This window comes from Hermetia illucens, chromosome 2, assembly GCF_905115235.1.
Source record: "Hermetia illucens chromosome 2, iHerIll2.2.curated.20191125, whole genome shotgun sequence".
Taxonomy (NCBI): Eukaryota; Metazoa; Arthropoda; class Insecta; order Diptera; family Stratiomyidae; genus Hermetia; species Hermetia illucens.
The window spans coordinates 110,168,833-110,240,921 of record NC_051850.1 but is presented as its reverse complement, the minus strand read 5'-3'; the positions used below and the strand labels follow the sequence as shown (position 1 = coordinate 110,240,921).

At 43.5% G+C, this 72,089-nt stretch overlaps 3 protein-coding genes across 3 annotated transcripts; 2 read left to right on the top strand and 1 right to left on the bottom strand.

Annotated features, from left to right (window-relative positions):
- The first annotated feature begins 25,736 nt into the window (after positions 1–25,736).
- On the top strand, positions 25,737–37,468 carry LOC119649350. Its single transcript, XM_038051457.1, has 5 exons — positions 25,737–25,855; positions 25,910–26,018; positions 26,186–26,511; positions 26,573–26,712; positions 37,201–37,468. The coding sequence occupies exons 1-5, from the start codon at positions 25,838–25,840 to the stop codon at positions 37,325–37,327; spliced, it is 720 nt and encodes a 239-aa protein (XP_037907385.1). The 5' UTR covers positions 25,737–25,837; the 3' UTR covers positions 37,328–37,468.
- An 8,030-nt stretch (positions 37,469–45,498) lies between these two features.
- Positions 45,499–55,820, top strand: LOC119649074 (cell wall integrity and stress response component 2-like). Its single transcript, XM_038051069.1, has 5 exons — positions 45,499–45,637; positions 45,712–45,838; positions 46,042–46,343; positions 46,409–46,587; positions 55,608–55,820. The coding sequence occupies exons 1-5, from the start codon at positions 45,620–45,622 to the stop codon at positions 55,741–55,743; spliced, it is 762 nt and encodes a 253-aa protein (XP_037906997.1). The 5' UTR covers positions 45,499–45,619; the 3' UTR covers positions 55,744–55,820.
- A 5,834-nt stretch (positions 55,821–61,654) lies between these two features.
- On the bottom strand, positions 61,655–71,828 carry LOC119649804. The gene is made up of 4 exons (XM_038052115.1): positions 71,706–71,828; positions 71,534–71,651; positions 61,957–62,258; positions 61,655–61,892 (listed from the first exon to the last, which is right to left on the bottom strand). The coding sequence occupies exons 1-4, from the start codon at positions 71,718–71,720 to the stop codon at positions 61,824–61,826; spliced, it is 504 nt and encodes a 167-aa protein (XP_037908043.1). The 5' UTR covers positions 71,721–71,828; the 3' UTR covers positions 61,655–61,823.
- Between the last annotated feature and the right edge of the window lie 261 nt (positions 71,829–72,089).

Here is a 72,089-nt window from a genome sequence, read left to right as displayed (position 1 = left end):
CAGCAATTGGACAGAAAAGTAGCTAAATGGAGCTGAGTTCATGGCCATGAAATTGAGGGAAGGAGAGAAGTAGTTGGGGGAATTATACTGGGCGAACAACAAAGTGCAGATAGGACTCTTTGCACCTCATCAGGAAGGGCATTAGGATTATATTGGCAGCATTGACAAGTAAGCTAAACTGGGATCTAAAGACTGAGATGTGATGGCTACAGTTAAGTCCCTGTGACCTTTCGCGAATACTTGCCGAGTCGGCCCAACCCCACGGTGCTTTCCGAACACAGATTGACTAGGATGGACAAAGGTACCAGTTTATATTGGACACAAGTTTAGCATTCATACTGGTGGATGCAACGCCTACCTAAAGGCTCTAATGAAATTAATGACTCCGATATTCAGTTCTATGGCGCAACTACACGCTTGTGCCAAAAAAGAACTTATCCCGCGAAGTGCGCACAACCACAACTAACATGTTAGTTTCATAAAGGGACCAAACGCAGCTAACCGGCTCGAGAACACATCCCCGGTTCCCGCGGTACCAGATAACCCCTAGTGAGGGTTCGTGCTTCGAGTCATTTTAGATGGCCCCTATCTGCCTTCTTGCCACCTCTGAGCACCTGTTACGATTACAAACACACTCACGCTTAATCGCAAGATGTCGGAACGACTGGTTTCTAACAACTGGAAGCTGGGCAACGCTGCAATCTCCAAATAATGCACGGAGACTGAACTTCATCGACTGAAAAACCTAAAAGAATCAACAAGTCTGAAAGCTCGATAAATATAGGAGGCTACCGAAACAATGACCTTCCCTATCTTAATATATTTCTCGGAGGCTTGGGTTAGAAAAATCGCCAACTCTTAGTCGCGTTCGAGAAAAGAATCCTTCCAGGAATTTTTGTCTTCCTAAAGGATGATGGAGGATTCTATAAGCTAGATATCATATATAAACGTATAATTAATTTGCACGAACTCGCCGTATGTCTTCACCAACTTTTTATGCTACTCTCGATGTCACCTGTTTCACTAGCTTCTGTGAAGTTTTTTTCTTGTTTTATACAATCATCATCATCATCAACGACGCAACAACCGGTATCCGATCTCGGCCTGCCTTAATAAGGAACTCCAGACATCCCGGTTTCGCCCTTATAGACTTTCCGGTTGGGATCATCCTCATCCATACGGATTAAGTGACCCGCCCACCGTAACCTATTGAGCCGGATTTTATCCACAACCGGACGGTCATGGTATCTCTCATAGATTTCGTCGGTATATTGGCTACGGAATCGTCCATCCTCATGTAGGGGGCCAACAATTCTTCGGAGGATTCTTCTCTCGAACTCAGCCAAGAGTTCGCAATTTTTCTTGCTAAGAACCCAAGTTTCCGAGGAATATATGAGGACTGGCAAGATCATAGTGTTGTACAGTGAGAGCAGAACAGTTTTTGTAAGCTGAAATAGGCTCTGTGGGCTGACAACAACCGTGCGTGGATTTCATCATCGTAGCTGTTATCGGTTGTGATTTTCGACCCTAGATAGGAGAAATTGTCAACGGTCTCAAAGTTGTATTCTCCTCTCCTTATTCTTCCTGTTTGACCATTGCGGTTTGATGTTGTTGGTTGATTCGTCTTCGGTGCTGACGTTGCCACCATATATTTTGTCTTGCCTTCATTGATGTGCAGCCCAAGATCTCGCGCCGATAGTCGCCTGCTCGATCTGGATGAATGCAGTTTGTACGTCTCGGGTGGTTCTTCCCATGATGTCAATATCGTCTGCATAGGCCAGTAGTTGGGTGGACTTAAAGAGGATCGTACCTCACTTTCTCTTATCGTAGACCGTTGTTGATGTCAAATGGTCTTGAGAGTGATCCTGCTGCTTTAAACTGGCCTCGCACATTGGTCAGGGTCAGCCTAGTCAGTCTTATTAATTTCGTTGGGATACTGAATTCTCTTATGGCTGTGTGAAGTTTTACCCTAGCTATGCTATCATAGGCGGCTTTAAATTCGATGAGTAGATGGTGCAACTGTTGTCCATATTCCAACAGTTTTTCCATCGCTTGCCGCAGAGAGAAAATCTGATCTGTTGCTTATTTGCCTGGAGTGAAGCCTCTTTAGTATGGGCCAATGATGTTCTGGGCTTAAGGGGCTATCCGGCATATCAAGATAGAGGAGAATATCTTATAGATGGTACTCAGCAACGTGATACCTCTATAATTGCTGCACTGTATGATATCGCCCTTTTTATGTATGAGACAGATAATGCCTCGTTGCCAATCGTCAGACATTGATTCGCTGTCCAATACTTTGAGCACAAGTTGATGAACCACTTGGTGTAACTGGTTGCCTCCCTATTTAAACAATTCGGCTGTAATTCCATTGGCTCCTGGCGACATATGATTTTTAAGCCGATGAATTGCACGGACTGATTCTCCTCCTGCGGGACCTCCAACTCGCCGATGTTCTGGTTATTCAGTAGCTCATCAAAGTACTCAACCCATCGCTCCAATATGCCCATTCTGTCGGAAATCAGATTTCCCTCTCTATTTCGGCAGGATGAGCATCGAGAGTGCATAAGGCTTCATCCTGCTGACTTGTTGGTAAAACTTCCGCGCCTGGTGCGGTTGCTCCCTGTACTTTTCTAGTTCACAGACCTCTTGGTTCTCCCAGGCTTCCTTTTTCCGTTTGTGAAGTCGCTTCTGCGCTCGCCGGAGTTCGTGATAAGTCTCTGCGCGTGACCGCGTTCTTTGAGAATGCACCATTACTCGGTATGCGGCATTCTTCTGTTACATTGTTAGCTTATATTCATCGTCAAACCAGCCGCTCCGACTCCTTTTGCGGCTGGGGCCAGGTATGTTTGTGGCTGTATCCATGATAGCGTTCTTCAGGTGGTTGTGAAGATCATTTGTTGATGCTTCATCTCCAGGTCCTCTGTTGATTGCGGTTATTGTGGCATCCATTTCCCTCTTATAGATGTCGCGGAGGGCTGTGTTGTGAATGGCTTCAATGTTCACTCTCACCTGATTGTCAGAGGGGATTCTAGGTGGTATTGTTATTCGAACTAGGAGCACCATGCCAACGAGATAGTGATCCGAGTCTATATTGGCCCCCCTATATGTTCTGACATTCATCAAGGCTGAGAGGTGGCGGCGTTCGATCAACACGTGGTCAATTTGGTTGAAAGTGGTCCCGTCTGGAGAGGCCCACGTATGTTTGAGGACCGCTTTCCGCGCAAACCAGGTACCTCCCATTCTACCATTTCGTGTAACACTGCTAATTGAATAATCCGCAGTCCGTTATCATCTTTATTTTCGTGTAAGCTATGGGAGCCAACGTATCGCCTGAATACGGGCTCCTTCCCTACTTGGCTGTTAAAGTCCCCAAGTATGATTTTGATATCATATCTGGGACAGGCTTCGAGGATTCGTTCTACTGCCTCGTAGAAGTTATCCTTCTCCGACTCTGCAGTCTCCTCTGTAGGGGCGTGAATGTTGATGAGGCTTATATTTTTAAACTTGCCTCGGAAGCGCAGAGTGCATAGCTGCTCACTTATGTTTTCAAAGCCGATAAAAGCAGGTTTCGTTTTATTGCTGACTAAGAAACCTACTCCGAGCACATGGTTTACTGGATGGTCACTATAATATATGGTGTAGTGACTCCTTTCCAGGAAACCGGTCCCTGTCCAACGCATCTCCTGTAACGCTGTTACATCAGCCCTATACTGGGACAGGGTATCGGGTAGCTGCTTATCAGTTTCATCTCTGTACAGGGAGCGCACGTTTCATGAGAAAATGCGCAAATCGTTATTCCGTTGTCGTTACCGGGTTCGTTGTTGTAAAATCCATCCAGTCCGAGGCTCCTTTTGTGGTTTCCTAATTTTAATTTCTTGTGTAGCGTTGTCAACCCACAACCTGGAGGACCAGTTGGTACGATTTGTCCCGTTTTTAGGCGCGGGAGACTCGCCTTCATCCTTCTCCGTCTGCAGCTTTTCGTTACGAAAGAGCTCCCAGCGGTCACCACGTGGAGGTGGAGATAGGGTTTGGTAGTAGAGCTGTTGGTGTTGGTTCAGCAGGCATTTCCCAGGTTTTATGCTCCATCGTGGGTACCAATCCACGTTTCGCCCCGGGACCTATACTACCCCTTGACTTTATACCAACTATGTATTAACTTGTCTAAATTCAGTACCATTTTGCTGATGTTTTTATGCTATTAAAAGTATTTTATTCTGTTTGATCAGCTTCTTTTCTACATAACAAGTGTGCAGAAATTAAATTATTACTGCCTTGTTCCTCTTATTTGGATTTGATGGTTCACAATTTACCAGATGCTAAGAGTGCTGCTCAAAGCGCTAGATTAGAACAGTTATGATGTAAATACATGTTCTCTGTATTCGCATGGCTCCTCCACTTTCATCTGTTTGTTTTAAAATAACATGAGCGCAGGTGAGATTAGAATGGGTTATTAAATTATTGTATTAACACATATGGCGACTTATACTGTAAAATAAGTGTTGCTTGCTAATGCATAGACTAAAAATAAGGAGGTAAGTTAGCAGACATGTACAACAGAAATTGAGCAAAGTGCCCCAAAGAAGGCAATAAATGTAAATTAGGGTGCAGAAGAAGTTGCTACCATTGATCATGATGTGTTTCGAATATCGCAGTTTGATAATATTCTGTGCATGCGATTTGGATTTCAAACGAGATTAAAACAAATGCATCCCAGTAACCATGAACTCTAGCAAGTTCTACTCTGAAAGATTGGTTTCACAGCATTAGTGTGGTGCAAAGAATAATACAATGGTGCCATGCAACCGCTTAGTGTTCAGACTATTTTGAATCATACTGAACTTCAGCAGCATAACTATAAAGAAGCTTATCCATATCGTATTAGGTAGAGTAGCTATATAAAAACGCACTCAATGTAAACCTCAAATAAGGTGGATACTAGGATACCAGATCATTCACGAAGAAAACATCGTTGTTAACTAGTGAATCACATTGTAATCACGAAGGATGCGCCTGCATGAGAAATCAAAGAACGCCCAGCGCTTTGTTTGTCTAAAGAAAAAACCTTTAGGAAGTCATCATTGGGGATGATTTCCGATGATGATGTGATGTTAATCCATATATTCCTAGGGTGTACCTAACATCATATGATAGTAAGGAAAGTGTTTCCCTGTGCGTGTTCCAACTAAGGTTGGAACACTGCACTGCCGACACGACACATATAGATTCGATACCATTGAAGTGTGGTCAATCGTACGCTCATGGGTCCATCTGGAAATTCCTTGCAAAACATCCGGTAGCTCTGATGATGGTTGATCATATGTTTTCCAGATTCATCTTTGAAAATACATACTCTCTTGTAATCACCAAAAGCAAAGAATGTTCGATTACTGGCCATGAGTTTTTAAGATTACAGACTTAATAATCTTCGCCGACGGATTATTCATGTAAAACGGATCGGGCGCCGGGTGTTCTTGGGATATCCGATTTTGGAACTGGGCCTACTCTTGGGAAAAATGTCAACCATATTCCAGGTGGTAGAAGAATGCTTACGGGAAAAATGCCTGGGTGGCACTATTCGAATCTGTTTGGACAGTCCACTAGTTGCTACTCTACTCAGAAGGGTGAAATTGCAAGGATTCATGTAGCCGATTGAAGGAATTTGAACTCTTGCCGGCATGCAAAAATGCTTGTGACAGAGCTTAAGGCCCATAGAGCATCATTTTTGTTATCCATAAGAAGTGTGACTTGAAATCCCTAGTAGAGCTTTTAACGGGACACTGCTCTTTAAACTACTGTGAGGAGCCTGTGAGTGGCCAGATCTCCCATCAGGCGCGACCCCAGCTGGCGGATTGTGGCATACCTACTGATGTGTAAATATGTGTTCATGCACTTTTCTTTTCTGACTGTGCATGGGCTAGTGTTTGCTCATCTCTGGTGCGCGGACCAAAATGGCTATGGGAAGGATACCCAGGACATAAAACCACTATGGAAGACGTGAGAAGAAGGAAACTTACGGTGCAGGGGCTCGGAACCCCAGTACCGGCGCCTTTTGGGAGTGAGCAAGGGGGCTCCCGGTCGCCGATATCCCTCGACAGCAGTGCCTCGGTGGTGGACAACTTGGCCACCGTGGCATCTAATGCTACAAGTGTTTTAGATTTGGAAAAGGAAGTGTTCAAGCGAAGTACCACTCTACCAAGGACACCAGTAACAAAACCGAAGAAGGATGAATTGAAAGCAGATCGTTGGATAACAAAAACAGCAACAACATCGACCGCACATATTCAAGAGGAGCAGCAACAGGAGGTACTCCAGGATCAGGAAAAGGACCCATTCAGAAGAAGTTCGTCAACTTTGAGATCTCCGCTAATGCCGAACATCAAAAAAGATAAAACGGAGGGAAGGTCAATGAATGCCAAATGTGAAGGATTATTTAAAAGTAGTAATCTGGTTAGGAATCATGGAGAGCAGAGCCCTGAAGCAGAGGAATTACCCTTCACACAGCTTGGTGCAAAAATAGTGGAGCTGTCTGAGTTCATCAAGGACAAGCACAACGTCTACCAAGCCATAAAAAATATGGTGAGAGCAATTAGAGTGCTCTACAACAAAGCGCAGCAGGAGGAAATTCCAAGGGCAAGTCGAAATCTGTTGTCACAACGGTGTCACAAGCGACCCAAGTGACACCTAATCGTGTTGCAATCGGCCTACCACCAAACAAGAGAGTGCGGGAAGGAGATGTGGATCCTCTGAGAAGTCAGCAGGCGCCTAAGAGGAAAAAAGCCATACAAATAGTTCCGAAAAACGGAACTAAAGGCACCGAAGAGAGAAAGCAGGCCCCCAAGTGCGAGCTCCGGCAATCGACTCGACAAAATCCAAGGGTAATGAAAAAAGTGGATGGACCAAGGTAGTTAAGAAAAAGGTGAAGAAAAAGGCAAAAGTGCGAATACGCCCAGAAGCGATTGTAATCTCCAGCAATGGAAGTTTGTCTTACGCGGAGATACTGAAAAAGGTCAAAGCTGACCTCGACCTAAAAGATCTAGGCGGAAATGTCAGCAAGATTCGAAGGACCCAAAAGGGTGACCTCATGTTTGAACTGAAAAAAAAACCAGCTTGGGGAAAACTGATGGCTTCCGAACTCAGGTTAAGAACTCACTTGGGGAGGGTGTCACAGTACGGACCCAAAAACATGAGGTCTATATTCAGTGCAAGGATCTCGATGAAGTGACATCCAAAGGAGAAATTTGCACTGCCTTGATGGAACAGTTCAAGCTGGAGGAACTTGCCGCAGAGTCCATTGTGAGCTTGCGGAAAGCCTATGGCAATACTCAAACGGCCACATTGTGATTGCCAATGGACGCCGCGCAGAAGTTATTGGCGGCCGGGAAAGTTCCAATCGGATGGGTTGTTTGCCGTCTGAGAGAGCAGATTTCTCTAAAGAGGTGCTTCAAGTGCCTCGCGTTTGGCCATTTCGCGAAGGCATGCACCAGCGGCATTGATCGGTCCGATCGATGCAGAAGGTGTGGGGAGAAAGGCCATACTGCCAAAGCGTGCAGTAGGGACCCCAAATGCTTATTGTGCGAAGGAAGTGAGGGATGGGACTACCGGCATATTGCCGGGAATGGTAAATGCCCGGAATTTAGGAAGGCGCTGACTTCAATGAAAAAATGAGATTTATTCAAATAAACCTCAGTCATTGTAAGGTCGCTCAAAATTTACTCGAGCAGACCGTCTATGAATCCGAGGTGGAAATTGCCATCATTAGCGAACCCTATAGAAACCGTCACAGTGGCGTGTGGGTTATAGATTCGTCTGGTGGAGCGGCGATGGGCATGCGGTCGACAAGCCATACAATGTACTGGGAATCAGACATACAGCGGCTTTGTGTGGGCGAAAATAAACAGGGTATATGTGTACAGCTGTTACGCCCCACCAAGTCTGACACTGCCCGAATTCGAAGAAATGCTTGACAGTCTTGTTCTCGATGCAAGGGGTCGTAGTCCAAGGGTGATTGCTGGGGACTTCAATGCTTGGGCCAGTGAGTGGGGTAGCAGAGAGACAAATGCAAGGGGCGGCAGTCTATTAGACGCTTTTGCACAGTTGGATGTCGTTCTCGCCAACGAAGGATATGTAAACACCTTTCAGAAAGGGGGTGTACCTCAATCGTAGACCTAACTTTTGTCAGCCCTGCACTGGCACGTGGTATGTCTTGGTGCGTCAGCAAGTACTACACCCACAGCCATCACCGGGCAATCTTCTTTGGGCTATGGGTGGAGTCACCGGACATAAGACCATCATGCCCGAAACCGAGAAAGATGTCAGGCTGGTCTTCTAAAGCTCTGGATGAGCAGACCTTCATGGAGGTGTGGTTAAACCAACCTAATAAAGCAGGTGCCTCTACGGAAAGAGCTGCCCATGTGGTCCAATGCATCACCAAAGCGTGTGACGCGTCCATGCCGAGGAGGTGCTTTTCCCCAGTAGAAGACCAAACTACTGGTGGAATACTGAACTGGCCAGTCTTCGACCAGCCTGTCACCGAGCCAGAAGAGCGGCTCAAAGAGTGGTAGGCAGAATCGACCAAGGGCAAAAAGAGCGCGCCTATAAGGAAGCTCGCAAAACCCTCAAGCTCGCCATCCAACGGAGCAAGAGGGAATGCTTTAAGGAGCTCTGTTTAGAAGCGGACGTAAACCCGTGGGGGAGCGCCTATAGAATCGTGATGGGGAGATTCAGAGGGCGATCATCTCTGCAGATCACGTGTCCTACACTCTTGTTAAAAATCATCCAGGGGTTATTCCCTCAGCAAGAGGAGGGCATAGACAGCTTCCAGCGACCTCTGAACGACACCGCAATACAGTGACGAGCTGCTGGAGATCTGCACTAGGATAGGAGATAACAAAGCTCCGGGTCTGGATGGCGTGCCGAATAAGGCCCTTAAGCTTGCCGTGAAATCCAGACCGGACATGCTCGCTGAGTTGTTCGAAGCGTGCATGTCCGAGGGGATATTTCCTGTATCCTGGAAACGACAGAAGTTGGTGCTACTGCTTAAGACTGGCAAACCTCAAGGTGAGCCAACCTCCAACAGACCTATTTGTCTTTTGCACACTGTGGGCAAAATGCTAGAGCGAGTAATCTATAATAGATTACTCCCTGTTGTTGAGAGCCTGGGAGGTCTCTCAGATCGGCAGTATGGGTTCCGTAAAGCCAGATCAACCATTGATGCTATCAAAATGGTTACTGGCTTGGCCGAAGATGCAATCCACGGAAAGGGCAGTACTAGCAAATATTGCATAGTAGGGACCCTGGACGTGAGAAATGCATTCAATTCGGCCAGTTGGAACCTAATACAGGAATCTCTGGGCTATTGTCAACAGCTATTTACAAGAACGGAGGCTTTGTATGACACCGATGACGGACCCCAAGAGTACGTTGTCTCCGCGGGTGTCCCACAGGGCTCCGTACTGGGCCCACTGCTGTGGAACATCATGTACAACAATGTTCTTAATCTTCCCCTTCCGGAGGAAGCCACGGTGGTGGGCTACGCCGATGATATAGCGCTGGTTGTTGTCGCAAAGCATCTCGAAGATGCTGAGTTATACTCATGCGAAGCGATCAGTGCTGTTAAGGGTTAGCTAGAGGGTTCTGGTCTGACACTTGCGGAGGAAAAAACGGAAGCGGTCCTCATCACCAAGCGCAGTAAAAGAAATTTTGCCCGTAATCAAATTGGGAATCATATCATCACTTCTAAGTCTGCGATCAAATACTTGGGAGTGATGATAGATGGGAAGCTTAGCTATAAGCCACACGTGCAGTATGTCTACGACAAAGCATCCAATACGAGTATGGCCCTGGCAAGAATGATGCCGAACGTGGGAGGGCCACGGCATGCTTCCAGGTTGCTTATAGCTAGGGTAGTGAGTTCGATCCTGCTTTATGCAGCTCCAGTTTGGGGAAAGGCATTGCAGGTTTCATCTAATGCTAACAAACTGAGTTCAGTCTACAGAAGAACAGTCCTAAGGGTATGCTCGGCATTCAGGACTGTCTCAGATGATGCAGCATTTGTCGTCTCTGGAATGATGCCCATTGATATCCTGGCAAATGAGATGACGAATATATATAGTGCGAAGTCTATCTCTCCTTTACCGCAGACGAAGAACGCCGAAAGGGAGAGATCGTTAAATAGATGGCAAGAGCGTTGGGAACGCTCAGGAAAGGGTCGGTGGACACATAGGCTCATCCCTGCCATCAAGGAGTGGTTGGAGAGACGGCACGTGGAGATTAATTATAATCTTACTCAGTTTCTCACGGGGCATGGAGGATATCGCCAGTACCTGTTCAGGTTTAAACTAGATACCCCACCCGATTGTCCAAACTGCGATGGAGTCCCAGAGGACCCAGAACATGTATTCTTCCACTGCCCAAAATTTGTGGAGGAAAGGAAGAACATAGAGCAGACTCTAGTAGAGGTGCTCGTACCAGAGAATCTGGTGCGAAGAATGCTAGCATGTCAGGAAGACTGGGATGCGATCAACTCCATGGTCGTAACTATCCATAGCAAACTGCGAAAGGCAGAGGAGAGGAGAAAAGCGCGGTAACGCACGCCGCGTAGAGACGAAAGGGGACCAAGCTAAAAAGAGCTGGCTCCGCCCCGTGATATAATACCGTACGGTGGTTCCACGGGGCTTGGGGGGAGTCGGGGATGGTTTTAGTGGGTAAGAATCCCACACGCTGGCGTGTCCAGGCCAGTGTCTTTTGAAGATTTCCTCCTCCTCAAAAAAAAAAGAAAAAAAAAGCCAGGAGGAGGAGGAAGAGACGGTTTGGAATTCATATACAGCTGCCCGGCCTCTTCAGACCTCAGGCGAAGACACCTCGGTAAGGTCTTCTTCAACGAAGGATCTGCACATGTTCGGCCTCTAGAGAATGATCTCATATTTGTAAAAGTCTGGCAACGTCACAGGCGGGAAGCTGTTTAATAGGCATTTTATGAAGATAGTGCAATGATCTTAACAAAGCCTGAGTGGCTGCAGCTCTGGCTTCCTCACTGAACTAAACAGACTAAATGCTTTCGGCCCAGATGACTTTTCTAACAATTCAGAAAGAGACTCAAAAGTATGCAAGGATGATTACACGTATTTACACCTGCGAGATAACTTGACCAGTCGATACGGAAGAAAACAAGACTCTGATGGGTGTAGTTGGCAGGGCCATAATGAAATGGCTGGCTATAAACCTGACTTCGGTGTAGCCTGAATAAAGTGGTTTTCTTCAGACCTCATCCTTTGCAATCGAAATATCAATATATATATGGTTGCTACTCGCACCTTGGTTGGGTATAGCGCGTCAACCACACTCTCGCCTTATGTGGTTTTCAGTGCTGGTCAGGTACAAAAGGCAATGAACGTCGCCATCTAAGATTTAAGCATCAACGGGAAATGTCTAAAAGTCGATTTAAACAGCGATAAGTTGATTCATATTACGCGAAATAGAAGGCGGTGATTTTAGAGCATTTCGACTCCATCTGGCTATCACCGATTTAGCTAAGCAATGCCTTTTCGCCACCAATAGGACGAACAAAAAGAAAGCCAAAAAATAACCGTGTATCCTGTTTGCACGTAGCAGACACACAAGGTTGTGGTTTTTCGAAGATTCGAATTGAGTGGTCGACAATAAGTTCGTGTAATGTCTTTAGATGCAACAGATATAGTTGTGGATTTGGTAGGAGATTTGGAAAAAAAATATTCCTGGAAACTTGGCAAGGCTGCGCTGCTTGAGGTTTACGTTTTGGTCTTACAGGACAGATTGCGGGTAGAGAGTAGTGTGAACGCCGCCGCGAAACATAATTAGAATAATGATGAAGTCTTGGCTTGAGAAGGCTTGTTTTACTTTGTAGGAGGAGGGAGATGATCATTTTTTCCCGAGAATTTTATCGATGTGGAGTGGTCGATTAGTGGATAGCTTTTGCAGGATTCGACTTTGCGGTTCAAAGTCCTACACAGTTCCATCCTAATCTCAGGAAATATTCGCCTTGATATGTTTCACTAAGTTCCTGTTCCCACAAGTGTTGGGAAGTCAAATGTTGAATGACAGACAGCCTCGTTCTTTACATAATAATAAGATTTCCATGGCGTGCAAATATTTTCCTTGAGAACAGTGACAATATATTAGACTTATCAACATCCTGATTTTATTCATTTCTATGAATTCGGCCGTTTAGATACGTCGCTCATCATGTAACATAAATCATTGCTGTTCTCTTCTACGAACTACTTCCAAAGTCCCTCAAGGTTTGCACTTAGAATTACCAGATCTGTAACTGATGTGATAATTCCAAGTGCAAATTGTGGTCACATAAATATTATTTATAATATATAGTGGCGTATTTGCTTTTGGTGCTCATAAGTTATATTGTGGATTCTTTCTGTGTGCCTTTACTCCTTTCGCTTGTTTTTGCATATCGTTCTGCGCTTTTACCGATATTTATCAAGGAAGCGCCATTTCACCGCACAATTGATGTTCTCCTAGAGTTTCACAGCAAAGCTCGTCTTGGGCGGCTGGCATATAAAATAAATAATCTTCTCATGCAGCACATTGTGCGACTACATTTGAATAAAACGGACTTTTTAATTACCGACTAAAATGAAACAGGCACTATCACTATATCTCAGAACAATCATCATTATCAACGGCGCAACAAGTGGTATCCGGTCTAGACCTGCCTTAATACGGAACTCCAGACATCCCGGTTTTGCGCCGAGGTCCACCAATTCGATATCCCCAAAAGCTGTCTGGCGTCTTGGCCTACGCCATCGCTCCATCTTAGGCAGGGTCTGCCTCGTCTCCTTTTCCTTTTTTTTTTCTACCATAGATATTTCCCTTATAGACTTTCCGGGTGGGATCATCCTCATTCATACGGATTAAGTGACCCGCCCACCGTAACCTATTGAGCCGGATTTTATCCACAACCGGACGGTCATGGTATTGCTCATAGATTTCGTCGTTATGGCCAAAAATTCTTCGGAGGATTCCTCTCTCGAACGCGGCCAAGAGTTCGCAATTTTTCTTGCTAAGAACCCAAGTCTCCGGCAAGATCATTGTCTTGTACAGTAAGAGCTTTGACCCTATGGTGAGACGTTTCGAGCGGAACAGTTTTTGTAAACTGAAATAGGCTCTGTTGGCTGACAACAACCGTGCGCGGATTTTATCATCGTAGCTGTTATCGGTTGTGATTTTTGACCCTAGATAGGAGAAATTTCAAAGTTGTATTCTCCTATCCTTATTCTTCCTGTTTGACCAGTGCGGTTTGATGTTGTTGATTAGTTGGTTTTCGGTGCTGACGTTGCCACCATATATTTTGTTTTGCTTTCATGTATGTGCAGCCCAAGATCTCGCGCCGATAGTCACCTGCTCGATCTGGATGAAGGCAGTTTGTACGTCTCGGGTGGTCCTTTCCATGATGTCAATATCGTCAGCATAGGTCAGTAGTTGGGCGGACTTAAGGAGGATCGTACCTATTGCATTTACTTCAGCATAACGGGTCACTTTCTCTATGGCCAGGTTAAATAGGACGCATGATAGGGCAACCCCTTTTCGTAAACCGTTGTTGATGTCGAATGGTCTTCAGAGTGATCCTGCTGCTTTTATCTGGCCTCGCACATTGGTCAGGGTCAGCCTAGTCTGTCTTATTAATTTCGTCGGGATACCGAATTCTCTCATGGCCGTGTACAGTTTTACCTGGCTATGCTATCATAGGCGGCTTTAAAGTCGATGAATAGATGCTGCAACTGTTGTCCATACTCCAACAATTTTTCCATCGCTTGCCGCACAGAGAAAATCTGATCTGTTGCTGATTTGCCTGGAGTGAAGCCTCTTTGGTATGGGCCAATGATGTTCTGGGCGTATGAGGCTATCCGGCCTAGCAAGATAGAGGAGAATATCTTATCGATGGTACTCAGCAACGTTGTACCTCTATAATTGCTGCACTTTGTGATATTTCCCTTTTTATGTATGAGACAGATAATGCCTCGTTGCCAATCGTCAGGCATTGATTCGCTGCCCCGTATCTTGAGCACAAGTTGATGAACCACTTGGTGTAACTGGTTGCCTCCATATTTAACTAATTCGGCTGTAATTCCATTGGCTCCTGGTGACTTATGGTTTTTTAGCCGATGAATTGCACGGACTGTTTCTCCTATACTTGGTGGTGGCAGTATTTGTCCGTCATCTTCAGTTGGCGGGACCTCCAACTCGACGATGTTCTGGTTGTTCAGTAGCTCATCAAAGTACTCAACCCATCACTACAATATGCCCATTCTGTCGGAAATCAGATTTCCCTCTTTGTCTCGGCGGGATGAGCATCGAGGCATATAAGGCTTCATCCTGCAGAACAATGCTTTCTGTTAATTGTGAATTAACTCTGTGAAGTTGTTTCTCGCATGAGTGAAACTTGGATAAAGTGCCACCCCACAACTAGCATCCTTCGTTTTGGAACCAATGACGATCTATTATACTTTTGATCCCTATGTTTTGGGTTTTGAATTTAGACAGGAGCTTTCACGGACCATCAGCATTCAAAATATATGTATTCAGTATGCAGACCTTGGTTGCCTTGATCACCACCTACTGCCAGGACGTGAACAAAACAAAGGCTATTACTTCTGTATGCGAAAAGTGCAGAGATTTTTTCGCATCCGACGATTCGACGGCAATACAAATATACGGATACACATATATTTAAATGGCCGGTAAGCACATACGGGAATGATGTAATATCAAATAACAATAATTACTCTAGCTTTACCTGTTGCAAATTGGTTAATTTGTATATTCAGAGTTTGCCAATAAGATCGGGCCGACGTTGAAATGGAATAAAATAAGTTACACGTGAGTTTTTAACGATTTTGTTTAGTTTCTGTGAAAATAAAACCCCAGTAATTGAAAACAAGTCGGAATACCGGAAGCTCGTGCTTCGGGTATAAAGGTTTTGTGTTCATCTTATCTAAGAAATTTCAACGCACATTTTTCTACCCCTATACAGCTACAAAACTACGAGACATACGTACATATTACAGCCGTAGATGTTACGCTCACCCTAAACAAACAAACTGCCTGTTTTCGAATACTGTACACATATAGGCACGTATATATAATAGATTGATCGTACCCATATTTCCGATTTACTTCTTATATCTATCTGAATTAGGCTCTACCCGCAAAGTTCATTAGCACAAATATACTATATACCTACATGCACACATGTCTCGTTGAAATAATTGATATTTATATACAAATGATTAAAGAACTTAAACAAAATAATTCTTTTCTACCCAATTTATACGAACTTACTTCGTTGTGGTATGGACGAATTGATATGTGATGATAACGTCGTGCAGGTTGTAGAGTGCACGAAATTCACAAAAAATTGTAAAGTTTTACCCTCTATAACTTTGTTAATAATAGTACGATTTTCTTCAAACTTGACCAAATTGTGCATTATGTTCTTCATTATATGCATGCCAAATTTTGTACTTCTGGGATGAACATAAGGGGGGTGCCGGGTAAATTTCTAAAATATGGAAATATACCATTATTAACTTTATTTGTGCAGCTATCGGAACCGGATATATTTTGAGGCCTAGATTTTGTAGAGGTGCACTACTGAGATTTTTTTCAGATTTTTCGGTTGGATAGATTCTGAGAACGAGACCTGTTACACTTTTTGGGGGTCATATTTTGAGCCCTCACTCCCCTATGTTTCACCCAATATCAAATATTGAACCAGTTTCGAAAAGTACTAATTGAGACCTTTCATTTGATACCCCACATGGCCACATTTTATGAAAAAAAATTTTGCACCCTCCTTTTACATGTATGGGGAGCCCCCCTTAAACTTAACGCAAAATGGCGTCAGTTGCTGCATGTAAAGGGAACGGCAGATCACATACTCCTACTAATTTTCGTGACAATCGGTCCAGCCGTTTCCGAATAAATCGGCTGTGACAGACAGACAGACAGACAGACAGACAGACAGACGGACAGACAGACAGACAGACAGACAGACAGACAGAGTAAATTGTTTTTCCGCCAACTTTGATTTTCACAGTTGTGTTCTTTCTTCTCTTGCTAATGAGAACTACTTCTGTTTTATGCTCGGCAAGTGAAAGGCCAGAATTTCTCAACCAGGAATTGATCTCCCATATCGCTTCATTTGCATAGATCTCGATCTCGTCTTGGTGCTTTGCGACCACCGTTATTCCGATATCATCGGCGAAGCCAATAGTTGTCACGTTGTCCGGTAGGCGTAGCGTCAACACTCCATAGTACATAACTAGCCACAGCAAGGGACCCAGGACAGAACCCTGTGGCACTCCGCAAGTTGTCGGGAATATTTTTAGCCCATCGTCCGAGTCGCAGTAAAGTCTTCTCCCAAGGAGAAACTCGACCACAATGCGTACAATGTACTTCGGGGCTTGTATCTTTTCGAGTGCCTCGATGATTTTATTCCATTTTGCACTATTGAACGCATTTTTTACGTCGAGGGTTATTACTGCACAGCATTTTCCTTCTTCTATTGCAGCCTGAGCCAAGCCAGTCAGCATGCTGATTGCGTCGACAGTTGATTTTGCCTTACGAAATCCGAGTTGTTTGTCGGAAAGGCCTCCTTCCTTTTTCGCAACAGCGAGCAGTCTGTTATATATTACTCGTTCAAAAAGTTTGCCAATGGTATTGACCAGACATATCGGCCTATATGAGGAGGGGTCACCCAATGGTTTACCTGCCTTCGGAATGAGTATTAGCTTCTGTACCTTCCATTGCTCGGGGAATTCTCCTTCCCTAAGGCATGCCGTGAAAACTTGGGCAAACATACCTGGTGCTGTCCTGGCGGCTACCTTCAGGGCAATGTTAGGGATTCCATCCGGTCCTGGAGTCTTTTTTTCAATCAATCTTTTTGCTGCGTCTAGAACCTCCTCATTTTCCACTATCGGAACTTCGTCGGGATTTAACTGTACTGCAGGCAAACTTGTACCATTCAGATCCACTGGGAATAGAGTGTTCACTATATTCTGCAACAACTCTGGGCAAGTAATCGGTGGGGAGCGCTCGCCTTTTAGTGATGACATCACTGACCTATATGCGCCACCCCATGGGTCAGAATCAGCTTCAGTACACATCCGCTTGAAATGTTCGGATTTGCTCCTTGCGATAGCTACTTGCAATTTTTTCCTCGCATCTTTATATTGCACGTGTAGCTCCTCGAACTCAGGTCGGTTTCTTCTGCGCTGGGAGCGTCTCCTAGCTTTGAGACACTTTTTCCGGCATTCCTCAATTTCGGAATTCCACCAAAAATTAGGATTTCGTCTTCGGAAAGTGCTACGTCGAGGCATAGCGGCATCGCATGCCCGCTGCAATTTTTCCACGACCTGTGAAACTTTGTTTTGTGCGCTTCCCGATAGCAATGTATCTTCCAGAAGTACCTCCTTGAACATTTCTGCGTCGAATTTCTTAGTTACCCAGCTCACCATTATTCGTGTTAATGGCTTCCACCTTCCAACGCCGAAAAAAAAAAAAAAAAAAAAAGACAGACAGACAGACAGACAGACAGACAGACGGACAGACAGACATCGAATCGATTCTGATAAGGTTTTGTTTCACACAAAACCTTAAAAACAGCGCTGTCTCGAGTCATTCATTTTGAGCTCTGGGTTCAGCCTAATTTTTTTCGACTGGGGGCCACCATGTCTGCTCTGTCATTTGTTCTTATAGAGCTGTTCCCAATTTCTGCAGCATTAGGCAATGCTGCTAATATTTCTATTTGCTGGTTCCGGTCCTGCATGGGAGAATTTGAGCCCTTTTCTTAAGTCATCCGAGATGTCATTTTCTTCTATGCCACAGTAACCAGATACCCGAAGTATGTATAATACTTCCATAGCATTGAATTAAGGTGTAGACTTTAAACGATTTCCATGCACTAGTGGCGTGATGCGATTTGATCACATCCGAAATGAGGATATTCACGATCGATGTGGGGTTGCGCAGATCGTGAAAAAATTGCGAGAGAAGCGCCTTCGCTAGTATGATTACGTAATTCGTCCTAACAAAAATTCACTTGCTAAGATTGGTCTGTATATCGAAGTTGATGGTAAGCAACAAAAAAGCTGGCAGAAACAATGGTAAGTTGATACGCTGGATGGCGATTTGAAAGCCTCACGGCTGCATCTAGATTAGCTGTTCGTCAAAGCAAATTGGCGCGACCGATCCTGCTTATGAATGGGACAATGACTTATGAAAAAGAAGAATCGCTTATCGATCACCCGTTAAGCTACTCTTAGGTTCGCATATGTCTACTCCAGCCTGGAAGTCCATACCCATTCTACAGAAAAAAACCCGCTTATCGTTTTTAACCGGAAGACTCCTGTTCCAAAACTTTTTCTTTTGCTAGCGATCGGTGTTGGTGACGTTATTATATCCCGCGAGCATGCTTCACTACGGATGCATAAGCAAACATCGGCCTAATGAGAGCAACTTATATGCACAACAACAGCAGGTAAAACCGTGTCACCGGTTTATGATTGGGCGCGTATTGGCAGATTTTCAAATAACAGTAGTCGATGAACATACTCCACAGAAGGAACGATAGCAGACTATCTTGGGGACATCCTTTTGTTGCTTATATCATCAGATAGTGATCAACACCTACTTAAGCAAACACCTATTTCGTAACTACAATATCGTCGACATAACCCGTCGTGGCAACAGCACAAATTCTTCGGAAATACGTATCGTCAAAAGCCCTTTCAATATCCATAGACACTTTGGTTGTGTACTCGTTTTTGTGATTTCCGTCACGTATCTTGGAAACCAAGGAATAAAAAACGGATTGAAAAGCCTAATCACGCTACCAAGTTATTTTTTTTTTTTTTTCATCTAGAGGCTGCGACCTTAACGTCTTCCCCCGAGTGTAGTAGAGTAGTTTTGCCACACACTTCAGCATGGCGGATGTTAAGGTGATTTGTTTGAATTTCTTTGAGTTTTAATTGTCATCCTTATCAGTTTGCTATAAAAACTACTACATAGTCCAGATCAATACAGAAAAATACATTCTAGAGGTATTTCTAGACGCTCTATATCCTCCTTCAGCGTCGCTGGATAAACTCTATCCATGTCACGTGATTTGAAATGTTCAAAGGATAGTATAGTAGCTCTTACTTTCCCACCGGTAACTAGCGTTCTCGCAGTCTCTTAAGCGCTCCTGCAATTACCTTTGCTACGATGTTTGTGGAAACTCCTACTTCCATCCCCTGTTCTTCCGAATGAGTACTTCAAAGAGAGTCTGTACTGACTCAACTCTGGACAGCACCGTCCGTTATTTATTTTTTTCCAAGCCCCGTGGAACCACCGTACGGTATTACATCACAGGGCGGAGCCAGCTCATTTTAGCTTCGTCCCCTTTCGTCTCTACGCGGCGTACGTAACCGCGCTTTTCTGATCTCCTCTGCCTTTCGCAGTTTGCTCTGGATAGATACGACCATGGAGTTGATCGCATCCTAGTCTTCCTGACATGTTAGCATTCTTCGCACCAGATTCTCTGGCACAAGCACCTCTCCTAGAGTCTCCTCTAGGCTCTTCCTTTCCTCCACAAACCTTGGACAGTGGAAGAATACATGCTCTATGTCCTCTGGGACTCCATCACAGTTTGGACAGTCGGGTGAGGTATCCAGTTTAAACCTGAACAGGTACTGGCGATATCCTCCATGCCTCGTAAGAAACTGAGTAAGATTATAATTAATCTCACCATGCCGTCTCTCCAACCACTCCTTGATGCCAGGGATGAGCCTGTGTGTCCACCGACCCTTTCCCGAGCGTTCCCAACGCTCTTGCCATTTATTTAACGATCTCTCTCTTTCGGCGTTCTTCGTCTGTAATAAAGGAGAGATAGACTTCGCATTATATATATTCGTCATCTCGTCTGCCAAGATGTCAATGGGCATCATTCCAGAAATGACGTATGCTGCATCATCTGAGACAGTGCTGAATGCCGAGCACACTCTTAGGGCTGTTTTTCTGTAGACTGAACTCAGTTTGTTACCGTTAAATGTAACCTGTAAAGCCTTTCCGCAAACTGGAACTGCATAGAGCAGGATCGAACTCACTACCCTAGCTATAAGCAACCTGGAAGCATGCCGTGGCCCTCCCACGTTCGGCATCATTCTTGCCAGGGCCACACTCGCATTGGATGCTTTGTCATAGACATACTGCACATGTGTTTTATAGCTAAGCTTCCCATCTATCATCACTCCCAAGTCTTCGATCGCAGACTTAGAAGTGATGATATGATTCCCAATTTGATTACGGGCAAAATTTGTTTTACGGCGCTTGGTGATGAGGACCGCTTCCGTGTTTTCCTCCGCAAGTGTCAGACCAGAACCCTCTAGCTAACCCTTAACAGCACAGATCGCTTCGCATGAGTATAACTCAGCATCTTCGAGATGCTTTGCGACAACAACCAGCGCTATATCATCGGCGTAGCCCACTACCGTGGCTTCCTCCGGAAGGGGAAGATTAAGAACATCGTTGTACATGATGTTCCACAGCAGTGGGCCCAGTACGGAGCCCTGTGGGACACCCGCGGAGACAACGTACTCTTGGGGTCCGTCATCGGTGTCATACAAAGCCTCCGTTCTTGTAAATAGCTGTTGATAATAGCTGCAAGATAAGCGGGAACACCAATCTTCGCTATAGATTCCCGTATTAGGTTCCAATTGGCCGAATTAAATGCATTTCTCACATCCAGGGTCACCACTATGCAATATTTGCTAGTACTGCCCCTTCCGTGGATTGCATCTTCGGCCAAGCCAGTAACCATTTTGATGGCATCAATGGTTGATCTGGCTTTACTGCCGATCTGAGAGACCTCCCTGACTCTCAACAACCGGGAGTAATCTATTATAGATTACCCGCTCTAGCATTTGACCCACAGTGTGCAAAAGACAAATAGGTCTGTAGGAGGTTGGCTCACCTGGTGGTTTGCCAGCCTTAGGCAGTAGCACCAACTTCTTCGTTTCCAGGATGTAGGAAATATCCCCTCGGACATGCACGCTTCTAACAACTCAGCGAGCATGTCCTGTCTGGATTTCACGGCAAGCTTAAGGGCCTTATTCGGGACGCCATCCAGACCCGGAGCTTTATTATCTCCTCTCCTAGTGCAGATCTCCAGCAGCTCGCCACTGGTGACTGGCGGTATTGCCGTGTCGTTCAGAGGTCGCTGGAAGCTGTCTATGCCCTCCTCTTGCTGAGGGAATAACCCCTGGATGATTTTTAACAAGAGTGTAGGACACGTGATCTGCAGAGATGATCGCCCTCTGAATCTCCCCATCACGATTCTATAGGCGCTCCCCCACGGGTTTACGTCCGCTTCTAAACAGAGCTCCTTAAAGCATTCCCTCTTGCTCCGTTGGATGGCGAGCTTGAGGGTTTTGCGAGCTTCCTTATAGGCGCGCTCTTTTTGCCCTTGGTCGATTCTGCCTACCACTCTTTGAGCCGCTCTTCTGGCTCGGTGACAGGCTGATCGAAGACTGGCCAGTTCAGCATTCTACCAGTAGTTTGTTCTTCTACTGGGGAATGAGCACCTCCTCGGCATGGAAGCGTCACACGCTTCGGCGATGCATTGGACCATATGGGCAGCTCTTTCCGTAGAGGCGCCTCCTTTATTAGGTTGGTCTAACCATACCTCCATGAAGGTCTGCTCATCCAGAGCTTTAGCGGACCAGCCTGACATCTTTCTCGGTGGCGGGCATGATGATCTTATGCCCGGTGACTCCACCCATAGCCCAAAGAAGATTGCCTGGTGATCGCTGTGGGTGTAGTGGTTGCTGACACACCACGTGCCAATGCTCTGTCTGTCTGTCTGTCTTTTTTTTTTGTCGGCGTTGGAAGGTCGAAAGGTTCAAAACCTACTGCTGGCTCCTGCCACGCAGTTATGTGAGATTTCTACTCACTAAAACCACCTCCTTCTCATTCCACTCTCCCCAAGGAACTCCTATCAAGTATTGCGTCGCGGGGCTGGATCAGCTTTTAACTGCGGCTCATTATGGTTCTCCCCCTTCCTTATTTTGTCGTAGTTCTTCCTGCCTAAGCTGTTGGTGAATAGCTTGCAGTTCCCTTACAACCTGGTTCCAGGCATCCGTTGACTCCAGCATAAACTCCACAATGTTTTCGGGTGTTAAACGCCTGTCTGCGACCGCTTCCATTCTTGTTCGGTGCGCGGTGAACCTGGGGCAATCAAATATGACATGCTCCGCATCCTCAGCCATGTTACCACATCTTGGGCAGCATGGTGATTCGTCGTGACCAAATCGATGTAAATAAGCGCGATAACCTCCATGTCCACTTAAGAATTGTGTTAACTCGTAGCTTAATTCCCCATGGTTTCGTTCAAACCATCTCCAAATATCCGGAATGATGCGGATATTCTGTCTGTCTGTCTGTCTGTCTGTCTGTCACACCAGATTTATTCGGAAACGGCTAAACCGATTATCACGAAAATTGGTGAGAGTATGTAATCTAGTGTTCCCTTTACATGCAGTAAGTTGCGCCATCTTGTATTAAGTTTAAGGGCGGGATCCCCATACATGTGAATGAAGGGTGTAAATTTTTTTTTACAGAATGTAGCCATGTGGGGTATCAAATGAAAGGTCTCAATTAGTACTTTTCGAAACTGGTTCAATATTTGATGTTGGGTGAAACATAGGGGAGTGAGGGCTCGAAATATGACCCCCAAAAAATGTAGCAGGTCTCGTTCTCAGAACTTATCCAACCGAAAAATCTGAAAAAAATCACAGTAGTGCATCCCTACGAAATCTAGGCCTCAAAACACATCCGGTTCCGATATCTGCAAAAATAAAGTTAATAATAGTATATTTCCATATTTTAGAAATTTACCCGGTTCATCTTAGAAGTACAAAATTTACCATGCGGGTAATGAAGAACATAATGCACAGTTTGGTCAAGGTTGAAGAAAATCCAACTATTATTCACAAAGTTATAGGGGTTGAAACTTTTTTGGTGAATTTCGAATACTCTATAACCTGCATGATGTCATCATCACATATCAATTCGTCAATACCACAACGAAATGAGTTCTTATGAATTGGGTCCCAGAGAATTATTTTGTTTTAGTTTTTTAGTTATTTGTCAACCAGACATGTATATCATATATGCGTGCTAATGAACTTTGCGGGTAGTGCCTAATTCAGATAGATATAAGAAGTAAATGGGAAATATGGGTACGATAAATTTATATACTTGCATATATGTGTACAGTGTTCGGAAATAGGCAGTTTGTTTGTTTAGGGTGAGCGTAATATCTATGGTTGTAATATGTACGCATGTCTCGTAGTTTGGAAAAATATGAAGGATTATGTTGGATTTGTAGCTATATACGGATAGAAAAGTGTGCGTTGGAATTTCTTACATAATATGAAGACAAAACCTTTATACCCGAAACGCGAGCTTCCGGTATTCCGACTTGTTCTATATTGCAACGGTCGTGTTTTCTTGCCAATTGGATGACCTGATTGAAGAACTCACTGATCCACAATATTGGGTCCCAGCTCTTCGTTTTCCAGACTTCATATGCGATGTCGTAAGGTCCTATTCCTTTCTCCGATTTCATTCCTTTGATTGCTTCCCTAATTTCAGTGGCGCTGAAGAACGGAATTGTTTTTCAGATGTCGGCAGTGCGATCAGTACGCGAAGTACCGTTCCTATCATTAACGCAGCAGAAGTATTCGATATCTCAAGTATCCGGATGTCGTTGTTTAACAAGTCGATATAGGTCTCTCTCGCCATCCCGAGTGTCCACTTTATCGTAAAGATCTTTGTAATGGACCAGCCGGGTAAAAGAAATCACTTTCTTTGCTTTCCCATTGGCACTCAGAAACATCTTGTAAATTTGCAATTGGTCAGCGCTTTATCGTCGAGAAACTTATATTAAAGGCGTTTCTTTTCCCGGATTTTCATTTTGACATTATCATTCCAAAGCTAAGTGTCTCCGTCGATGAACCGCTTACCGGGCTTAGTGACCGCGAGGATTGCATAGGCCGGTTGGTAATTGCCTAAAGGCGATTATTTCTTCTCTCTTCCCAGGAAATGGCCATCATTTTCCCTTCCTGGTATTCATCAACTCTACCTCCTTCCAAAATCAATAGCCGCAGCAAACGAATAATGCGCCTTGCATTCCTTCTGTTCGTTACTCATGATGGTGAATTTAGACCGGCCACCAGAATTAATTGCTTCTCGATACTGATAGACATTTGAATCGTAGGATTTAGCCTCGTCTTGATTTGATATGGTCAAGCTACGTCGTCAGAGAAAACGAAATGTTAGAGACGCATTTCCTCTTCCATATGAGCTGACAGCTGTGGCATTCTGCTACCTTGCTACATCGGGTTTAAACTGGCAGCATTGACGCTCTCACTGCTTCAATGTTCTCAGGTGATCTAACGGGCCGAGGGACTCCAGTTCTTGCTTTTGTCGCACTTGCAGTTTGTCTGAATGTAGTGACCCATGTAACAATTGATTTGCGGTCTGGGACGGGAGCCAACGGGGCTAAATTAAAGCGATTCCGAAATGCACGCTGTGTTGCAATAACCGAATATCCGCTTGAAAAGTAAACCTCAACGGCAAAGGCACGCTCCTCACTGTTCCAATGCATGATGGCGACTGAATCATGTCGGGACCAAACTTTACAGTATCCCCTCTTGAAAGAGACCACTAGCGCTCCGCTATGACATCAACTAACTGAGTGGTGCGCATTTTAAAAAAGGAAGTTATGCTGCCGCACCCTGTATGTACGATAGTCTGCGGCCAAAGGTTTCCGATTTGCCGGCTGATATTCAACGTTGGAGTTCCCGTGTCCAGCAGGCGGTGGTTACTGATAAGTGCTTTTCAGTCCGTCTTACTTTACGGTACCGAAGTATACGCTGAGTCTCTCAATGAGGAGATGTGCAACGGCGAGGGGCTTTGTGAATTGTCTTCGCCGATAGCAGAAGCTACTCCGATCGTTCTCTGCTCATGGCAACAATCATGGGAAAAAATCGGAAGCAGGGCGAGATTGACTTTTACCTACCCCAGCTACTCAGCGGATACGGATATTTATGGTATTGCAGAGTTGTGGTGGATGACGATTGCCACAACTTTCCATTTGCAGGGAGTGCTATCGCTACCGAATTTCTACGGAAGGGTGTCAAATGACTCCGGACACCGTAATTAAGGGCATGCTGCAGAAGGAGGATAGAACACAATATTTCATTGATATCTCAAAGACATGACCTGAGAGAGAAAAAGTTTGGACGCTTCTAATACAAAAGTATTCAGTTAAGCCAATATGTTGTAGCATGTGGCCGCAAACTTCTTGGGGACTGAGTATCATGAGTATTAGTTATAAGTTTTCAGGACAGAGGGGGAGGGGGGCAAATTTAAAAGAATTTTTTGAAACTTCAAATAATATGCAGTGTGCGTTTTTTGGCTAATATTTCCTGGTCTGTTTGTTCAGTCTATATTTTACTATTGAAAAATGAAATTCATAAAATGATTGATAACGAATAGTTCTATGTATTTTTAATGTCAATTATGATATTCAAAATTATTCAACATATGTCGACGAGTATAGGAGTTGTTTTTCAAATGTTGAGTTGACACAAGTGTGAAGTGCAGACTTTCTATAATACAACAACCTCCTCCATCAGGCTTTTTTCTATGCGAATATAAAGCCAGTGGGCCACGCTTTCTTACTGGGAGTTTTCAATTTAGCTTGTTCAAAGTCGGTTTATTACAAAAATCCTGAAATATGCGGATGAAATTATTCGTAAGTAGAAATATGAGATAGAATTAATTTTCTTTCTAAAGACCACTTCCATAGGTGTTGCTTGCTTTTGCCTTGGGTTACTGTAAGGGCGAGTGCGACGCAATACTCAAGAACACTCCAGCCAAATGTCTTAGCCGGACAACTTTCAAGCTGGGCGGTTCAGGTATGTTGACGAAGCAATCAGAAAAAACTCGCAAATACCCACGACTGGTTAAGGTTTTGAACCAACAGAATGATTCCCGAAAAACTCGACTATCGTATCGTGTCCTTGCAGCATAATGACTTTTAAATTGATTATTGTTGAAACGTTTTCTTTCCTCAAATATTTAGGTGGAGAAAATGCAAAAGAAAATGTATTCAGCTGCAAAACTGGCCTCGTTTGTGCCGATACCCCCGACATCTGCGCCGATCCACTAAAATTTGACGCTGCGTGTTCTACTGGGTCTTGTAAACTCTGCACTTCTGATAGCCCATATGCATGTGTTAGTGAAAAGGAATTTGTACCATGCAGCAATGGTAAATTGCTTGTAGATTTCAAACAAAAGTGTCCTTCAACAGCGAAATTTTGCGGTGGCAAACCCGCTAGTGATAATACTAATGAAAATACTGAAGAAGCTAATAAAGATCCGCAATGGCCTTGCACTTCTGAGAAAAAGGTAATTTTCATCGGATCAAAAGTAAGGCAAAATTTTAAAGAATAAAATCCATTTACCTTAGGATAAACACTGTGACAAAGAAGAATCGACTACCCCTGCCCCCAGCAGCAGCGGTACTGAACCAAGTTCAACTCCAGCATCTCAAGCTCCTTGCACAGTGTCAGGAAGTTTTGCCGTCCCAACAGATACCAGCTGCAAAGCGTAAGTATTGCTTCACAATGTATTTAACTTCAAATTGGGAAAAGCTTGTCAAGGTATGGTGTCGGTGGTCCGTGTAATCTAACTAGAGAGAAAATTTCTTGCCGAATGCCCGATAATTAAAATTGCTATTTCTTAGAGCTTTTTATGGCCGGAACCATAAGTGCACCTCCTACAACCATCGATCATATTAACTATTACTATTTTGGTCGGCCTTTGCGTCGCTTCCTATCGACTTCAGTGTTTAACGGCACGAATTGTATGATCATATCATCGAAGACACCTTTCTAGTATGATATGTGCAACCATTAATTGTTCGCGGATACCTTCATCTCGGGTATCATTATAGCGTATTACGCCAATGATCCAACCCAAAATCTTTGTCTCTAGCGTTCATTGCTTCTGGTAATCGACTAGCACTCAGATCAATAGAAGGTGACAGGGGAAATACCACTGTCTACGTTGATTCAATGATCATAAAGCATGCCTATTGTAGAAGGCGATTTCATCCAGGTTGCGCTAAGGGTTGCCAACATCCGTTCCCCGCTATGTATATGCGATCAATTCACCGGCCATTCCATTACATGGTATAACATGGACAATGGAGTTCTCGCTCTTCCTTTAAGTGTTCTCTACCCACTTCAGCTCCGGGGTGCTCGCCGAAGGAGTTCCTCATTTGTTATCGCTTTAGGTTAGAACAGTCCAATAAAAAGATACGGACATGAGCTGATTAGTTTCTCAGAAATATATAGCTGCATAGCAAGAACATTGATGCGGAACAACCTCATAATGATGTAGGTGCTGTAATTGTACCAAGGTTTTTATGGTTTTCATTTTAATTTGACTGACCAGGGTTTGAGGAGATACCTGCAAATAAATAACCTCAGAACGTCCTCCTGGTAACACGGAGAAAAAGTATGGGCGGCAGAGGGCAGCCTTGTCAGAAACCGCGTTAATCTTCAAATTACTCAGAAATCTTACCCTGATGCAGTACATACCATTTTATCCCGGATGCCACACATTCCTAGAGCATTCTAGAGATACCCTCCCTTCACGCCTTCTTTACATCGATGAAGGGCATTTGTACTTCCCTCATTATGTAGGAGGATCTTGCATGGAAACGAGCTTTTGACGTGTTTCTTGATGCATTGAAGGATAATTTTAGCTATTATCTTTGTGACAAAAGAAACCAGGAAAATAATACGGAATCTTATTTTTCTGTCAAGTCTAGCTGCCAAGGTGTTCCGCTTAGGTGTATTAACGACGAGACTATTCCACATTTGTTTGGAGGAGTAGTCCTTATCCGGAGGAGGAGGAGGAGGAGTAGTCATTGTTAATATGAATAGACATCTCATCTACAAGTGGTGGTGAAACTTCACATGCTTTTATGTGGTTGACAACCGTGATGAAATCCTCCCTTCACCGCTTCAGCTGCTCATTATCGTGGGTGAGTATTCGATAACACTATTTCGGCTACCTACAAGTTCTTACGTAGCCCAGCAGAAGCAATGAATGCAACACGCAAGCGAATGCAAGCAAGTGATGATCTCACTCGAGCTCAATATCAGCGCCTCTCTTGTGTCGCACATTCGCCGATCTAGATATACGTCCGTTGTCAATTGAGAGCTAACTGACTCACTTATAGGGCCCATACACTATCAAACAAATTGCGCAATAATTTGCTAATGTATGGGCGCGTTTGACGCGATGCGCAAATGTTTGACGGATTTCCAGCATGTTTGAAATCTTTTGCGCAACGGAGACGTTTGCGCAACGCGATGTGTTGTTTATGGGCATATTGTGCTTTTCGTTCGGCAATATTTTTCAGCCGACCGCTGAAATAAAATTTTCATAAAGGTAGAATTTCAACCTCATCCCCGGAGGGTTTTTTTTTTTTTTGGAGTAGGGTAGGTGAATGCGTTTACGCACAGAGTGACTCCCGCAACAGCACGCTGGCGGACTACCAACTAAACACCTCCCTGTCATCAGAGAACTAGCCTGGAACCGTTTGACACATTACTTCGGGTTAGCCCTCCTGCTCTCCCGGCTTTGGGAGCCTTCAAGTCAGGGAATTCCTTTCACCAACGGCAGAGGAGGGGAGGAAGGGAGTTGTTGTTAGTTCAGGGAACCCCTTACCGTCCGATCCCTCTGCCGGTCGAGTTCAATCTTCTTCGTAGTAAGAAGAGCCCGAACATAATGCGCAATACGATTCCAGCTGCCAGCGCTCTTCAGCATCTCTTTGACAATGTTGTCTGGAGAGAGCTCCCCTGTGTCTGCATAAAGCTGCTGGCGAAGGCCGTCCCACCTCTCGCAAGAGAAAAAGGTGTGTTCAACGTCATCCGCCACTCTATTGCAGAACACACAATCAGAAGATCGCGCCTTCCCAATCCTGTGCAGGTAAGACTGAAAATCTCCATGCCCACTTAGAAGTTGGGTAAGGAAGTAATCAATCTCACCGTGCTTTCTGTTCAACCATGGGTCTAATTTGTCAATGAGCCGCGCAGTCCACTTGCCCCTGGCTCATTTTGCCAAGAAAGTTGCCACTCGCTAAGGGTGCGTTGACGTTCTTCACGGGCAACCACTTCTCTTAAGTTTTCGCCCTTACGGCGATAGATAGCTTTACGCTCCTTCGCAAGGAGGGCAATGGGGATCACTCCCGCAATCACCATCACAGCCGGTTCGGAGACGGTGCGATAAGCAGACGCCATTCGCAAAATTCCCCGCCTCTGCACTTGAGCGAGGCGTTTACGATGCACCTCCTTGTTAAGGGCATCAGCCCATACCTCCGCACCATAGAGAAGGACGGACTGCGTTGCTCCCATGAGGAGACGTCTCCTAGTTGATATAGGGCCCCGACATTCGCCATTAGCCGACTCAAGGCCACGACTCCAGCTGCAGCCCTGTCCGCTGCTGCTTTGATTTGCTCGAAGAAGCTCATCTTCGAGTCGAGCATTAAACGAAGGTATTTAATCGCTGGTTTTGACTCTAAAGTCAATTCGCCGATCGATATAGGTCGCAAGGTCGGGATTCTCCTTCTGGTCAGAAGAAAAAGGAACTCGATACGCCCATCGCCCTTACAAAGTTATGGCCATTCAAAGTGGGGTTCCTTTTCCATCAGCATGACCAAGTTGAATTTTCAAGGTTAGATGGGGAGAAAGGTTTTCTTTTTCTAACCTCGTTAAAGGACAGCGGCAGCCATCATTCCTTTAAACGATAAGATTTAATTTTGAACCCTATTTCTGCGGTGATGGATGTCCTCTCTCTCAAATTCCCTCCGTCTAATGGGGGGTATTTTGATATTATCATGGTAAAGTTGAGTTTGCCAACCATATCCCTGGACAGTAATTATTCCTCCTTTCCATTTCTCTTAAAGTTACAGCACCTCGAAGAAGGGCTAGTTTCGAATCATAAATAAGCTGTTAGAGTAAATATCGCCCCAATGTGGAAGGGCGACTAGAGAGGACTCCACCCCCTTACCTTCCTAATCCTCCCGATAACAATACAGATAGATGCAATACCCTTTTAATGGCATGTTACTCATACCGTTTCCAACTTGTAACTAATGTTTGAACAAAATTTCACTAGGTGTATGGAAAATGCAATTGCACAACGCAACGTTGCGCATCGCCCCGTTGCGCAATCTGTTTGACAGTGTATGGGCCCTATTACGATCACAATGCTACCTCTAGGAAGTCGCAATTTGCGCAATTTTTTTGATAGTGTATGGGCCCTATTAGACTGCGTTCAATTGCACATCCTCCTTCTCCTCTATATCGGAAGTCCCCCTTGGTGCGAAACAGTGCCTTATTGAGATATTTCCCATTCTGGATAGGAATTTCGCAGCTCATATTCTATATGAACTCGGAACATGACGGATGTGGTATGCATCAGCTCCGGATTTGCACTTGCGTCTGGTAGGCTTACTAAAGTACAGTATCGCCAAAGGGAGTTGCTCCCCAGAAAGCCCAGTTTATTTCGCTGAAATTTTGACTGAAATTAGAGTGAGCGACAGTGACGTTAACAGTGAACTTTAGCATAAACTACATCATAGACGATATGGCCGAATATTTGCCACAGCTCACAGTTGAAAAAGAGCAATAATTAGAGATACTTAAGTCTATTTTCGGGACATCGCTTTCCCTCGCAGTAATAGTGTCTGTCTTATTGGGGTTGGTCGTTAGAAGTTCAGTTTTATTTAGATTTCTTTTCTGCGCCAGGCAATTAGTCCACTCTTGGACAAATTGCTCGAAAAGTTTCGTTCCACACTTAGAAAACATCATCTGTATAGAGCAGTGTGTAGGGCGTTGGACCTTTGATGTTCCTCATCCCAGTGTGCATGAGGAGATCAAACAGAAGTGGTGATTTCTTTAATGAACTCTGTTCTTGGGACCAGGATAGAGCATTTCAACCAGGCAGTACCATGCAACAGCCTTTTTAGCCGATATTATTGAGGTTTTCTCTGGCACTGACATTATCGCGTTTTAACGTCGCAACAAATTTGGAACTATATTCACTGTAAATTTCAGGACACACAACACAAAAAATCATAAGTCGCCAGGGGCCGATGGAATTACAGCCGAATTAGTTAAATATGGAGGCGACCAGTTACACCAAGTGGTTCATCAATTTGTGCTCAAGGTATGGGACAGCGAATCAATGCCTGACGGTTGGCAACGAGGCATTATCTGTCTCATACATAAAAAGGGAGATATCACACAGTGCAGCAATTATAGAGATATCACGTTGCTGAGTACCATCTATAAGATATTCTCCGGTATCTTGCTAGGCCAGATATCCCCACTCTTCACTGCTTCACTCCAGGCAAATCAGCAACAGATCAGATTTTCTCTGTGCGGCAAGCGATGGAAAAACTGTTGGAATATGGACAACAGTTGCACCATCTATTCATCGACCTTAAAGCCGCCTATGATAGCATAGCCAGGGTAAAACTGTACACGGCCATGAGAGAATTTGGGATCCCGACGAAATTAATAAGACTGACTAGGCTGACCCTGACCTCTTACTGTGCAAAACTATGCTCTTGCCAGTCCTCATGTATTCCTCAGAAACTTGGGTTGTTAGCAAGAAAAATTGCGAACTCTTGGCCGCATTCGAGAGAAGAATCCTCTGAAGAATTTTTGACCCCCTACATGAGGATGGACGATTTCGTAGCCTACACAATGACGAAGTCTATGAGCGATACCATGACCGTCCGGTTGTGGATAAAATCCGGCTCAATAGGTTACGGTGGGCGAGTCACTTAATCCGAATGGATGAGGATGATCCCACCCGGAAAGTCTATAAGGGAAATATCTATGGTAGAAAAAGAAGATAAGGCAGACCCTGCCTAAGATGGAGCGATGGCGCAGGCGAAGACGCCAGACAGCTTTTAGGGATGTCTGGAGTTCCTTATTAAGGCAGGCCTAGATCGGATACCGGTTGTTGTGCTGTTGATGATGATGATGATAACACCGTCCGACTAACAAGCTTCGCTCCAAGTTATCCATAAGTAATTGTCACCCATTCGATTATAAAGTATAAAGAAGTCGGATACCGGAAGCTCGGCACTTCAGGTATGAAAGGTTTTGTTGACTTTTAGGTGGGTGCACATTTTTTTCACCGGATATAGTGGTGCCCGAATAGCGGAGTGGTTAAAGCACAAGGCTGTTGTACCGAGGCTCGCTGTTCAAATCTCAATGGTGGCAGTGGGATTTGTATCGTGATTTAACGATACCAGCCGACTCAGTTGTGAAGAAGATAGAGACAAATCAGTTTAATAATCTCGGGTGAGCGTAATGCTGACCACATTGCTTCCTATAGGGTACTGTAATTCTGTAGTGTGCCGTTACGGTCTTGCATAAAGTGCTCTAAGAGACTTCAAGGCCCTGATCCAATTGGATTGTTGCGGCAGCAATTATTGGATATCACAGGAAAGGTCTCAATTATTAATTTTTGAAGTCTTTTAGTTTTGACATATGTTGGAAAAGTGGTGAGTACAGGGATCGAGTTTCTTCAGCGGACCAAGTCTTAGAAACTACCCAACGGAAAAATCTGAAAAAAAATCACAAAGCTCTATACGATGTCCAGGCCCCAAAATACTCTTCTTATCGATATCAAATTAAATTATCAAATTAAGTCAATAACATTATATTTTTCTTCTTTTTGGAAATTGTCTAGAAACCACCCTTAAGTTTATCCTAGAGTTATAAGAAATGCAGTAGGACTAACTATAGTATGAAGCATCATATCTCCAAGTTTGATCAAAATCAGTAGTTTCAGTAGGTCGAAGTTGTCTTTTCCGTGTAAATTTACTGCAACCAAAATATCACATTAGAGTGAGTAGTTTGACGTGCTAAATATACATGTAACGTACGAGCTACGTACAAATGGGATAGTTCAGCACTCAAGTACATATTCTTATATAAGAAACAAACAAACCCTTTCCTACCTGAAGCACCTAGCTTCTGGTTTTCCAATTTGTTTATGTAATTGTATTTGCCTACAAGTTGATTTCACTTATATATTATGGAGAGTATTTTGAGGTTTAAATACCACGTGCATGGACTACCATATTTTTTTTCTGATTTCTCGGTTGGATAATATCTGAGAACGGGTCCCTGGAGTAACTAACATCTGGAGCTTTGTAACTTTATCACTGAATGATAGGGAAGGTTATATACGTCTTTACCCTCTCCGGTGAAAAGTGTCCCAACTTATGTATTTTCTCATTGTATTATGGCACGCCTTACCTAGCGCAGGATCCCTATCCAAGTGTCCCTCCAAATGCTTCAAGTAGATAAAAACGCTTTATATTTACAGTTCGTTAGCTATATAACCTTCGTCAAGGTCATATAGCTTCAGCAATCTTTTGTCTGCTTCGCGGCTCTCCAAAATCTTGGTATAATATCACATTTATTTACGGATGCCTACATCCTCATAAGGACTGCACTAAGAAATCTCTGGAGATCAACGAACAAAGTGTATCCTTTAACTGCTTATCATACTTGCGATATTGGCCTTGGTACTTGATATTCCCATTCAAACCATCGGGCTCCAGTGCTATATTTCCCAGTTGTATGATCATTTCTAGGGATCAGAGTGGCCATCGGTTACAATTTGATTAATATGAGCAACTGGTACTTATTCAACAAGAAGAGAAGCAGCTTGTGCAATGATGGGTAATCCCTCTCCTCCTTTCCACATTCTCTTTAAAGATGCAAACAATTTCATTATCAAGATTACATACTGCTGCATGTCTAATGATTGATTCCCAGACTTTTCTTGGGAAGCTAAGTGTGTGGAGATCAGTGATGAATAATTCTAGCCAAGGTATCGACCGCAGACTTATAGTTTCTTGACATGAATACTCGAGTCTATATAATTGCAAGAATTGCGGAGAGGTGCCACTGCATGGGGAGTTCAGTTTTGATAAATAAAATTGACAAACTAACCCAATGATCTCCAAGAATATCTAACGTCCGAAATGTATCTACACTTTCACTTGCTACATTTATCGGGTGTGCGATTTTTTTTTTCGAAAATCCATCTAATGAAAAGTGCATTGTGGATCACATTTGACAAATTTATAGAGAGCGTCCGCAAATATCCTTAGTTCTTTAGCTTCCCTAGTTGATAATTCATTCGTTTTCGGTTAACTCCTCTCTGATTCCATAAAAGGGTTCTAGTTCCTATACCTACGTTCATACTCCTCTCCTGACCTTGTTTTGTCTGCATCTGTATGTGATGACGGGGAGGAGTCAATCTCGAAAGGACCTCCAGGGATGCCGCCGGGTGCGTTCCCGTTGCTGTGATGCATATACAACCCTATCTTTGAAATTGGTGTATCTTTCTAGCTGTTGTGCTGAGTTCGACTGCTATAGACCGGCAAGGCATCAAAGCTGTAGCTTTTCGACATACATTCTCTCTGTAATACCAAAATATTTGACTTCAATTTTTCATTTGACCTCCATATCATGAAATCTAATGAATCTCAAGTGATCAAGCTTGCGGTTCGTTGTGAATGCAATTATGGTACCTTTGGCTGAATTGATGCAACCTGCTCTCCTGCATCAGGGACTAGTAATTCTCAATCTAGTTTCGATTCTTTCACAACGAATGTTCTTGTATTTGTCTCTATAAATTAATGCAATGTCATCAGCGTAACCTCCAACCCTAGAAGAGCTAACAGCCTCGAGTTGTGTTGATAATAGAATTTGTATCTATGCGTACTCTACTTGCCTGTTTTTCTAATATCCTGCCCATCCAGAAGGTCAGAGGGCTGCCGGCTCCTTTCTGGATTAGAGTATATGGTATCGCTACATGCGATGTATTGTCGAAAACTCCTTCGATGGATGAAAACGGACACAGTGTGACATTTGCGCGACTGGCCCAATGTTTTCCCGACCTTCGATCTTGGCTTACCATGAAATCCTTGTAGCTTTCGAAGATATTCCAAAGACAGCATTTTGCCTACCGTTCGGATTCTTCGGATCCACTTGGGGACTTTTGGTTTGTGTAAACCTTCCAGAGATTCAACCACTTTGTACCATGAAACTTAGATTTCTGTTTAGTCGATTCCAAACGTTTTTCAACGTCTTCTTGACAACATTATTCTTAACGTTGAAAAGTGCATATTTGCTGGACAGGTCAAATTTCTAGCTCATTCCATCATCCCTGACGGCATTCAACCCTACCCAGACAAGGTGCAAACAATCGAAAGCTTTCCGTTGCCAAAGACGGTAAAATTCCTTTGAAGGCTTGTAGGTAAGGTAAACTTCTACCATCGTAGACTTCCAGTTTTTACTTAATGTCTCCGTCTTAGGTCCTAAGACAAAAAGATCGCAGGAGTATGTATAGTCTCCAGAAGCCGACCAAGCGTTTGAAACAGCTAACCAGCTGGTAGATGCTACATTTTTGGCATTCCCTCAGATGGTGAACCAAAGATGGCAACCCTTGGGTTTGTTCTCAAACAATTAAAGCCCACTTAACGGAATTACAGCGCCTATGATCGTAAATTACCAACGAGCATCTGGGCCTCAAGTGCAGCCATTTTCCCCTGAAGATAAGCCTCTAACTTTTGTCTTAAGGCAGAAGCCCGACAATGCGTCCCCTCGCCAATTTCGGAACTTAGCTTTTACATCGGACATTCAACTTATATCCATTGAAGACATCTGTTCTGAGATCAACATCTCCGCCGCAGTCTATTTTTCAGTACTCGCTGTGGTCCGGAAGGATGATGCAGGGAATTAGCAGCGTATGATCTAGCATACCCCGGGTTTTGGACAGCATCCTTAATCAATTATGAAAATTCTTAAGCAATAGAGTGCATCGCATTCCAAAAGTAGAAGGTCAGGCATGCTAAGAAGGAAATAGGTGTATTCCCTAAGTCAACAAAGTGCCTCCATGCAGTTTGACATTGTGGGCCCTTTGCGCGACTCGCACGGATACAAGGATTAAATAGAAATCATTGATCAGTTTACGCGGTGTCCTCGGGCAACACCTCCGAAAGACATTATGGAACAGTTATGTGCGGAGGACCTCTTTCGAGAGTTGATTCCGCATTTTGGTGTTTCCGCCGTAATTATCCCAGACCCAGGAATACAGAAGACCTCGGAAAGCTCTTCCTTCTCGCTGGTCGCAGACATTTGTGAAGAGTTCACTGCTAGTCCTGCTGATCTGGTGTACAGGGAGAACCTACGGCTACCCGGTCCTCGACAAGTGTGAAGTGACCGGACTGTTGCCCCTGTTATGGGAGGCCGTTCCCAAATTGAAGCCGCCTCCGGCATCTCGTCCCGCATTGCGGTCCACATTCTTAGCGAGTTTGGAGTCTGCACTCACATTCAGGCGTAAACTGGCCCAACTCGGACGCCGCAACTACCATACGAGGGTCCCTATAAGGTTTCATTCATTCAATCCAGTTTAACGTATTTCTTGAGTTGTAACAACAAAAATAGTATTGTTTTGATTTTAAAAATTATAAGCAGTTGTAAACATATAATTCTCGTCTTTTTGTGAAAATATCTGCTTGCCTGTGAGTTTGTTGTTAAATGACTAACTAACTAACTAACTCTAGTTCCATACAACAGCAGTTGATGTTGAGTTTGTAGCATTTTCAGATTTTCGATAAAGGTGTGAATTAGGAATCAGCCTTGATAACGTGTAGAGTGATATCAAGTTCGGTGTCATCGTCAGCAGAAACAGCTATAGGTATTGTTTAAAGCACTAGATGTTAACGCAAATTGGAAGAATGTGAAGGTGTACTAGACTAACAGCCTTGGTTTTGTTGGGATCTGATCTTCAGGTTGGCTTTGATTACCTCCTTCTCTAGGGGCAGATACCCTTAGCCAAGGTGCATAAGAAAGTCAGCTCCCCCCCCGGGAAAACCTTCAGCCATGGTACTATGGATAGGATAACACAATTATATGAATGCTATAGTAGTTAATTGCTTAATTGATGGATATCCTACAAAACATGATTTTTCCGATTTTTCAGGTATATCTACTGTTACCTTGATAAAGGAGTAATGAAGCAGTCGAACTTTACTTGTCCTGATAATTATGTCTTCGATGCACCAAAGAAAAGGTGTGTTACCAAGGATGCTTACGTGTGCAAGGTTTGACATTGTGACAGATAGAGAACAAGCAGAATAAACTTCTAGTTAATGTGCGAAAATGTCATATTCAGAAGAAATTATTATTTGCCAATGAGCATGTGATGTTGCACTTTATAAAACACGAATAAATACGTTAATGACATCCTGTTATGGTCGTTTTATTGTGATTGCAAAATACACTTACAGTTTTCGCTGCTTTCGTAAAGGGCGAAACGTCAAACACACCTCAGATAGGAACGCACTTTATGGTTATGATCTTTGATTACAGAAAACGAACTTTTATTCGTTTTGGGAATATGCGCACCCTGCTTGATAATAGTATTGAAGTTCGCTAGAATGCTCGGACTAGAATCTCTGCAAATTTGAGTTAGGATACTGGATCTTACTGAAGCGAGATGGTGTTATCTGCGAGACAACTCCTTCCTCTCTTGCGTATTTGCATTTCATATTTTGGCAAGCCTAGCGGTAACAGGGGCAAATTCGGTATCAGACTGAGGCTGGCAGCTACCGCAAGCTCTGGTGACCAGGGACAGGACTCTTGATCGTAGATTCCATGCCAACCTAAGGAACATCATAATTGGCTAGAGCCTCACATCAACCGATATTCCTGATGTCCAGCTCGACCTGTCTGACGGCCACTTCTCTTCGCGTGTATGTCACTGGGGCGTTTTCTCACAAAGGCGCTCAGCATCAGCCCATCAAATTTAGTCGTGCGACTATCGTGACGACGGTGTCGTCTTACAGTGGGGATATATCTGGGCCATCTTTCGATTTTCCGTTTACGGGACCTTAGATTCTTGTGTCTCCAAAAGCTTACTCGTTGCGGATTGCATAATATACGGAGGTAATTAAAAAGCTCTTGAAGTACTATATTGTGAAGTAGAGGGTAAACCATTTACTTCTGACCTGTGAAAAAATTCAACAAAACAATATTCCTCTATTTATTTTAAGGAAAGTTTTTCAATATTCCCTTCAATGAATGTTAGTTTAATTTACTTACTGACCAACTGTTGATATTACCTTACTCTCTGTTGATCTTTTTATTTTCAGGCATTCTGTAAATTTTCACATTTTCTAAATTATCTATTTTATTTAGTTTTAAACTGTTCTTTGTAGTTGTGTGGTTTTCCATAGTTGGATTTGGTTGGACGTATTGGTCAATTTTTCTGGATTGCAAAATTCGCTTCCCGCAAGTGCTCATTGAACCTGGTCGTTATTAATATCCTAACTTGTTCGATGTATGATTTTTGGCCGCCTCAGATGTTTATCAAACAAAATCTGTCTTTTTTTTGGTGTTGGAAAGTGGAAACGTTCAAAACCTTTCAGTATTTGGTCAACAATGACTGCTAGGTATTAAAGCGTTAGTTGCAAATCTATAATGTGTTTGCCAATCCAATCCGTCAAGATCTCATCTCTTTCAGGAAGGGAGTACTAATGATATTCCGCAGCAAAGCAAGGTTGGTGATCGGCGGTGAGCGTTTAACCTTGGTTGATGTCATAACGGCCTTGTATGCACCCCCCCCCCCCATGTGTCGGGGTCCGCTTCCTTGCATAGCCTATTGAAACGGTTGCTTGAAGTTCTGACCTCGCCATTTTGATGGGATGTACAACTCTTCTGACTTAGGTCGGTTCCTACGTCTACTATGGCCATGTCTCCTGGTTTTAACGCAAACTTTGCGAAGTTCTGCAACTTCCACCAGAAATTGACATTAGGTTCTTGAGTACAGTGCGGCAAGACATGGAAGCATCACATGATTTCTCCATCCTTTCGAGAACCGGTACCACCTATTTTCCCGACCATTTGCTTAACAAGTTTCTTGGATGCCCAACCGCTACTGTAGTTTTCTTAACATGTTCTGCTCCTTGCGCCCCATCTGGAAGATGATAGCCTGATAGTCGCTGTGAGTATATTCCTCGCTCATCTGCGATAGGAGATGCTAAGATTACATGCCGCTATCAAAAGTAAGGTGTATCACCGATTCCATATTCCGCTTCCAAAAGTATTGCTGCCACCGGTATTTGTCAGAACGACATTCAGGCATCAAAATAATTCGCGCGATATGTAGCCGTGTGCATTTGTTTCGTGACAACCTCAATCTTGGACCCAAGCATTAAAATCGCCAGATATTATTAGTGGTTGTAGCGGTTTACTACGGAAATCTATCTGTCTGTCATACGTACTTTTCTCAGAAGCAGCTATACCGATTGGCACGAAATTTGGCGGAAAGGTGGAAACTGTGAATGCCTATATATACAGTGCATCATTCTACTTCTAGAGACCCCCTTCAGTCTATAATTTGCAGTAATATGGGCTATAGCATGAGACATGATGTTTTCAAGTTTGCACAAAATCGTACTATTATTGATAAAGATTCAGGGGCTAAAAATGATCTTTTTCGTGTAAATATGCTCCAAGCTAAAATAGTAAATATCAACATCACACTGCCACCAGTGATATTTGAACCGTGATTTGTGCTCGAACCACTGAGCTATCCGGACACCGAGAGTGATCTTGCGACTTTTTTTGTCCTCACCCATTGGTTAGGGTCAACCTATTCAGTCTTATCAATTTCATCGACATACCAAATTCTCAACTCATGGCCGTGTACCGTTTTACCCTGACTATGCTATCATAGGCGGTCATGAAGCTGATGAAAAGATAATGCAGCTGATGGCGATATTCTAATAGTTACTCCATCGCTTGCCACAGAGAGAAAATCTGATCTGTTGCTGATTTGCCTAGAGTGAAGCCTCTCTGGTATGGGCCAATGATGTGACGATACTTGGTGTACCAGGTTGCCTCCATATTTCGCCAATTCAAATGTAATTCCATCAGTTCCTAGCGATTTTTGATTTTTAAGTCGATGAATTGCACGGACTATTTCTTCCATGCTTGGTGGTGGCCGTCGTCTTCGATAATATTCTGGCTGTTGAGCAGTTCATCTAATCATCGTCGGTCTAATATGTCCATTCGGTCCGAAATCAGATTTCCCCATTTGTCTTGACTGAATGACCATCGAGGCGTATAAGGCTTCATCCTGTTGATTTGTTGGTAGAACTTTCGCGCTTGGTGCGTTTGCGCCCTGTAGTTTTCAAGTTCGCAGACTTTTTTTCTCCGCCTGGGAAGTAACTTCGCCCTCCGACGAACTTTGTAATAAATCTCATTAAGAGGTGGCGGCGTTGAATTAACACGTCGTCAACTTGGTTGGAAGTGGTCCCGTCTAGAGAGGTCAACATATATTTTTGTGCCGTTTTCCGTGCAAACCAATTACTTCAAACAATTGTTAACTGAATAATGCGCAGTCCGTCCTCATTGTATTTTTATGTAAGCTATGGGAGTCGACGTATTGTCTGACTTCATCCCTACTTGACTGTTAAAATCTGCAAGAATGATTTGATATTACATTTGGGACAGGCTTCGAGGGTTCATTCTACTGCTTCGCAGATGGTATCCTTTGTAGGGCCGTGAAGATTAATGAGGCTTATATTTCTAAAAATACCTCGCAAGTGGAGGTTTAATTTTTTGGCTGACTAGAAAACCCACTCGGGACTAGGAAACCCACTCGGGAAGCCAATCCCTGTCCAACGTATTTCTTGTAACGCTATTAGATCATTCTTATATTGGACGTAGTTACTGGGCAGCATTCGATCTGCACAGCGAGTGCACGTTCCATTAGAAAATGTGCAAATCCTTCGTCTGTTTCGTTTCCGGATTCGTTGTTGCAAAATCCTTCCAGTCTGAGGCTTTTGTGACTTCGTAACAACTTGTTTTCCATATCGTGTTGTCAGCCTTACCCAACCATGAACCTAGAGCACTAATTGGTATAATTTGTCCTGTATTCAGAGCAGGAGACTTGTTTTCGTCGCTCTCCATCTGCGGCTTTTCGTTAAGAAAGAACTTCCAGCGGTCAGCACATGGAGGTGGAGATAAGGTTGGATAGTAGAGCTGGTGATGTTGGTTCAGCAGTCGTTTCTCAGGTTTTATGCTGCATTGAGTGGATCAATCCTCTTTTCACCCTGGGATCTATATTACCCTTTAACCCGCTGTTGGAAGGATAATAGTTAAAATAAGTTGGACGTATTAAGAACAGCTCGAAAGCTGTATCGGTAGAGAGTTGGCTGCTTTTCGATTTGAATCCTACTGTATAAGCCACATCAACACGAGCGAAATTCAGAACGGGGGGGAAGGGGTGGTGGTTGGGTGTTATGATTGCACTTCAGTCGTACAGGCGGTCCAGGGTGGCTGCTGGAAACCGTCTTCAAAGGGTCAAGAGTGTACAGAGTCAGCCTGGCAGTAAGTTCATCCAAATGTGTGCCTGCTGATTATGTCTTAGAAGCAAGCGAATCTAGCTGGGGGATGAAACAAAACATGGTTTTCAGCTTGGAATTCGCTATCGTCGAACTGGGCGTAGTAGCCGTAGTATTTCTAATACAAAACCGTCGATATGGGGATCTTTTTAAAACCAAAACTAACAGACAGAACCGATCTCAAGATGACATCGAAAAATAACACAACAGGGTGTGCAAGGATGCCAAGCAACCTCTGCAAACTGGGAAACTACAACATCTGGCTTAAGAGGCACGAACTGCGAAACCCTTCGGCGACATGACCGGGAGTCACTTACGTGTGATGCTGGTGAATGATTCTCCTGGGTAGCAAAGGGGAACAGAAGGAACGAATCTCCTGCTTTGGTTCTTCCCAAGTGGTTCGTAGGTTCCATGTCATGAGCATGGGAGGACCAAATCCAGGTTTCCAAGAGATCGGAGGCTCGCATCTGGTAGCCGTGGATCCACATAGATAAAGACAAACTTGTCCATTGCTTGCTCCTTCGAAACGCTAGGATCAACATGAGCAGTTAGGTGGTTATCAAGAAAGAGGAACCTCAGGTGAACCACCACGCACCTTTTCTACTCCACATAAATAGAGGAAACTGGAAAAGGTGTTTATAATCCATCCGATTCTGCCATAAACGAGCTGTTGGAGGAAATGAAAAACGGTTCGATGCCAACTAATGAAACCCCTACGCAAGCAGAACACGTTGAGAGCATCGTTCGGACCGTTCCTCAGGGGAAGACATCTGTGTCGCGTTAATACAGGAGTCGTGGATCGAAGGAGGTCGAACCATCAAAAAGCTCCAAAACAAATATTACAATGTATTCCATAGCACAAGAGACACTGATTGGGACACGTACGATTTTATGTCTCTTGATTTAAATTCCAGCGGCTGAGGGGTGGTCAAACTGGAATAGGCGGAAAACGTGTATATCTTCTCTGCTTACATAGCTGACGACCGATGAATTCCACCTGAAGAACTTTACCATCCACCATCACGGCAAGTACCACTGACAGGATGTGATGAAAATACAGAGTATATGCTTTGAAAAATCTAGAAAATAGACGAAAGAGGTGAGTGTCTCTTTGACTTTATTGCGAACACAAATCTATCGCTGTGTAACGGAGGCAGTATCCTGTGTTCCTCCAGTTCGGAGAAGTGTAACAATTGGGAGGAGGTGCTTGATATCACCTTAATAACCGACAATGGAACATTTAATATGGAGAACTGGAAAGTGTCTCACCAGAGATCTTTCCCAGATCACAGTTTGGCACCTTTAAATTTTACTGTGGAAGCCTCTAACCCTTTCAAAAACCCCTGAAGGAAGTTGAGTGAGTTATTAATAAAAAACTCTCCGGAGTGCAAATTAGTAAACAGAACAGGAGTCAAATGTCGGAGACCTAAAAAAGGCATTTGAAATAATCTTCTTTGCCTCGTACCTTCAGGAAGTCGACTAGGCAAATATTCAACATCCACTATAGGTAAAAATACTGGCAGCAATATAGGGACCGCCTAAAGAGGTAAAAGCCGGCCAACAAGATTGCCAAGAACAAGTCCAGGTTGGACTAGTGTTATAATAAAGAAAACATCAACAAAACTTCGAGACTCAGTTCGATTCAGTTCAATGAGACTCTGGAAGTACGTCTGCAACAGCGCAGACGTACTTCGAGGTGAACAATAAGGACTGTGAGGGTGTGCAGCCCAGCCTTGTGAGATTACCAAATTGGTAATCATAATTACCAAGGATTAAAATAGCTTTTCTGCATATAAATCTATGGGCCAGAATGCCAATCATGCCGTAGAAGTAGCAAGAAGGGTTGTGCTTTCATACCGAAAGCTGGCAGGCACGGTCATGAATCCGAGAAAAACTTTCGACCAATTAGTCTTAACTCTTTCGCGCTGTCAAGCTGTCTTCGACATCCATTTAAGAACAGTTATGGAGAGAACGTCCTTCTTCAATACTGACCACGCCCATCTCAAATGCAAATCTACAGAAATCACTGTTCACAAGTAATTTTCTGCCGACGATTGAGCGGTCGCTACAGTACAAGCAGTTTGACATACTACAGCTGCCTTCCTGGATAAAAAGGGAGTTTTCGGCAACCTTAGTGTTAACGCCATCAAAAAGCCCCAAGCAGAATAGGATTGGAACGGTATCTTACGCATTAGATAATATCCATGCTGAAAATTGGGATAATCCTGTCTGATCTGGGTACGCCCCAATGATAGACGAAATATTACGCATATTGGATAGGAACGTGGTAAAAGTGGTGGCCTATGCCTATGACTGGGTGATATTGGTGTGAGGGGTGTTTCGTTCTGTTATGAAGGAAGCCCTGCTTAAGATGTGTATGTGGTCTGCAAGATGCGGGACTCGGGACTTTAAGAATTTGTACTCATTTGCGACATCCTCCAGGCAGGTGGAGCAGTGCAGGACTGGGCTCAAAGGTCGGGGCGAAACGCTCAAAGTCATTCTCCTTTGGGTTCTCAGTCATAGGAATGAGCTGACGGATTCTCCATCGGTGGACATATAGGCGTTTATAATAAGTCCCGATCGCAGCAGCTTTTGCATCAAGAGCATGGAAAAGCATTCAAGATGTCAGTGGTCTGCACAGAGCCTTAACTTTACAATTCGCATCCCCGAAACTGTGGGCAAGATGTACAAACATTCCTTTTTATTTTCCGACTTTAGTCAGAGCTACGCAATGGACACCACTGAAACCATTCTTTGAAAACTTCAGGGAGATGTGTAGTTACAGGGTGGGAAAGATACTATCCTTCGGCTGGATTCTACCCAGTTCCTCTTACTACGGCTGTCATGGTCTCAGGAGTTTGCGACATCAAAACGGCTCACCACAGCTCCTCGAAACAACCATTGATACCTACCTGCTGATGTTCAGGTCTCAGGTTCACCTGCTCTTCATCCATTTGGACAGTGAGGGTATCTAAAGTGTTCTACGTAGGAGAGGAATTCCAAAGAAAGTAATAGCAATTATGAGAGCGGCATACGACGCCGCAAAATATTACGTCCTGCATCGAGGTAAAATCTTACAGGAATTTCAGGCGCGCTACGCACCATCAGGGGATGAATGGCAACCGTGTATGATATATCTACGAAATAACACCATATAAATGTTTGAAAGGCTTTATTATTTTTTTTATTCAAAATTATAGTATTATAGTAGAGTTTAGGAAGGCCACTGTATTCTAGAATCAAATCCCAAATAATTCTTGTGCCAGTTGGTCACTGACTTCTCTGCTTTTTCAAGAACACAAACATAAATATTCACAATTTATATTTGTAATTTATTCCAATGGCAGATAATAAGCAAAGCGCCATTTAAACGAGTTTCGCTGCTTTCCCTCACAAGTTTGTCATTTTCCAAACGCACTCCTAAAAACTTCCCAAAAAGGAATATGAGGAAAAAAGATAATGATCATTTTTGAATATTGAAAAATATTTCACAATAGTTCGAAGAATTATATTGAAGTCCACCCTTAATTCTTGATTAAATTCGAAATGAATTCGTTACTTTTTAGGCGGGAAAATTTCAGGTAAAAGCTTCTTTCAATGGATAAACTACCTTGGAATAATTTCCATGCACGAGTTTACTTGCCAAATGTTTGTGTTTTCTAAAATATTTGCCTAACCACGACCACGGCTATTATTTTTTGCGGAATACGCTTATTTTGAATTTGAATGAATTGTTGATGAAAATATTGAATTGAACAAACAAAAAGCTACTTTTGCAAACTGGAAAGGTAATTCAGACTGGCCTAGTGTTTGCTCAAGTGTATAATTTCAAATATCCTGCATCGACACTTGTATGAACAAATTTGTCACCACTTTCTGCCGTGATAGACTCCAGAATCTATAAAGGTGGATTCTACCGTATTTTAAAGACATTTTTCTTAAATTGAATCAAAAGAAAGATTGTGAAGGAGATAAATTCGTCAGAGGAAAATGCTAGTCAAACTAAAAGTTCGTATCTTCAGAAATTTGTGCAAAATTCGTTTTAGAGGATGATGATAATTTCATTTTATATTCTGAAGTAGATTCTGTTTCATTTGGTTGCAATTTGGTCTGCGAGTGTTGAAAGTGTTTGCATCGATGATACACCACCCTACGAGCCTACCAACGGGGCTGTATGCACTAGCATAACTACATTTGTATTCGTTGACAGTAGGTATCATTTCGTGATAAATTCTTCCAAAGGTTTGGGCACACTCGAACGCGGGTAATTGCCGAATATTTCTTAACTTAGAATTTCTTGCAGAATAGTGTTGCAATAGAGGTGTTAAACATAACAACGAGAGATATAACCCATTTCCGGTTTTTTGAACAAAACCCTGAAAACCTCAATAATAAATTTGTTTGTCTCCTAGGTGGAACTATTCCTGATGATGCAACTCCCTTTACATGCGCTGAGAATTTAGTTTGCGCTGATGAACCAGAAATATGTGTTAGTGCATCGGAATATCAAGCGTCTTGCGCTACACCAGCAGCGAAATGTAACGATTGCAGCAATAGCGCAAAATACGCCTGCGTGAGCGAAAATACCTTTGCTGTTTGCGTGAATGGGGAACCACTGACCGCATATAAACAGTCGTGTCCTAGCAATCAATACTGTGGCTTTGACGAACCCTCGAATACTACCAATACCTGGCCTTGTACCAATTCAACGGCGGTAATTAATTGCCATAAAATTGTTTGAAAAAGTAGTAAAAAATTGTATCCACAACATTATTGTAGAGAATGGCATGCAGTTCTGATTCCTCAAACAGTACAACAACAACCACAACTACTACATCGTCAACAACCGCTTCTTCATCGTCTTCAACTTCAAGAACTACGACAACAGTCTCGCTAGTAGCGGCTTGCGATGGAGTTGTGGGATCTCATCCTGTAGCATCAGATACCACTTGCAAATCGTAAGTTTAGGAGTAGTACCGTTCCGGAGATAAACCTTGATCGGCTGTTTCTACATTTTCGTTGACATAAAGTTGAGTTAAGATAGGTACCATCCTCTTCAAATCCACCTAACTACTGGGCTGTGCTAACGTTATTGGAATAACAACCCGTGATGAACAGTCTACCTTCATCCAGATCGACCAGGCGTCAATTGACGCGAGATCTTGGGGTGCACATTAATGACCCTATCAAGGGTCGAAAATCAAAACCGATAACAGCTACGATGATGAAATCCGCGCACGGTTGATGACTGCCAAACAGAGCCTATTTCAGCTTACAAAAGGTGCTTCGCTTGAAATCTCCCATCATGGGGTCTAGCTCTTACTGTAAAAGACAGTGACCGTGCCGGCTCTCATGTATTCTTGGAAGACTTGGGTTCTTAGCAAGAAAACTCTGTGGTGTGGTCCTTCGAGGACCTCGATCCCTTATATGTCATTATACCAAAATTCAAATCTCCTTTCCGGTATGTGAGTCCGCATTGGATCTTGAAAAATCAACACAAAGGGGATCCGCGTGAACCTATCGAATGACCAACATGCGAGCTCAGCCTGAAAATAAACGACCGCTCGACTGTGCACGTGGAGCCCTGAAACTCCGGACTCGAGTGCCGCCATCGAAAGGAATGATCCAAGACGGATCGCATGCACGATGAACGTTACTCCTGTCTCAAATGTATAGTCCGCGATATTAAAGGTTCCCATCCTGCTTTGGTATCCTAAGACCATTCTATTTGTGGGTGCCCCTTTCCACGACGAAAACAAAGAAAACTTCCTCTTGTCCTTCATCATAGACGACAAACAACCAACTGGCTAACTTTGTCATATTGTTATTATTACATATTATTAGATGCATTTCCTTTTACGATTATCTCTAGAAAGGACGAATGAAGTACTGCACATGTCGCAAAGCTGCGGACATTACAAATCCCCGCCTTCAAGGGTGACTGTGCTCGTTTTGCGTTTGTTCCGTCGCTGTGAGCTTATCGCTTGCGCCGTGTTAAACATGATAATGGTGAAGCTGAAGCCAGCCTAACTGTGTGGATGCCCCATACTCTACTAGGAAGTAAACAGGAAACACTATCAATACACTCAGTCGGAGTAAAGTCGCCGGGTTTGACGGTACCTGTACAAAACTTTTCTGTGCAGTTCTTACAGATCCTTCGAAATTATTACTTCAATGCAATGCTGGGTATCTGCAATCTTTCTCCGCGGGTGATGTTAGGATTCCAAATAAGCGCTACCATCTTCAGTGGGACAAATGCGGGATATTTGCCTTTTTCCAACTGTCGCGAAGAGATTGATTTCCGCCCTGGATCTTCCTGTACCTTCGATATTATCACCCTGCGTTGAGCAATATCCAAAGTTTAGAGTACCTCTCCATCTGCCCTTCATTAATATCAATAAAGCTTTTGATAGCATGGATTAGACAGTGTGTCTGGAATATTTTACAGAGCAGGTACAATGCAAAAAAACTAATAGCTATTTTTAGAGCAACATATGATGGTCCAAAATGGCACGTGCATCAGTATAAAATATTATATCTGTGTGGATAAGTTACAAAGGAAGAAGGGGCGACAATGTATTGCAGGTTATGAGCAGGATGGCGGACGAGTGAGGGTCGCTAGAACTACGTGACGTGGAACAGTAGAAGAGGATTACAAGCTCCTCGGAAAATCGTGAAGAGAGTTGAAGCGCATGACCGGAAACCGACAGAGATGGAGATAAGGCGTTGTTGACGCGCTGTGCCCTACTTATGGGACTGTGGTCACCTTACATATATTATGATTATCATTAACGGCGCAACAACTGGTATCCAGGCGAGTCTTGCCTTAGTAAGGAACTCCAGACATCTCGGTTTTGCGCTGAGATCGACCAATTCGATATTTCTAAAAGCAGTTTGGTGTCCTGCCCTACGCTACGCCCGCTACTTGTCCTTTCTCTACTACTATAATGCCATTATACACTTTCTGGGCCGGATCATCCTCACCCATACGGATTCGATGACTCACCCAACGCATTCTATTGAGGCGTGTTTTATCCACAACTAGACGATCGTGGCACCTTTCATAAACTTCATCGCTATTTAAGCTACGGAATCGTGCATGAGGATTGGCAAGATCACTGCTTCGTATAGTAAGAGTTTTGAGCTTATGGTGAGACGTTTCGAGCGGAATAGTTTTTGTTAAGTTGAAATAGGAAACCGTGCGCGAATTTCATCGCCGCAGCTGTTATGGTGGTGGTCAAAGGGTAGTATAGGTCCCGGGGCGAAACGTGGATTGGTACCCACGATGGAGCATAAAACCTGGGAAACGCCTGCTGAACCAACACCAACAGCTCTACTACCAAACCCTATCTCCACCTCCACGTGGTGACCGCTGGGAGCTCTTTCTTGACGAAAAGCTACAGACGGAGAAGGATGAAGGCGAGTCTCCCGCGCCTAAAAACGGGACAAATTGTACCAACTGGTCCTCCAGGTTGGGGGTTGGGTAGGGCTGACAACCCTATACGGAAAACAACTTGTTACGAACCCACAACAGGAGCCTCGGACAGGACGGATTTTAAAACGACGAACCCGGCAACGACAACGGAACAACGATCTGCGCATTTTCTCATGGAACGTGCGCTCCTTGTACAGAGATGAAGCTGATGAGCAGCTAGCCGATACCCTGTCCAATATAGGGCTGATATAACAGCGTTGCAAGAGATGCGATGGACAGGGACCGGGTTCCTGGAGAAGAGCCACTACACCTTATATTATAGCGGTCATCCAGTAAACCATGTGCTCGGAGTAGGTTTCTTAGTCAGCCAAAAAATGAAATCTGCTGTTATCGGCTTTGAAAACATAAGCTAACGGCTATGCACTCTGCGCTTGCGAGGCAAGTTTAGAAATATAAGCCTCATAAAGGTTCACGCCCCTACAGAGGAGACTGCAGAGTCGGAGAAGGATACCTTCTACGAGGCAGTAGAACGAACCCTCGAAGCCTGTCCCAGATATGATATCAAAATCATACTTGGGGATTTTAACAGCCATAGCTTACACGAAAAAACAAATGATAACGGACTGCGGATTATTCAATTAGCAGGGTCACACGAAATGGTTGTTGGAAGCACCTGGTTTGCGCGGAAACCGGTCCACAAACGTACGTGGGCCTCTCCAGACGGGACCACTTTCAACCAAATTGACCACGTGTTGATCGAACGCCGCCACCTCTCAGCCTTGATGAATGTCAGAACATATAGGGGGGCCAATATAGATTCGGATCACTATCTCGTTGGCATGGTGCCCTGAGCCCGAATAACAATACCACCTAGAATCCCCTCTGACAATCAGGTGAGAGTGAACACTGAAGCCATCCACAACACAACCCTCCGCGACACCTATAAGAGGGAAATGGATGCCGCAATAACCGCAGTCAACAGAGGACCTGGAGATGAAGCATCAACAAATGATCTTCACAATCACCTGAAGAACGTTATCATGGATACGGCCACAAACATAATTGGCCCCAGCCGCAAAAGGAGTCGGAATGGCTGGTTTGACGATGAATGTAAGCTAGCAATGGAACGGAAGAATGCTGCATACCGACTAATGTTGCATTCTCAAAGAACGCGGGCACACGCAGAGACTTATCACGAACTCCGTCGAGCGGAGAAGCGACTTCACAGACGGAAAAAGGAAGCCTGGGAGAACCAACAAGTCTGTGAACTAGAAAAGTACAGGGAGCAACCACACCAGGCGCGGAAGTTTTACCAGCAAGTCAGCAGGATGAAGCCTTATACACCTCGATGCTCATCCTGCCGAGACAAAGAGGGAAATCTGATTTCCGACAGAATGGGCATATTAGAGCGATGGGTTGAGTACTTTGATGAGCTACTGAACAACCAGAACATCGGCGAGTTGGAGGTACCGCCAACTGAAGACGACGGACAAATACTGCCACCACCAAGTTTAGGAGAAACAGTCCGTGCAATTCATCGGCTAAAAAACCATAAGTCGCCAGGAGCCGATGGAATTACAGCCGAATTAGTTAAGTATGGAGGCGACCAGTTACACCAAGTGGTTCATCAACTTGTGCTGAAGGTATGGGACAGCGAATCAATGCCTGACGATTGGCAACGAGGCATTATCTGTCTCATACATAAAAAGGGAGATATCACACAGAGCAGCAATTATAGAGATATCACGTTGCTGAGTACCATCTATAAGATATTCTCCACTATCTTGCTAGGCCGGATACCCCCTTACGCACAGAACATCATTGGCTCATACCAAAGAGGCTTCACTCCAGGCAAATCAGCAACAGATCAGATTTTCTCTCTGCGGCAAGCGATGGAAAAACTGTTGGAATATGGACAACAGTTGCACCATCTGTTCATCGACTTTAAAGCCGCCTATGATAGCATAGCCAGGGTAAAACTGTACACGGCCATGGGAGAATTCGGTATCCCGACGAAATTAATAAGACTGACTAGGCTGACCCTGACCAATGTGCGAGGTCAGATAAAAGCAGCAGAATCACTCTCAAGACCATTGGACATCAACAACGGTCTACGACAAGGGGATGCGCTATCATGCGTCCTCTTTAACCTGGCCCTCGAGAGAGTGATCCGTGATGCCGAGGTAAACGCAAGAGGGACGATCCTCTTCAAGTCCACCCAACTACTGGCATATGCTGACGATATCGACATCATGGGAAGAGCCACCCGAGACGTACAAACTGCCTTCTTCCAGATCGAGCAGGCGGCAATTAGCGCGAGATCTTGGGCTGCACATCAATTAAGGCAAGACAAAATATATGGTGGCAACGTCGGCACCGAAGACGAATCAACCAACAACATCAAACCGCACTGGTCAAACACAAACACGAAGAAGAATAAGGATAGGAGAATACAACTTTGAGACCGTTGACAATTTCTCCTATCTAGGGTCGAAAATCACAACCGCTAACAACTACGATGATGAAATCCGCGCACGGTTGTTGTCAGCCAACAGAGCCTATTTCAGCTTACAAAAACTGTTCCGCTCGAAACGTCTCACCATAGGGTCAAAGCTCTTACTATACAAGACTATGATCTTGCCAGTCCTCGTATATTCCTCGGAAACTTGGGTTCTTAGGAAGAAAAATTGCGAACTCTTGGCCGCGTTCGAGAGAAGAATCCTCCGAAGAATTTTTGGCCCCCTACATGAGGATGGACGATTCCGTAGCCTACACAATGACGAAATCTATGAGCGATACCATGACCGTCCGGTTGTGGATAAAATCCGGCTCAATAGGTTACGGTGGGCGGGTCACTTAATCCGTATGGATGAGGATGATCCCACCCGGAAAGTCTATGAGGGCAATATCTATGGTAGAAAAAGAAGACGAAGCAGACCCTGCCTAAGATGGAGCGATGGCGTGGGTCAGGACGCCAGACAGCTTTTAGGGATATCGAATTGGTGGACCTCGGCGCAAAACCGGGATGTCTGGAGTTCCTTATTAAGGCAGGCCTAGACCGGATACCGGTTGTTGCGCCGTTGATGATGAGCTGTTATCGGTTGTGATTTTCGACTTCACATTGGAGAAATTATCAGCGGTCTTAAAGTTGTAGTCTCCTATCTTAATTGTTTTCAATTGCCTAGAGCTATTTGATGTTGCACTTACTTTTATTTTTGGTGCTGAATTTGCCACCACATATTCGGCTTACATTCATTAATGTCCAGCCTAAGGTTACGCCCCGCCTGCTTGATCTAGATGAAGGATGTCGATACCATATGCATAGGCTAGTAGCTGGGTGGAAAAAGATGATGTCTATGAAATTCCATGGGTCCCGGTGACTTATCCGTCCGTCATTTTCAGTGGGAGGTAGCTTTAACTCGTCTATATTCTAGTCGTCAAGCAATTAATCAAAATACTCAACCCATGGCTCTAATATGTCCATTCGGTCGTAAATCAGATTTGTTTCCCTGTTTCGCCAGGATGAGTATCGTCGTGTATAAGGATTCAACTTATTTACTTGTTGGTAAAATTTGCTAGCTGTACTTCTCAAGTTTACAAACCTGTTGATTCTCGCAGACTTCCTTTTCCTGTCTGTGAAGTCGCTTCTTCACTCGATGAAGCTCTTGATGTGTCTCTACTCGTGCTCGCGTCCTTTGAGATTGCTGCATTGCTCGGTATGTAACATTCTTTCGGTCCATTTCTAGTTTAACATACAATCAGCCACGAACCAACTGTTGCGAGTGGAGCCAAATATAATATGTATTGGTACGACTAGTACCAATCATGTTCGAAATTTGCTTCGCAAACACCGATACCAGCAGGTTTCATTTCTCGGTTGACTAGGAAACCTACTCAAAGCACATGGCTTACTGGATTACTATTATAATAAATGATGCAATGGGTCTTCTCCAGGAGACACGGACCCTGTTCAGCGACACTCTTGTAACGCTATTACAGCAGATTTATTTTTTCCTCGATGTTAGAGATAGTCTTAATACTGCTTTGATTAGAGAAGGTATAAGTGCAAAATGAGTCATACCCCTTCATCATCGATGACAGCAACGGGCTTGATATCGCTCATTGTTTTAGCAATCCGTAAATTCGCTTTTTAGTTTTTTTCAAAGTCTGGAAATGAACGTATCTAAAGACTGTTTCGAATCTCTGGCCATTCCTCTCTTTACGCCTTTCGTGGTTGAGTGCCTTATTGGTAATTTCGACACCAATATCGGACCTGGTCCTGATGGGCTTCCTAGACTCTTCATTCTTAACTGTGAAAAAACACATCTCCCTCCTCCTGTGTATAATCTACACCAAAAGTGGTGTTCGGTTAACAAGCTGACACTGAATGTCAGCAAATGCCATTGTATGTGCTATTCGCTTAAACCCTCCCCAACATTCTTTTTCCATTCTCTTAGTGGACAACCTTTTTCACAAGTGACCTCCTATCAAGGCCTGGGGTTGAATACTCGATGGCAACCTTCCTTTCAATTACCCCTTCGTTGATATCAATAGTCGAGCTTCCAAAATGTCCGGTTTTAACCTACGTTCCTCCTCCGACTATACTTCAATTCAGCCCTCCTTAACACTCTTCAACTTCCTTATCGGTAACATCCTTGAATATTGCTGTGCAGTATGGTCTCTCTTCTGCATCCGTGACTGTCGCGCTCTTGAAGTTGTATAATGTAAATTTACCCGGACCCTTTCTTTCAAAAAGAACCTTCCACGGGTTGACTATCGCCACGACTCCCCACCCTCAATCTCCCTTCCCTGCAGCAACGCCGCATCTTTCTTGATATGTGTACCCTTTTCAAACCCTATGATTGCCTGAGGGACTGCTCCTCCAACTCTGGATGGCGTCGTCAATTTTTGTTTAAGGTTTTGGTCTTTAAGCAACCAGAAAAACAGCGAAAAGTTCTTTAAAATCATCGCTAGTCTTCAAAATTTTTGTTGTTTGGTTTGCTATACTTCTTTCGCTGTTTTGTTGACAAATTCTGGTCGAGGTTCAGGCACAATGCAAGCATCTAGAGAGCGAAATGCTAACAATGCGAAGTTGATTGTAGCAGTGTCTTTACAGCGATTGTTTATTACAAATCCTGAACTGAATTAAGAATTAACTGAAGTTCAATTTTTCTATCATATATAACCACGACTGTACTATTGGTGGTTGACTTTTCCCTTTTTCCGTTTTTTTAAAAATATGTCCTTATTCGCTATCCTCCTATGACCTATATCCTCCTTGACATGTCTGGATTTTCTGCAACAACTACCCTGCAGAATTCCAGCTAATTCTAGCAGCTAGCAAATTTTAGAACTTGGGGTTTTTTAAAAGCTGGTTTCAAAGCGCATGAAATCTTTAAAAGGTCATCAAAATTCATCATCATCAGCGGCGCAACAACCGGTATCCGGTCTAGGCCTGCCTTAATAAGAAACTCCCGACATCCTGGTTTTGCGCCGAGGTCCACCAATTCAATATCCCTAAAAGCTGTCTGGCGTACTGGCCTACACCATCGCTCCATCTCAGGCAGGGTCTGTCTCGTTTTCTTTTTCTATCACGGATATTGCCCTTATAGACTTTCTGAGCTGGATCATCCTCATCCATACAGATTAAGTGACCCGCTCACCGCAACCATGGCATCGCTGGTATCGGCCATGGTATCGCTCATAGATTTCGTTGTTATGTAGGCTACGGAATAGACTTCAATACGATTGGAGCTTTGTCGCACGTGGTGATCATACCTGGATACCAAATGGCAACAAAACCGACAAGTAACATAGGTGTTTGCATTGGAGACCTGTGAATAGTTCCCGTGAACAGAAATGGCGTCATTATTTAAATTACTTTATTCTATCTTTCACACATATTTGACTTCAAAATTCAGCGTGGTGCAAAAATTTTCTGGAATATAGCCGTATTGAGTTCAAAATGATCGGGTAAGTTCGGATAAGGGAGACACGGGACGTGAAGAGATACTGATTTTAAGTGTGATACGACTCACTCTCAGAGCTATGAAAAAATATCAGTATCACATCAGAGCGAATAGATCGCTACACTAAAACTCAATAACTCCATATGACGGGGGTATCCTTAGTGTGAGCTACTAGGCAACCTTTTTAGAACCTGAAAATGCTAAAAAATGATAAGTGTTTAGTATACTTTTCAGCTGTTAAAATAACATTGACTTGCTACAATGTTTGAATTGCTAATTAGAAAGATGCATCACATTAACAAAATATAATTGAAGTTAAGCAGCGTTGAAAAAGGTTACCATTTAGATGGGGACCAATAGGAAATACTTAATTTGTAATTTGTAATCAATGTAAAATATATTCACCAACTTGAGCGAAATCAGATTTTCTTTCCCACTTGAATTTGATATATTTTTACATTCTTACTCTATTCTCCTTTTCAGACTTTTCAGAACAAAGATAGTTGGAATTTGAAATTAAGCTTAATTACTTATATTATGAAGACCTAATCCTCTGAATCATTATTACCCACAGATATTTCTACTGCTACAATGATGGAGGCGTAATGAAGCGATCAGATTTCACATGTCCTGGCGATTACGTATTTAATAGCGTGACTAAAAGATGTGTACTTCCATCGAGTTTCACATGTGCTGTTACAACTTCTTGATAAACAGAATATTATGTTTCCATTTATGTGTATCTAAATGTATCTGGAATTGAACAAAAATTGGTTTCATTTTATATAGATGTCATGAATCTTATCCTCTATATGCCTTTACAAGAGCAGCCAGAATTAAAATAGAGTATTGAAGTCTATATGGAACAATATGATTATATAGGGTCTGGTAAGAATGTGCCGCGTGGGACAAATCACTTGCAATGACGTTGTCGACCGAGCGAACTGGCCATCCGAGTTGATTATGGTCAGTCCGAGGGCAGAGCTATTTCAGTAGTCTAAAAAAGTACAGGGTTCCGTCAATAAATACTTGCACACGTTTGTGTTAGCATATATGAGGAATGTTATGATATTATTGATAAAATCAGTCTCAATAGGGTGCGGTGGGCGGGTGAACTATAAAGTATGAGTGAGTATGATCCAGCCAAAAATATATATTGTTCGATAGATGACAAGCTTCCAGTGACCAGCAATCGAGCAGGTAACTCGAGAAAGACAAGGCCATGCCTTATGCATTGTGCAACGCATAGTACCAAAAAACAGAGTGAAGAATAGCATCCAATAACACTGGTCAACTGAAAATCAATAAGATAGACTGTTGAACATTTCTCCTAAGGATCGAAATTCACAACCGATAACAACTATGATGACGAAATCCGCACACAGTGTAGTCAGAGCTCTTTAAGGAAAGATGCCATGGTCCATTAAAGTCCTACATGCTTGTCATCGGCATAGCTGCTATCGGTTGTGATTTTCGGCCCTAGATAGGAGAAATTTTCAACGGTCTCAAAATTGTAGTCTCTCCGATTCGATGTTGTTCGTTCTTTCGGTTTTAGTTTACGCGTTGACTTTGCCACCATATACTTCGTCTTGCCTTCATTAATATGCAGCCCAAGATCTAGCGCAGCCTGCTCGATCTGGATGAAGGTAGACTGTCCATCTCGGGTTGTTCTTCCCATGATGTCGATATCGTCAGCGTAGGCCAGTAGTTGGGTGGACTTGAAGAGGATATTGCCTGTCGCATTTACATCGGCATCGCGAATCATTTTCTCTAGGGCCAAGTTGAAGAGGACGCATGATAGGGCATCTCCTTGTAGTAGATTGTTAATGATGTTGAATGGTCTCGAGCGTGATCCTGCTGCTTTTATTTGGCCTCGCACCATGGTCAGGGTCAGCCTGGTAAGTCTTATCAATTTCATTGGGACAGTTTTACTATGGCTATGTTGTCATAGACGACTTTAAAGTCGATGGAAAGATGGTGCAACTGATGTCCATATTCCAGCAGTTTTTCCATCGCTTGCCGCAAAGAGAAAATCTGACATGTTGCTGATTTGCTTGGAGTGAAGCCTCTTTGGTATGGGCCAATGATGTTCTGTTCGTATGGGGCTATTCGGCAAGATAACAGAGAATATCTTATAGATGGTACTCAGCAACGTAATACCTCTATAATTGCTGCACTGCGTGATATCCATTTTTTTATGTATGGGGGAAATAATGCCCCGTTGCGAGTCGTCAGGCATTGATTCGCTGTCCCATGCTTTGAACATCAGTTGTTGAATTACTTGTTGTAATTGGTCGCCTCTTTATTTAACCAATTCGGCTGTAAAACCATGTGTCACAAGTCGGTGGATTTTATGGACCGTTTCTTGTATGCTTGGTGGTGGCAGTATTTGTCCGCCGTCTTCAGTTGCCAGGACCTCTAACTCATCGATATTTTGATTGTTGAGCAGTTCATTAAAATACTCCGGTTGCTCTCTGTACGTTTCGAGTTCACAGACCTGTTGTTACTCCCAGGCTTCCTTTTTCGGTCTGTGAAATCGCTCCTCCGCTCTACGAAGTTCTTGGTGGGTCCCTGGGTGTGCTCGCGTTTTTTGAGAACGGAAGATTATTCGGTATGCAGAATGCTTCCGTTCATCGTCAAACCAGTCGTTCCGACTTTTCTTGCGGCTGCGGTCAAGTATCTTTGTGGCCGTTTCAATGATAACGTTCTTCAAGTGGTTGTGAAGATCATTTTTTGATGCTTCATCTCAGGGCATCTATTAGCTGTGGTTATTGCGGCATCCATTTTCCCCTTATAAGTGTTACGGAGGGCTATGTTGTGGATGATTCATTGTTAACTCTCACGTGATTGTCAGAGGGGATTCTGGGTGGTGTTGTAATTCGAGCCCGGAGCACTATGTCAACGAGATAGTGGTCCGAGTCTATATTGCCCCCTTATATGTTTTTACATTTATCAAGGTTGAGAGGTAGTGACGTTCGATCAGTACGTGGTCGATTTGGTTGAAAGTGATCCCGTCTGGAGAAGCCCACGTATGTTTGTGGACCGCTTTCCGCGCAAACCAGATACTTCCAACAACCAACCAAGTATGATTTTGATATCATACTTGAGAGAGGACTCGAGGGTCCGTTCAACTGCCTCGTAGAAGGTATCTTTCTCCTCTGTGGGGGCGGGAACGTTAATGAGGTTTATATTTCTAAATTTGCCTCGCAACGCAGAGTGCATAGCCATTCGCTTATATTTTGAAAGCCGATGACAGCAGGTTTCATTTTTTAGCTGACTAAGAAACCTACTCCGAGCGCATGGTTTACTGGAAGCCCACTACAATATATGGTGTAATAGTTCTTCTCCAGAAAACCAGTCCCTGTCCAGCGCATCTGCAACGCTGTTACATCAGCCCTATAGTAGGGTTGGGCATTGGTTAGCTACTCAGCAGTATTCGGTCTGTACAGGGAGCGCACGTTTCATGGGAAAGTGCGCAAATCGTTATTCAGTTGTCGTTGCCGGGTTCGTCGTTTTGAAATCCATCCTATCCGAGGCTCCTGGTGTGGTTTCGTAACTTTTCGTTTTCCGTGTAGGGCTGTCAACCTTACCCAACCTCCAACCTGGAGGATCAGTTGATACATTTTATTCCGTTTTTAGGCGCGGTAGACTCGCTTTCATCCGTCATGATAGGACCATCGAGGTTTTATGACTACATTCGAATTCTTTTGTAATGTACGATACGGTGCTGAAGTCGCTGCGTTCTGTGATAGAACTGCCCCTCGACTAATGCAATAACGGATTCCCTTTTGTTACGGGGCTCACCACGTTCAACTTTCCGGGATTTCGCACGGTATCGGAGCACGACTGCGTCACGCTCGTCATCACTCGCATTGAGATGATAGAGTTTTCAATCCCTTCTATTCGATTCGATGAATCGGTTTCATGACCCCGCAATCAAGCGGATCTTGTGAAACCTCTTCGGTTCGTGGCCGACAACTTGTGTAGCACCCCATTTTTGATGGCGGACCGATGCTCGTTAATATTCTCAGTCGGGTTACTCGGGGTATCTGTCGTCCAATCGGTGAGATAGTATTCCCACCGACGAGTAATCATTAAATAGTGACACCTTTCACATTCCCTTCGGCTCCGAAATCTTCTGCTGTTCGCAAAGTGGTCATTCTAAAGTGTTGTTCAATTAAAACCCAACTGACCTTATGACAAGGTCTCCCCTCAAATAATGTGCCTGCAATGATGATGTATTGGAAGCTGGAGAAATATACAAACCTCTCACCATTATCGCTGCGGTCAAGACCGTGCTTTTCCACCATATCCCTGCATACATTCAGATCACCCGTCACGATTACAATGTCACTCTTAGGAAGCTAGCACTTAGGAACTAGCCAGCGAAGGCATCTTAAGCTGCTAATGCTTCGAAAGACCTGAAGTTCGATGCCGCCGCCGGTGGCAACAACGCTTCGCATTCTCTAACGTTTAGCCTCTTGAAGCAGATAGGAGGAGTGCGATGATCAGTTAGTCGGAAAACTCAGTCCAGAGCCGTTTGGCCAAATCCATGATTTGGTGAGAGAGTAGGCAGATGCTACCAGCAAAGTCTATGTATTTGAGAAGTCCTTCGTATAATAATGAACATGGTCGATAACGGAAAGAAAAAATGTCTATAACAAAATGCAACTCTGGTGGACTCCGTTTTTGTCTTGAAGTTCGTATGAGATTTTAACTCGATATACCACGCGACGTTTGTCATCATATGTCCTTCTAGCTTTCCCTGTGTTCTAAATTCCATCCATCATTCGCTCATTCCCGCTCAGATCCAACCACACAGCTTTTTAGCTTTTTACTTTCCTCGGTACCCTTCCACGTCTGTGATTTCAGCCAGGTATTGTAACGTCCTTTCGCGATGTGATCGACAACTTCACCTTTTCCAAAGTTAAAAATATTTCGGTCTAGTGCTCATTGATAACCCAGGGTTGTCTAGAGTTTGCGAAGTTCGCACCGGAAGGGAGCCTTCGTCCTACCAAGCGGGGGCTGGATCATGGCCAGCGTTGAATTAGAATGCCAAAATTATCTAAAGAAACAAATCGGGAATCGAAAGCACACGTCCTTCTATCTTCATGCAAACATACTTCCTCAAACTAAACCTAGGACCATGTCATTCGCTGCTTGTATGCAGCTTCACAGTTCCAAACTTCATACCAAATTTTCTGAAAATAGGCGTCATCTTTTTGAAAAAAGTACGTATGACAGAAACGCAAAGAGACAGAAAGTAAACCGATTTTTATAGTTTTCATTTCCACAAATCCTTGGAAACGCAATCCTCGCTTAAACGCAGTGTGGGCAAGGCACAGCATGTGGGAAAGGGGGGGGGGGGGCAATCCGTACCAAATCAACGGGTGCCCAAAAGATCCGAGGACGAAAATTGTCTTGGATTTTTTATGTAAGGATATTTTGGCGGGATAGTTCCATTGATATAAAGGTTATGTATTATTTAAATCAGGCTAACGAGAGTAGGGAGTAGTAATTTTACGCAAAATTAACGACTTTTATCTAAGATAATTTTGTTAATAATGAAAGCATTTCAACAAAGCTTTGCGGCCTGATGCTATAGACTATCCTATGGCATTTCTATAATGGACTTAAGGTGGGGTGAGGAAGGTTGAAGTTCTTTGGCCCATTGGGGAGTCGAGCAGCCATTAGATGATCGTTTCTTTCAAGGCCGATGTCAGCACACTCTTCGTGTTAAGGACATTAAGGGGACGTTGTTATTATATGGTGCTGAGACATGGATATTATAGAAAATATTATTAAATAAACTTCAAGACTCCGAAATCTGGTTATGCATACTTTTTGTCAAGATAAACTGGAAAAATAAAATAACTAACTGCGGAGCGTTAAGTTAAATAGGATTTCAAGCGGAGATTATGTTCCCTACGTAATGGGGTACTGGATATATAAGAATAACTCAACATGAATCTTCCAGATCAGGAAAATGCATTTGGCAGTAGCCGTCGCCAACAGTCCGACACCAGATCCAGATGTAAAAGCCCAATGCCGCAAAAGGGAGACCGGTAGTCTTCAGAGTCTCATCTCACTTTGCGCGTCAAATTGGAGAAAGCGAGCATTTTGGAGACCGGCGATACCGTTGTCGTAGAATGCGTGCAAGTTCCAAAAAGCAACCATAAACCGCTTTCGATAGTGAGGTCAGGCCCCATTAGAACCGTTATTGTCAGTTCATAAATTTCAATTCCTTTTAGTCGTTTTCCACACCAAACTTCGAGTGTATTCTTAAACTTTATCTCAATCGACTAATTTGGGGGGGGGGGGGGGGACGTTTTCTAATTAGCACAATGGTTTTTCTAATAAGTTAGGCCGTTACATATTTAATTCTACCACTGCAGTTGGGTTGCACGTGGATTTTTAGACAATGTAATAGTAATGACCAAATCAGAGTTAGCCAACGTAACCATTCCTAAAGATCGGTTAAATGCTATAAATATAATTAAAAATATATCTGTATAAACTTTGAAATATTTGAGATTGTTTCAATATCCTTCATGAAAGAACATCTTCAAAATGGCGAACCAAGTAAATTAGGTGTGCATCGGAGAATTCAACACACTCAAAATAGCTGCTCGTATATGTATATTTAAAGCTAAATCATTGACTTCACATAATTTCATTCTAAATTTCTGACATTTTGGATTATATATAATAGCGTAAAACAAAACAAAAATAAATCGTGATTTTGGTGAAATTAATTCAATAATTATACTCGGGGTCTAAGCTAAGTTATTCACTTCGCTGCTGCAATAAATCTTGCAAATACACTGGAGGGTCTCGAGCTATCAAAGCAACTAATATCCTGCAAAATAGAAATAGTCGAAGTTTAGCTGCTAAAATCGTCCTGATCACGAATATATACAAACCTCGTCATTCAAGGTGACAGGATCGAAGCAGAACTGTTTGGAGCTGGGGTCTTTAGTTGTGCTGCAAATTTGGTTGGTAGGACATCTGTGCTCCACATCCGATGGCTGCTCGTTTCCATAACACAAGGAGAACGTGTTTGAACTTCGGCAAGCAAAACGATTGGTAGCTGAACATTTTCCACATTTAGTTTCGCAGGTAGCGGCTCCTTTGGGAATGGTAGTGGCATTTACACAAATGGTGAAATTGTCGGCACAGACCATTCCAGTAGGACAGCTGTGTCGTCCAGGAAGTGCTCGGCTCGCTGGAAATAGTAGGAGACGTGTAATATGTCACAATATTATATTATGCAGTGTTTACTTGTAGCCTTTATGAATATAGAATAATAAGGTCCTTCAGTGCTGGAGAAATCAAGTGTGCAACGCTAGCTATACCGGAAGATTGGCACAAAGGTGTGATTATTTGTACATATAAACAAGTAGGAAATCGGGTGCGATGCTTCAGGTATGAAGAGTTTGATGATTTAATACTCATATTTTACTTTCACTGATGTAGTTTTCAGCTAGAATCTCCACTTCAATGTTAGACTGACATTCTGTGTATATCTTACGGTGGAGGTTATTTCCCTGCGTGTTGGGTTAATGCCCAATAACTGCTGTGATGACCAAAGGCGGGCCACTGAGTTATCACTTATTTGGAACAGAAATGAACGCTTCACTGAGAAGAAAACGGCCGAGGAGGCAGCTTATAAAAGGATGTTGCTCCCGTTAGTATTCTCCTGTGTGCCAAAGCTTATCTAAACCTCTATGGAGTCAAGTGCTCGGCAATTCTGTTAGAGATGACAATAAAGTATATTGTTTTACTTGGTCATCAATCACAACTTTTTCGAGCCCAACCTCAGATCTAATGAAAAGTTATCACGGAAGGGTAGTTTTTCTTCTCTTTCTCTCTTCGTTTTGGACATACACGAGGGATACCACCCCAATCCCCTCAAAAGGCATACGAAGGTTTTCATATTGCTTTTCTTAGAAGGCGCCGCCGTAGCCGCTCCGGAGCTCGGTTCAGAAAGATGGAGGGATATATGGCTTCAACCTGAATGGCTTCACGCCACCGCAGTATTTCAGCAGATAGGTGAGGAAAATACGAAATAAAACGCAAACCCAAAAATGAGGAGAAGGAGGAATTACGTACTGGGCCTTAGGCACGGATAACCGGTGGCAGTCGCCTGGTTTGGTAACTGGGCCGGGCTTTCATAATGGACGGGACGGCGTCGAAATTGCAAATCGTGGGCGGTTCGACATCTAGGCGCCACGATGACCAGAAGCGTGGCTCCGCTTGCTGAAGCTGTTTCGCCACAATCGGATGAAGTGAACTGAGAAGATAAACATGTTTATCATCCGCTCGTACTGCGAAATAATGACGGCGGAGTTTTGTGCAATTCACGTCCGTGATTGTTCACCGATTCGCAGACCAGTGCCTCTTTGTTACTGGTAGCGACAAAATCCCGGCCCTCATCGACTTGAAGTCATCGCGTAAACTGGTGACAAAGAGTGGATGGAGCAGAGCCAATGGCATCAAGAACACCACGCCACACTGCCGCTAACAGTTTCAATACTCGCCGAAGTACTCTTCTCCGCCATTCAGCTGAAGTCTCCGCTGAGGTTAGAAACGAATTCCAAAGCGCATATACAGGGTTCCCAAAAATGGACCACGTATTCCCAGGCCCTATGCATCTCCAGCAATTCCGAAAATTCTATCTTAAATCAATGATGACATTGCATCGCAGCTATGTGCTAAAATGTTGCTGTTACAACCACAATCATCTGTGCATTGTGGTACAGCTGCGGCGGTCAGAAGATTCATTTTTACGTTATTGGTATGAGTGACCTAAGAGATTGACCATGAAAAATTCGTCTGGAATGTCGGCGGGACTAATTAAGGCAGTCAATTTAGGAAAATGAGCTCTGGCAATGCCAGCAGTTGAGTGAAATATAAAGTGCAGAGGGTTTACAGGAGCTATGCCATCTTCAGTGAGACACCTTTCATTGAAATTCTGGACACACTAAAAAAGGAACTTTCTGTCGTAGGCAATTAGCGAAACCCACTCCAAACGTGTCCGGAATGCAACATACGCGAGGAACCAGCGGAGTTCTTTCTGATCACTCGACCGATTCCAACAAAGTGTCCAGACAGTACAGTTTTCGGTGACAGAAGCGAAAGAATATTGGGTTGGGGGTTATCCGTTCAGCAGCAGCATTCTGAGTGCCACCAAAAACACCCGCCCAAGCGGAGGCTTGACGAGCCATAAGCAGCTCGAAGAACTGGAGAGATCCTGCTCTGGATTGGATGCATAATTTGTGGTATAAAAAATTTAGCATAAATCAAGTCATGAGCCTGCTGGAGCAATTTTCACTGTTCTCTACTGCAGGAAGTGACTTCCTTGTCCATAAAAAGGACACGGTGCAGGACACCGCGGAGGCAAGATCGATTACTTGCTTACCAACCCTCTACAAATTATATATAACGTTATATAACGTTCATTATTAATGGAAGGGTTAATGCGCATTTCAAGACCAACAACATTCTGTTTGAAGAACAAGAGAATTGCCGAGTCGGGTAGAATTTGAATTTATTCACTATCCCTTCACTGGTTTATGCATTCTGAATATTGCCATGGACGAACCCCGATCTGGAAAACTTCCAGCGATGAATATGAACTACTATGTCAAAATTCCACATGCATGATCCAAGCTCTGCCGTGGAGCGAATGAACTTGCCTCGTCACTTCGGAGGCAGGGGTGTGATGGACGTGGCGGCACAACATCACCTCCAACTCGACTCGCTGTGCGCTTATTTTTACAGCCAAGAGGAGGTGAGTCCGTTGCACACGGCTGTTCGTATCAATCAATCTACTATCATTCAATCCTCTGAGTGGGGTGAAGTCATGCCAAAGTGCATTGATGAATGGAAGTTGAAGGCAATGCACGGTAAACACATGAACTGGCTTTGGCAACCATTTGTCGATTTGCATTTGTCGAACAGATGGCTGTGAGCTTGGGAGCTCTTCCCTGAGACGGAGAGATTTATGTGTACCATTCAGTTTGGAGTGGTCGCCACTCGAGCTTATGAGAAGCTCATAATGAAGGAGCGGGTTGAGAACGATCAGTGCAGAATGTGTGGTGTGGCATTAGAGACATTGGATCATCTCATTTCTGTTCAGGAATGGCACCGATGAAATACACGAACAGCGATAATGCTGTATGTAAGGTTCGTCAAACCCTTGCGTACAAACATGGGCTAATCATGGGAACATGTTTACCAATATGAGCCGCAAACAGTACTTGGTAGTTCTGCTTACAGTATGTATTGGGATTGGAAAGCTCCAACTGACTGCCACATACCGCACAAGAAACCTGGCGTACTGTTAGCTGACAAGACGGGCCACGACGTTGTTATTAAGGTTTTTTTTATTCGTCATAAGTAACATTGAACAGAAAACGTGGAGAAGAACTATGGAGTCATTGGCCCGGGAAATCAAAGAAATTTGGCGTCTCCCTCACGGTTTCCTTTGATGTCCTGGGACTCTGACGCAGTCTGGTTCAAACTATGCAGAAGTACACCATTTTGCATACCTGCTTGATGTCGCGGGGAGTTCTCGATGGATTCTCTCATGAATCTACCACCGGCTATCAACGCCTTTTTATCGTGAAAGTAAGTAGAATCGTCCAAGTCTAAATGTTTGGCACATAGTGCTACTATTAAATGAAATTCAGCTTCTGCCGAAATTGTGACAACTTGGAAAAGATGCCAGTTTTGCCTGTTGGCTGGAGTTCTCCGTCTGGCTGCGTATACTCGTCAAAGCAGACTTTACAGTAGATGACCTGCTGCCTAACGCTCGTGTCTCGCTATTACTGAACCAGGTCCTTAGCATGCCACCCAGCGATATTCGTCCACCCTGGTCCCTACAGCTGCAAGTGGGCGCAACTGCACACCAACTGGCTTGATATGTTTTTGCTAAAGCTATCGGAATAATGGTGGAAATCCGGTAATTTTTGTCACAAATACTTTTCTACTGCCAATAAGATAGCATACAACTCCGCCTGGAATAACCATAATTTGGTTTTTAAATTAACATGTCAGTTCCTTACTTGGATTTTCCAAGAACACCTCAGAGTCCCAGTTTTCCACAACTGACCCGTCGGTGAAAATTATGGCGTCTGTAATCTCAAAATGCTCTTAACCAGTAGCAGCTTTCTGCGGGGAAGTTCAGTCTGGATTACCAGACGATGCCTACTTAACCAAAATGGGCTTTATTATGGACGCATGCGTCAAAATAACTCTGTTGGTGTTACCTAACGCAATCCTATAGCACTAGAGCAATCTGCAGGATTTCTGATATCCCTCCTTACTTCTACATTATCGTGGAGTCGAGATGCGTCCTTAAATAATGTATTGTTTGCACCAGTTGGATGAGTAACATGTGTAATTATATTACCTAGCTTTACTAGTGAACATAACAATACACATGCATGTAGTATCATACTGTGTTCGCACACTTGTCTATAATTATTACGGCTAGTAAGAGAACCCTAGTATACTAGTCTTTCCAGTAGAAAGAATGTTAGACACTTTGGTCGAAAGTTTTTGGATCCGTGTAAGTGGGTTTCCCTGTTTTCTCTGAGCTTTTTTGTGTACCTGCCGCTCCCTCTCGCCCCCCATTCTCCGGTAAGGGCCGCCATGTCAGGGGATGGCACCTTGATCCCATTGGCCTTATTCCTGATCGGAATGAAGAAAGTGGTTTCATTACCCAAGTTGAGGATCTGCTCAAACCTTCGTGGAGCTTTTGCTGGGCCTCTCGATTATGCCGTGATGGAACTCAAAAGGTAGCATATCCGCATTAGAATTTTCGAATCACATCAAAATCTCCAGGCCAGTCCAAATCACGTAGTTAGGAATGATGATAGTCGTCACCAACATACAGAAAAAAACTTGCAGAATACTTGCAATAACGCCATCGGATACGTGTATGATCCTACAAAGAATAAAACTTAACGTAGTTGCAGGGTTAGTTAAAGTCCGAATGGTGCCAGTCTGCTCAAGAGCACTACAGTGTAAATTATTACAAACTGTAGGTGATTGTCCGGGACATTCCTGCCGGTTGTGGCAGGCGGCCGCAACCCAAAAGGAATAGCGATCGAATTGGTGAGTCAGAAATATCACCGTATAATTAAGGCATGTGACGCTACAGTGCCTCAACAGCGTTTGTTCCACGGCATTAAACTAAACCTCTGGTAAAATCAAGGAATCTAATGTTAATAATATTTTGTTTGTAAGCGCATGCTTTCCTGAAGGACAAGAAATGGAGCCAAACCAATAGGAGTTGGAAGAAGATTACCGAGATATTAGAAAAAGATCATACGTGTAAGCCAAATGCTGCTACAGATAGCTCAGCATTGAGGCTTGTAGAACTCTTTCGGTGGCTATCTATAATACAAGGTTCTAATGAATAAAATGCGAGGGAGCATTGCCTTAAGTAATGTTCCCGCGGCTCTAGTTCAAAAGAACAACTCTTGTCTTCTCAATTCTATCATACTGTGTCTAGCTTGTGTACTGCACACAGTCAAAAGTGCCGTATAAATTATAGATTTGGTAACGTCATCTTGTATAAGCCCAGGAAGAATCTGAAGAAAGATACTTCGTGGGACATAGCAGGTTTAAAGCCTCCCTGAATGAATCGTAGAGGTCATAGATGCCGATTGGTCATGAGCGAAGAGAGACGCGGGCCTGCTGCCGATTAAGAAGGAAAAGCTTGATACCGAGACTTGGATTTCTTAGCGCTCAAGATGGACAATGAGTCCCAGGAAAGTGCCATGTCGGAGGATGACACTCCGATTTTAGAGAGGAGCCCCAAGCATTTGTGGAGCCACTGTCCAGCATTAAGATAGCTCATGTGAACCTCCTCTATGCAAAAGTTACCTTTGCAGTAATTGCAAGGGAAATTTCCAAGGACAACACTGTAATAGTATTAGCTGTAGAACCCTGGGTGTACCGGGGCAGAGTCGTGATCCGTAAGGAAGGTATGATCTGGAAGGAAAACGTCTGCGATTCCCATTGTAAAAAACCAAGAGCGTGCATCATTCTTAAATTCCTAAATTCTTAAATTCTCAAATACTAGAAATGGAAAGCGCTACCACTTCTCCTGTGATGAGCAAACGCATAACAAGATCTGAGGAAGCAGCGACATCAATTGAAGAGCTGAACATCTTCCTGATTTTATCCTTAGCAATAGGTTAGAAATATAGAATGTAGAAAACACGCAAACATTTGTGAGTAGCACCAGGAATTAATCATGCTTCTACGGAAACTTTTACCAATGGGCCAATCGGGAACTGGAAGGTTACGGAAGAACCCTCTATCGGAGGATAGAATCACAGAATAATAATATTTAATATTGAGATCAACTCTGAATTAGAAGGAATTGAATGAATCCCGGGAGGCCAGATTGGGATTCCAATATAAGGCATAAGAGGTGCGCAGAATGAACTGGTGGTCAAAGAGCTCAAAAGCCAGTTGCCTGGCTAAGACAGTCGCTGAATCAGTACCCTGGTGGAACTTTGTGTAGCATCAATCAAAATCATGCTTCCAAATAAAAGAGGAGTTTTGCACACAATAAATAAAATTAATTATATACAAAACTTTGATTCGGCGATATGATGTCGAGTTCTTAGATGCATCTTAAGCCTTGTGAGCGAGAGTAGCTTATAGGAACTTTTATGCAACATACGTCTTATATATCAAGATTCAGATCATGGAAAAAAGATTTGCCTGATCCGTATTTGAAGGCTGACCACTTGAAAACCCCAAAACAAATTAGAAGGTTCGATGTCCGTTGCGATCAACCGGGAAACACGGAACCGAGAATTTTGGAGTTGACAGATGGATTTAGAACTGCGGTACTATAGAAAAACAAGTCGGAAAACCGGAAGCTGGACGCTTCAGGTACGAAAGGTTTTGTGTATTTCTTGATACGTAGCACGCAATATATCCATGTATTATGTGAGAGTATCCACTTTCGGGTGATATTGACATTCATAGTCTTCAATTTTCAAAGAAGCAACAACTTTGACTTATTATAACTTTGTTAGTAATAGTGCGATTTCCACCAAACTTGGTAAGATCATGCTCTATATTATAGCCTATATCACTGCAAAATTTCGTAGTGCTAGGATGAACGTAAGGGGGCTTTCCAGCCAATTACAAAAAACTACAGTAATATATTATTATTAACTTTATTTGAACAGGTATCGGTATGGAAGGTATTTAGAAGCCTAGGCACCATATAGTGGCAGCCTTCTGATTTTTTTTTTCAGATCTTTCGGTTGGGTAGTTTCTGAGAATGGCCCCTTAAAGAAATGGTCACTTTCAACCCCCCGAACTCCCCACCCTTCCAATGAATGTCAAAGCTAAGACCGGCTTCGAAAAGTACTAATCGAAGTCTTTAATTGGATACCCCACATGACTATATTTGATGAAAAAAAATTGTACACCCCCCTTTTGCATGTATGGAGACCCCCCCTTAAATTCAAAGTAATAGGATGTAACTCACTGTATCTGTGAGCGTTCACAGTTCCCACCTTTCTACCAAATTTGGTGTCAATCGCTATAACCGTCTCCGAGAAAAATGCGTGTGACGGACAGACAGACGGACAGACAGACTGACAGACAGTAAACCGATTTTAATAAGGTTTTTTGTTTACACAAAACCTTAAAAAGATGGAGTACATTCCTAACGATAACGTTTGTTCACTTTGTAAAAATGGGAACACAACACTTTAAATTATTGTGTGTCACGTACATACTTAGATACAGATACGAATCATAAGCGCTACCCCTTATTTCGACTCAAATCCACAAACTACCGTTGCTTATACCAAGTAATGATAGCAACTTCTTCTCGTGGCACCTGGCAGGTGGTCTCAAAAGATCGATGGCTTTCTTGCCAATACCATAGATGGCATGTTAAAAACACAATTACGAAAAGGAAACTCCATTTATGTTACTACTCTAAAACATTTCGGTGCAAAAACACACCAATCGACACCATTTACCTTGTATAAACATACATTCTCAAAGTGATGGACACTGCCATTGGGTGGTCTTTTTAAGGTAGCAAAATATACTTTCTATATATGGTGGCAACGTCAGCACCGAAGACGAATCAACCAACAACATCAAACCGCACTGGTCAAACACGAAGAAGAATAAGGATAGGAAAATACAACTTTGAGATCGTTGACAATTTCTCCTATTTAGGGTCGAAAATCACAACCGATAACAGCTACGATGATGAAATCCGCGCACGGTTGTTGTCAGCCAACAAAGCCTATTTCAGATTACAAAGACTGTTCCGCTCGAAACGTCTCACCATAGGGTCAAAGCTGTTATTGTACAACTGTAAGACAGTGAATTTTGGGTTCTTAGCAAGAAAAATTGCGAACTCTTGGCCGCGTTCGAGAGAAGAATCCTCCGAAGAATTTTTGGCCCCCTACATGAGGATGGACGATTCCGTAGCCTACATAATGAGAAATCTATTAGCGATACTATGACCGTCCGGTTGTGGATAAAATCCTGTTCAATAGGTTACGGTGGGCGGGTCACTTAATCCGTATGGATGAGGATGATCAAACCCGGAAATTCTATAAGGGCAATATCTATGGTAGAAAAAGAAGACGAGGCAGACCCTGCCTGATATGGAGCGATGCCGTAGGTCAGGACGCCAGACAGCTTTTAGGGATATCGAATTGGTGGACCTCGGCCCAAAACCGGGATGTCTGGATTTCCTTATTAAGGCAGGCCTAGACCGGATACCGGTTGTTGCGCCGTTGATGATGATGAAAGTATACTTTCAGCAAACTCATTTCTGAATTAGGACTTGCGGTCTAGTAGTACAATTCATAGAGAAGAATAGTGCCTCCATCAGCTCGAATAGGTGAAGCAATTGAATTTCAAATTGTCGCAACTAGGACAAATAAAAATCCTTCCATGAATATGACGATATAAGGTTCATGAGAGTCCTCACAGAGTCCTTTATCCTTACAAATCCCTGGTATCGAAGTTCGACACGTAGAAGCTGCCGTTACGTCAAAATGGATAACAGGATTTCCACTAATCTTAAATAGAGCTGCTAGCCCCACAATCCGATATATTTGTCGGCAGGTTCCAATCCCAACTGTAGTGTAGGTGAGGCTTCATTCTCCACACTCCACCACCCGTTATTGAGGGCAGAAAATTGTAAATCCAGTGAATGATACCTATTCTCTGAAGATTCACTGCCTTGTATACATGTTATGCGTTTTTCGTTCATGTACCTTGAGAATGGGTTCTGTAAAGGTTTTAGCAAGCAAACTCCGTATTTCATAATTTCTAATGTTCAAGAAGGCACTGATCTAGCCGAATAATTCTTGAGGTATGCGGAGGACAATAAACACTTTCGGTACATATTCGGTTTTCTACAGGATACTCTTTTTCCATAAAGGCAAAAACATAAGAGAGCAGGAAAATTGTTTGTATGAAAATTACCATGATCACAGAATGAGAAGGTTGCATCGTCCATGCACATTGCTCCTGAATGAACACCACAAACTCCACAAGCACTAATTGCAAACGCTGAGCTCACAAAAAGTGGCAGGAGGAATATCTGCAATGGAAGAATTGAATATTTCGTAATAATAAAAAATGAATTTTAGCTTACAGCAAGGAATCTCATCCTGTATGCACAAATTTTAACACTTTCACCGCACAGTAACTTCAGCTCCAACGAACCAACTGAACGAACTTGAAGATCACCTCTTATATTTTATGGAGTTTTCCTTATCTGAAATTTTACTTGGTGGTTAGATAAAATTAATTCCGAATATAATAATACGCCGGGAACCTCACAGTTGCTATCAAGGGTTTTGTAGGGGTTTGTGAAATCAGGAATTCACATGGAACGACGAGGTGTGATGGTTTCACGTTTTATTCTTCACTAAGAAGGTCAACGACCTACTAGTACTCTACGATCCCAGAATAAATTATACTTACTCCATAAATGAGCAATCCGCCAATCTGTAGTTTATGTCTACCACAAATCATC

Coding starts and splice junctions, on each gene's coding strand:
- LOC119649804 (XM_038052115.1), bottom strand. Junction 62,259..71,533: donor CTTCTCATTCTGTGATCATG/GTAATTTTCATA, acceptor TACTATTTCCAG/CGAGCCGAGCACTTCCTGGA. Junction 61,893..61,956: donor CTGTCACCTTGAATGACGAG/GTTTGTATATAT, acceptor TCTATTTTGCAG/GATATTAGTTGCTTTGATAG.
- LOC119649074 (XM_038051069.1), top strand. Junction 45,839..46,041: donor TACATTTGTATTCGTTGACA/GTAGGTATCATT, acceptor TTTGTCTCCTAG/GTGGAACTATTCCTGATGAT. Junction 46,588..55,607: donor TCAGATACCACTTGCAAATC/GTAAGTTTAGGA, acceptor TATTACCCACAG/ATATTTCTACTGCTACAATG.
- LOC119649350 (XM_038051457.1), top strand. Junction 26,019..26,185: donor TTTCAAGCTGGGCGGTTCAG/GTATGTTGACGA, acceptor TCAAATATTTAG/GTGGAGAAAATGCAAAAGAA. Junction 26,713..37,200: donor ACAGATACCAGCTGCAAAGC/GTAAGTATTGCT, acceptor CCGATTTTTCAG/GTATATCTACTGTTACCTTG.